The 60948-nt window shown below is 47.7% G+C and overlaps 2 long non-coding RNA genes across 2 annotated transcripts; both read left to right on the top strand.

The window, feature by feature from the left end:
- The first annotated feature begins 11006 nt into the window (after nucleotides 1-11006).
- LOC139083428 (uncharacterized) lies at nucleotides 11007-11366 on the top strand. Its single transcript, XR_011540144.1, has 2 exons — nucleotides 11007-11101; nucleotides 11184-11366. It is a non-coding gene; the product is annotated as an uncharacterized lncRNA (long non-coding RNA).
- A 16909-nt stretch (nucleotides 11367-28275) lies between these two features.
- Nucleotides 28276-48983, top strand: LOC139083429 (uncharacterized). The gene is made up of 5 exons (XR_011540145.1): nucleotides 28276-28520; nucleotides 38237-38271; nucleotides 42494-42885; nucleotides 44972-45160; nucleotides 48203-48983. It is a non-coding gene; the product is annotated as an uncharacterized lncRNA (long non-coding RNA).
- The last annotated feature ends 11965 nt before the right edge of the window (nucleotides 48984-60948 follow it).

Raw genomic sequence — 60948 nt, forward strand, 5'->3', positions numbered from 1 at the left:
CCTCTATTTTATATGTGGGACGCCCACCACAACATGGCTTGCCAAGCAGTGCCATGTCCGTACGTGGGATCTGAACCAATGAACCCTGGGCCGCCAAAGCGGAACGTGCGCACTTAACCGCTGCACCACCAGGCCGGCCTCTCACTTATATCTTGAATTTAAAAAAAAAACCAAGGCCACAGATACAGAGAATAAATTGGTGGTTGCCAGAGGCAGGGGTGGGAGGTGGGTGAAGGGGGTCAAAAGGTACAAATTTCCAGTTAGAAAATAAATGTCATGGAGATGTAATGTACAGCATGGTGACTACAATTAATAATACTCTATTGTATATTTTTAAGTTGCTAAGAGAGTAAATCTTAAAAGTTATCATCACAAGAAAAAAGAATGTTTTAACTATGTGTAGTGACAGATATTAACTAGCCTTATGGTGGTGATCATTTTACAATACATACAAATATTGAAATAATGTTATTATACCACAATTAAAAAAACAAAGATAATAAATACTCAAAATTAATCACTTCCTAATTATCTTACTACACTTTACTGCTATCTCTGCTCATGAGGTTGTCTCTTGCGTCTGGGTGGTAGAAATACTACATAAAGATGTGCTACTGTGTACCACTTTCCAACTCTATGTCCTGTGATGTCACTGTGGTAGCTTGCAATAGTCACGGTGGGGATGTCTACACCACAGAAATTGGCAAACACTATAAATCAGGGCTAGGTTTATTGTCTTGTTGATACTCTACTCATGAAAGTGATGGAGAATATACTAATAAGGACGATGAAATTTAAAAGTGTCTGTAGCTGTTACATTGTGAATAGCACAAAAAAATTGAGGAAATATTCTTCCAGTATTTGGAAATTAAGCTCTGATTCAACCAAGCTGCACTCATGTCATCGATGGCCAGTGACATCCTGACGTCTTCATTGTTGCACTTTCGTCTTTCTCATTAGCGTCAATGAAAACATGAACTAACACTCAGGTCAGAATACACTCATTCTTCAGTAGTATGAGTGACTTCTTTGCTGAATCAAATAGAAATCAAACATTTATTCATAGTCTGATTTTGTCAAATTAGAGCTGAATTTCAGCCATGGCTTGGCTATGGATACAAAAGTTTGGCAAAAATCAATGAAAGCATTCTGTGAAAATCCTTTGGCTATATGAAATTTACAATAGTGATGTATATTATTATCTGTAACTTGTAAGCTATATGTACTTCATATCAGGAAAATTTATGATATATTTATGAACATGTATATACACACATACCTCTTTTCCCAAAGAGCCAGTTAACATTTACCAACACACCACTGCCCACACATACACCCGTAAATAACTTAAACAAATATTTTATAAGATACTGATTATACTTACTACATCTGATGCCCTCTGATATTTTATATTCTACTATTTTATTAAAAGAATAAATCCACATTGCAACACTCTACATTGATTTCACAACCCGCTAAATGTTTACGAACTGAGTTTGGAAGACACTCTTTCAGAGGTCTTCACCTGCAGCTGCTGAAGCTACTTTTTAAAGAGATGTTCAGAAGGACGGTGAGCAAGCGTCCTTTTTATATTCAGAGCTTAACGGCAACAAAAACTCAAGAAATATGAAGCAGAAAGTTAAAAAACAAAACAAAAACCACATCAAGGCAGAATTGGAAATCCAAAAGCCTAGGCTTTGCAATACCTTCTCTAAAGGCAAATTATGCAACTTTGTAAGGGTGCTAATAGTATTTGTCTGTATTTCAGCTTTTCAGATGAAAGGCCATTTCTGTAATTAAAGCCTGTCATTCCTGGTGACGCTTTCTCCTCTCAATTATTTACACCCATGGAGGTGAACATTAATGCGGATAATTTTTTAAACGCTGTTCATCTGCCCAGGTAGGTCAGGGATATTGCTGACATACTCATTTTATCTGTATTTGGTAAAAGAGAATTCAAACTTTATAGAAAATGGTAGTTGCTATGAGTCCACCTGACCATATTGTAAGGGGACCTGAATGTGTCTGATATCCATGGATCATAAAAGGGATGAAACCAGCCTTTCGCAGCTCACCTACGTGGAGTAGACGTTCTGTGTTCAATTCACGTGCCTCTAAAAGTGGGCTCAGGACTTGTGGAGCTTTTGGCAAGCCCTTGGGAAAGAATCGAACTCGGCCTCTCACAGCTGACGGGTGGCTTTCTGACAATGTTAACGAGGAGGCCCTTTAGGATCCCACTGCTAGAACGTCAAGAGAAAGCCCAGACAAATGGGAAAGATGACTCACCCCTCAGGTGGTCCAGGGTCACGGGACGACGACAATTGCAGAGTGAAGACCCATACTGAAGGTGGAAGTTCTTCTGAGTTTTTCCTAAACCCCGCCTAGAAACCGTGACGGTAAGCAGTGGATCTTAACCTTTGGAGGAATGGGATCATTTGAGGATCTAATGAAAAATGTGTCCTCTCCAGAAAAGCCCTAATGCAGCAAATTCTGGCACAATTTCAAGGGCTCCACAGATGCCCCTGACACCCGTGCCCAGGTGAAGAACCTGCTTTTAGATGATGATCCTCCTTGTAGAGAATCTAGAAGCAGAAGGGAAACTCACATAGGCCTTCAGAGAGCTTCAGACCCCTAATCAAAGAAAACCCATCTTGTGAGTGCAGAGTGATCCTGAATTAGCCATATCAGTGACACCTACGCACACATATGACGATTCACGGCTCAGAGCACGAGCTGAGGATGACTGGAAATTCTGGGCTGCCTCAAATTATCGGAAATAAGCAGGATTCAAGTAAATTAACAATAATGGGAGCAATGGTCTCTACTCTCTATGGGTTCACTCACAGGCAAAGCTTATCTAAGACTTCTGTGAGAGAATCAGCTGAGAGAAAGTTTGCTCTAGAAACCTCAGTGGAGAGAAGAGACTCTGGGCATCCACCCCCGGTAGACAAGCAGTGGCAGAGCCTTTGACCCCCCATAATCTGTCCGCACCCAATCTTTGATATGGACAGCTGACACTTCCTACGTTTTATATAAAGTACCAGACAAATACAACTTTGAGAACAACACTCAGATTCCTGCCTCTTAAGCCCCTCCCATGCAGAAATATTGGGACCTGCCACTATCACAAATTGCAAGCTGGACCCTCCACCCTCCGCCATCGGCCTGAGAGTTATTGTGAAGATGGGCCATTCTCTGCTACCCTCCTGTCAGAGGATGAGCTGTAACAGGAGGCCAGCAAAGGCTGACTCCCCAGCTTCCAGCTAACAAATCCACTCCAGGGGGAAAGACTCCCCACAGAGTAAAACGTTTATACAGTAGAAAGCAGAGACCTCTCTGGCAGACTTCATGAAACTCACAGGAAGCTCACTCTAACGAGGCTTTCGTTCTGGGACCCCAGGCCTGCTCAGTGAACAGTTCACCTCCATTGGAAAAGAAAGCCCAGAAGAGCTTAGGGACAAGAACAGAGCCGACAGAAAATCGTCCTTCTGTGGTTCTGACCACTGAGGAAGGGTGCCTTCCATTGTCTCAGGTTTGTTTGGATGTGATAACATCAAATAACCACTTGGCACTGGGTGAGCTTGAGGCTTTAAACAAAGATATTTTAGACTTCTAAATAAGTTGCCCTACTGGTTGTAAACCACAGAGTACAATGTGTGATGGCCATCTTCCCCCTCACGTCTTATTTGAAGTGTCATGTCTTGGTTCCAGTCCATGGGTCTCAGGAAGGGTGGGAACTGAGGTAAGTGGATCTATCTGGGAAACACCAAGCATAATTGTTGGTTGAAAAGTAGGTGCCTTTTATCATGAATTCCTGTCTCTGAGGCTCTGGAATAATATGAAACACAATTGAACCTTATTATCCTATAAATAAATTGGCTCTTCACATTTCCAACCAAATCCACCAATAAAAATGGACAGTTTAATGAAAATCTTTAAGGATTTTCTTATACATTTTACCTTGTGTCTTTGTGTTTCTTTGTGAATGTTAAAGGTCGGTGAATACACTGAAATATAGACAAGGAAATGAAACAGTATCTGGGATTTGCTTTAAAACACTGAAGAAAAGGAAAATGTGTGTGGTGGATAAATGAAACAAGAATGACAAATTATAGATAATTGTCGAAGTTGGGAGCTGAGTACATGGGAACTCATCATACTTTTTTATTTGTTTGAAATTTCCAAATTTAAAAAAGAAGTCAAGGACACAGAAATTTTCCAGTAATAAAGAATTGACATAAAAACTTTCCTTAAACAAACAATAAGGTCATCTAATCAATCTTGCTGGTGTATTTTGGTGAAAATGAAAAACAGATTGTGCATTTCTGATAAAAATAAGTCTTGATTTAAATAAATGAAGGTGCCAATGTAAATGACTCTCAAAATTCTGTGTATCTTGTTTAGTCAAACTGAAAAATAGAGGTGAGTAGAGAGGGAGGCGTGCACAGAGTGGCATGGGTGGTCTAGCTCTCCAACAAAAGAGCGACACCGCAAGAAGGGATGTTGACTGGGGAATCCTGAGGAAAGTTCAGTGAGAAAGGACGCAAAAGAATGAGGGAGAAGGCAGGGAAGGACGCAGGGAGCAACAACGAGGCATCAAAAATAGAGGAGAAAACCCTCAAGTGACTCTCAAAGAGATTTCACGCAAGCTTCTGCTTGAGCCCAGTTCAGAAATTGAAGCGACCCCCTGCTCTGTGGGACATCCACCCCCGGGAATGGAGCACAGCACCCTGTCACCTCACATAAGGAAGATATCATAGAATCGAGGCAAATCCCTCAGAAAGCAGTTCCCTCTCGTTCTCATGGAGCTCAGATACAAGGGTTCAAGAAGCTTAGTCATTTAACCTGTGTCGAGAAACAGGATCCAGACGTTTTGGAGATTAATTGAAAGGGCCCACCCTGAGGTTCACAAAGAAAGGCTAAACCTTGCTGGGGCCGGAAACTCCTAGTAAGTGGGGGTTCAGGACACGACAGGGCGCCGAGGAGGCCCCTGCAGAGATGCAGCGTGAGGGGAGGTCATGTAGTTCTGGGTGCACTCAGCTGTGGCACGACGAAGGATGCGCCAACTCTTCTCCTCTGGCACAGGCAATGAAGACGAGGAGCCCGCTGGCCTCCAGGGGCCCTTGATTACCTCCTGGCGCAAAGCGTTCCCCTGTCAGAAAAAGAGGAAGAGAAAGGAAGAGAATGCCAGGATTTCTAGCAAGGACTGGCTCTGAGCTAACACTAATTAGCTAACCTAGTGGAAATCTGTGTGTCTGTCCTTGAACCATCCCCGAGGCCTGGAGTGGCTTATCTCCCCTGCCATCTGCACACCGTGTGCCAAACACCAAAACACTACTCTGTGCCTGGTCCAGCCCTCACGACAGCACCGGGGAGACTCCTGTGATTATTTGTTCTCGTGGTTTCACCAAACAGGCTGTTTAGAAGCACATTCAGAAGAGAGTCGTCGCGTCAGATTAGCATGTTGAGTCCCACCGGGACAGGGATAACACGGATAAAGGGTTCTCAGGGGACTCTCTATGGCCCTGGAGAGCCTACCAAGGTCTTTCTGTGTGAAGGCAGCAAAAGGCTATGTTTTTTTAAGTTTAAGCATAAATTACAGTAAAAAACACACATTTTCTTTGGAGTTCAGATTTCATTCTTACAGAAATCTACCCCTGTGTAACAACCACTGGGATCAAGACATAGAATATTTCTGTCGCCCCGTGAAGCTCCCTCATGCCCCATGGGTCAACAACCCCTCAAAAGTAATCATTAATCTGTCATCTCTGATCAATTCTTGAACTTCACATGAAGAGAATCACGCAGGACGTGCCTATGGCACACACTCTCGTTTTTGGCTTCCTTCCGTCAAGACCTATCTGTGAGCTTCCCCAATGTGGCAGGTGACAGTAGTTCATTCCTTTTATTGCTGTGTAGTAGTCCATTATATAAACAGTTTGCAGTTTATTTATCCATTCTATGGTGGTTGAACAGCTGGGTTGTTTACAGTTTGGGGTTGTTGAGAATAAAGCTTCTATAATCATTCCTGTGCATGCCTTTTGGAGGGTCGAGGCACTCATCTCTCCTGGGGATACACCTAGGAGTGAAATTGCTGGGTCCTAGGGCAAGTGTCTATGTAACCGGTTTCTCAGAGTTGAACCATTCTGCACTCCTGCCAGCACCGTGTGAGAACCAGTTCCCACATGCTCACCCTCGCTCAGACTTGTCAGCCCTTTCCATCCCTGCTACTGGTGTGAAACGAGCCTCAGTGTGGCCTCAACGTGCATTTCTCTGAAGTCTGACCACGTTAGGTACACACATATTTGTGTATGGGAACAGCAGTCGCTCTGGAATCATCTCCAAGTGATAATACTTTTAAAAGACCCCTGGAGGAAGCGGCCGTGAAATGCCTGCTCCCACCCTCCTGCTCTTCCTCCCGCCATCTTTCTGTTCAGTAAACACCTGTCAGTGTCCGGACACTTGGTGCCAGAACTTCAGTGGACACGCCTGCGCTCTCTCGCCTCCCCTCTCCAGTTCTCCCCAGAGCTGAAACAGTGACAATTAGGGGTGGAATGTAATGCATGGCTCTTGGAGATCCTGCCCCCCCTTCTCTAGAACCATCCACATGAGCAGGCCAGGCACTCAAGTGAGTTTGCACCTGTAACCCTGTGCCTCCCACTGCCTTCGACTGATTGGCCAAGAGGGGACACCTGAGCCAGAGGGGGGGCCATTCATGGGTTGGCATGAGCCCAAAGCTTTTCTCCCCTGAGCACTGGCATCTTGGGGGCTGAGATGCGGCTCAGGTTACCAGGGGCCCTGGGGCTGAGGGTACCTGAAGGAGTACATGCACCGGGCGCTGCAAGTCCCGAGAGCTCGTGCACGGAGAAACAGAGCAGGTTGGCCCATGGGGAGCGGGAGGAGAAAGCAGAGATGCTGAGACCGGAAAACCACATGGATCCCGACATGGGGAGAGTAACCACCACATGCCCGATTCCTGGTTGCAGCCCTGAGATGATCGGCAGACTTTCCTGCCCTGGGTTCCCTGAGACGCCTTAATATCGACTCAGGTGAATTTCCCATTTGTGGTGAAGCTGGTTTGAGTATGTATTTGTTACTTGCCCACAAAGTCACAGGGTAGAGAAGTTCATGCCCAGCTCCTGAAAGGAGGCCAGCTCCGTGGGCCTGTGCCCGCGCCATCCAGCATCCTGCACCCAGCTAACTCTGCAAATGCTAAATTATTTTATACCAAATCCAGCAAATAATGGGAAGAGAATCAAAACGAGAAAGGCTTACAAATAAGAGACCGTGGGATCTCCTGCTGAATGCTAGCCTCGTCGCCCTTTTCCTTTTCCTGCTTTCCTCTCTGGCGCTGCCAGTTTTATCTTGTTTCTACTTCACTGCTTGTCTTCTAGTCCCTTGCTGCAGCCTCTTGCCTTTTGAAAACATGCTGTTTTCAGAGCCAGGACAGGCATAAAACAAAAGAATTTTGGTTTGGGTGAAACCGTAGGGTGCTGTATTCTTGTTTCCTTAAGTATCCCTATGAGACTTGGGGGCACAAAACACTACTGACTAAAGAAAAACAGTGCCTGGGAGAAGGGTTCATGAATTGCAGAGATCAAGGACGAGCCAGGTGCTGCACGAGTCCAGCCCAGTTTTCAGAGCCCTGTGCATTCCAACTGGATAGAGATTTCACAAACTTGCAAACACAAAAAGACAGGAGGAACAAAATTCTTTGCTAAATAAAAGGAAGAATCTAGCAGTTAAAAGAGTAGGAAATGAAAGCAAATAAATAGAATAATAACTTCAAATGTTAAGAAAAGTGCCCTTTCGAACTATTTGACTGGTTTGGTGATCTAGCTGTGGCCCAGATATTTATTTGGAAGACATCGCAGCTTTGTATTAGACAATGTAATTAACATTTTATGCTACTGTCCCCTCACTGTTATAAAATGTAAAAGTACCAGGCATGAAATTGCTCTGAGAAACAGCACGAAAGATGGATAAAGAGACAGGTTTCCCAAAAGGTTTGTGACACTCAAAGACAGATGAGACAACATTAATAGAAAAAACCAAGATAAAAATACTGGTTGGTGAACATAAGCGGCATGGCCTGTTTTTCCTCACACGTGTCATATTTGCTTCCATAACTCAATTTTTAATTCCCGCATGTACATAATGCTTTATGATTTGAACATTCTTTTGTGCAAGGTGTTAAAGGAGGAGAGGAAAAAACACATGGAGGGCATAGCCTCACAGTTAGCGTGGTGAAAGACTTGGAAAGTTCCAGCATCCATGGGAAGGCCTCCATTGGTTGGAATGAGTGAGCGCCTACGAAAGCACGTCGCCTTTGTTGTCCGTGACACACGATTTACACTGCAACCTGATCCTGTGGTTTCTGCTGGGAAATTCCATCTCATCTTCCTAAGCATTATTTTCTTTTAAAATTACAAAAGTGAAACAAGAAAAATGCTTTTCTCACGGATTCCCTTTCATCTTTAACCTACTCAGCCTTGTGTCCTTCAAATGGCAAACAGAATTAGTAACATTGTAGTGCGTGAAAGCCCAGTGGTTGAAAAAGTTACGTTCTATAAAGGGGAGGTATTAGCTACAGGCTGAAGTCTCTTGCCTGATGCCACACCTGTGTGCCACTCTCCACAGACAGGATGGAGTCACACTGGGTTAGACAGGTTCTAAGCATGCAGGTCTCCACTGAGATTGTCCCAAAGGCGTGCTCAAGTATGTGATTTAGGAGGACAACTTTGTAATTGTGTAAATGGGGCTTAAACTTTGCACGTGCATTTGCAATATTTTTCCAAGTACTTTTCAAACTCAGGTTTTTAATATTACTCCTCTTAAGTAAGGCAACTTGATGTACCCTGTGGGGAACAACCTGCACAGCGTGATTTAAGAAATCTTTACTAGGCTTCACTTGCAGAAAACGATGTGGGTGCCCAGAATCTGGCATAGCCCTTGCTTCCTCTCACCCGGAAATTCCGTGTTAGTGTCTCTTTGCTGGGTCAACTAGCAGAGGCCATCAGTCACTGCTGATAAGAACTGACGAACATCCCAGCCTCAGCCAGGCTTTAGATCTTAGCTTGAACGTCGCTGTCTTAGAAACACCTTCCCTGACACTCCAGGCTACTGATGCGTTTCACGCTGGTGGTTGTCCTGTTGGGATTATTCAATGAAGGTTTTCTCCAACCCTCCACCCCTAACTGTAAGCTCCCAGGACAGTGTTCATTTTGATCATCAATGTACCCTCAACACCCAGCACATAACCGAATCCTTTCTAGGTATTTCATAAACAGCTACTGAGTGAATGGATCAACGAATGAATGAAACATAGACATACTATTTAACAGTATGCAATTTAAGTGTTGTTCATTGGATCCCTTCTACAGAGGCACTGAGCCAGCCTCCTGGAATCCAACCGGTGGTCCGGCCCTGAGCTGGTGCTGCCCTCAGCTGTGTCCTCAGTCCCCTTCTCACCTCCTCGCTCTCTCCATGCAAGCTCATCCCTTGCAGTGGCTTTAATCACCACCTTTGTATGTAAGGATCACAAAAATCCTATCTCTGATCCAAAGACACCTCTCCTCAGATTATAGCCACTTTACGAATCCAGAATAAGACCAACAGAGAATGTCACGATTTGGAAAGCTCAATATCTGGAAGTACTCCAGCACACTCCAGCTACGCCCAGAGCTTCTGCCTGGGAATTTCAAGACCAGCATGTAGGGAAAGACTTCCGACTGCCTGGGGATCAGTTTATGGGGAACCTTAAAAGCCAGACAAAAGAGTATGTTAATGCCCCAATTATACCTCATATTTCTATAGTGCCTTATTTCCCCCCCCCCAAAAAAAAAGGTGCTTTCACGTTATCACTATAGTACAGATAAGAACACTAGAATTCAGTGAAGCTCACTAACTTGCCCAGCTTCTAGGGATAATATTAATGTGTGGTGGAGCTCTGCATCCCAGCTCAGCATTGTGCCTCCTCTGCAACAGGGCGTCAAGTCGAGACTGGATGCTTTAGGAAACAGTGGGCCTTGTAAGCCGTTTGAGTGGGTAGATAACAGGATGGAAGAGCTGTTCAAGGAAGATTAATGGCAGTGATGCAGAGGATGGGGGCAGGGGAAGAGCTGAGGTCGGGAAGCTGAGTAGAAACCACTGGGTGGCTGGTGAGGAGGCCCTGGTAGGGAGAGATGAAGCAGGAGCACGGAAGTGTTGGGGTTTGATGCTAAATGAAAGTAGAAGATAAAGGAGAGGGCTGATTTCAAAACGTCTTTAAAGGTTTAAACCTTGGCAGCTAGAAGCAGAGACACTGGGAGTGAGAGGAGTTTTGGAGGGAGCTGATGACCTTGATTTTGGACATTTGGAAAGAAGGATGTGAGACCTATGAGAATATCTGAACCTCCTATCTTCATGCGGAGGCTGGGTGAGAAACAGCCCCAACTAGAGAGGTGGTCCTGGGAAAAAGATGAGAATCTCTCTTATGGAGGCTGTGGTGATGGGGCCACGAGGGCAATTCCCATAATTCAATCCATGGGATATGTGTCTAAAATTTGGATTGTGGCTAAAAAGTAGGAAGAGGCAGGAGCAGATGGAGGATTTAGAAGAATGGAGCAAAATGGAGGTCGGTAAAGAGAGAAGGCAAGAGAAGACAGCAGTGGTTTGGAGGAAACTGGAGGTGGTTTGTGTACATCTTTGAGAGCTGCTCCAGCAGCTGGCACGTTGCATCCATTGTGAGTGAGGCAGGCCTGGACCCATGGAAAGAGCCAGGCTGGAAAGGACCTGGTGGATGCCCTTTAGGGAGCAGGGTCAGAGGGACTGGAATCGGGGTGAGAAGTGGGGCTGGAAGGTGGCAGCAGAGAGGTGACCACTGAGGCCATCAGAACAAGGGAGCCACCTGAGCGGAAACCACAGAAAGGAGATGAGCGGACCAAGGCCTCGGCTTGGTGCCCAAGAGGGATGTTCTCTAGACCACAGCTGATTCCACGGACACCATGGCAACGAGCAGACAGAGAAAGGGAAGGAACTCCCATGGGCAAACAAGGCCTGGGGACCCTCTCACTTTGTAGCTACGCCCAGGTCCTGCACGGTGTCATGACCCCAGAATTAGGTGAGGTGCTAATTCGGGTGAATTCCCACATCCGCCCTCCCCAAGGGTTTCAGTGTTTTCTCTCTCTCTTTTTTTGCTTCAGTGTTTGACAGCTTCTCAGGAACAGCTGCTATATCCTACCTGCAGCCTGACGCCTGTTCAGATGGAAGCAACTCTCTGCAGGCTGCGTCAGGACCTCTTTTCCCAGCTTTACTCCTCCGTCTGGGTTCTCGCACTCACAGGGGATGGGAGAGGGGTGAGAAATAGAGCGTTTTTTGAGAACATATTCCAACCTCTCGGATGCACACGTTTTGGAGTCCTGTCCTCATGTCAATTGACAGAGAAGGTACTTTATTATGGGGTTGGGGGTGGGAAGAGGCCGTTATGTTTCAATTCTTTAAAAAGCTTCATGGCTTATCTCTCTCCCTGGGCAGCGTCTGGTGTGTGTAGAGACCAAGTTGAAATCCAGTCCCAGACTGACATGGTGATGGGACATCAAAATATCACATTGAAAGAAATTAGCTCCTTCTTTGGTGCACTTGTCAGAGTTCTCCAGAGAAACAGAACCAACAGGATGGATAGATGGACAGACAGACAGGCAGGGAGACAGAGAGATTGAGAGATTATTTTAAGGAATTGACTCATGCGATTATGGGGCTGGCAAGTCCAAAATCTGCAGGGCAGACCAGCAGGCTGTGTTGCCATCATGAGGCAGAATTTCTTCTTCATAAACCTGAGTCTTTGTTCTAAGGCTTTCAACTGATTGAAGAGGCCCACCCACATCATGGAGGATAAGCTGCTTTACGTAACATCTAGTGATTGTAAGCATTAATCACATGTAAAAACACTTTCAGAGCAACGCCTAGACTAGTGTTTGACTAAACAACTGGTCACCACAGCCTCGCCAAGCTGGCACACAATTACCTGCCACGCTAAGTAAGAGCGTTCTCAGCAATATTCCCTTCAGAAGCTGTGACTTCGCTTCCTGAGTCAAGGAGAATGACACGTTGCCATTTCCGGCATGCACAGAGGAAAAAACCAGCCCTGACAACCACTAGCCAGCAAAGAGGCAGAAAAGGAGAGAGTCTAGGGTCTCAAGGAAGACCATACGGGCCAGGCCTGGAAGCGACGTTCATCACTTCCGCCCCCATCCCGTGGGCCATACCTAAGAGCAATGGAGCTTAGCAGGTCTCCAGAAAAATGGGGAATATGTTCACGGCCAGTGTCTGCTACAGAGAAGCAGGGCAGAAGTTTCCAGCTTCAGAGACTAATAGGATGGCGGTTGTGTTAACCAAAATAAGGCGCGCTGAAGAGAAGCAGACGTGACAGGAAGATACTGAACTCGGTCTTCACCATATAGAGTCTGGAATCCCTCTGGAACATCCAGGCAAACATGTCCTGTGGGCAGCCTGAGGTGAAGGTCTGGGGCTCGGGAAAGGTTGGCAGTGGAGATAAAGATTCGGAGAGTCTTAGACCTGTGAGTATCATAACAAGAGGGAGAAGAGAGAAGGAGAACGAATCTTAAAGAGACAAGTGGGGAAAAGGAGCTGCTGAGAGAGTTTTTAAGTTGAGAAGAGAGCAAGGAGGACGGGAGCTCCAACGTGAAGGGAGAGGAGAGTTTCAAAAGAGGGAGCAGTCAGTCACGTCAAACGTTAGAGAAAAAGGAAGAAGACTCAGAAAATGTTATTTGCACTTAGTGACAGTTTTCCATCTTCTACATTCAAAAATCCTCTCTCAGATTGTTCTCCTTTTAGAAAAGGGGATCGACCGGTTTACAGCAAGATATTAATATCTGGGTTCAGGATGGTGGATTAAGCAAAAGCACTTATCTTCTTTCTCACCTAAGACACAATTAAAATGGCAGCAAAGGAATAAACGAAAGTGTATAAACCCACAACGAAGAGAACAGGAGAGTTTTCACAAGGTTTCTAGAAAACAGAGGGGCGAGAAGAGTGTTGACACAAAGCAGAGGAAGCCAAAGCTAATGACAGCCTGAATTGAGAGGAGGCTCCCAGGAGAAGCAGCAGGGGGGATGCGACAACGCGGAACAAGGACCGGGGAGGGAGGGGGATGAGAACTCGTTTCTCCTGGAGGCTCCGAATTGTCTCCCTTAAGAAGCGCTGGAACTCTGACCAACGATCTGAGGAGCAGAAGCGCAATGCAGCTCTGCTGAGCTCTGCCGGGAGCCCCCCAGTCACGCGCTTAACGATGGGGACATCTGAGAAGCACGGCGTTGAGCGATTTTGTTGTTGTGTGAACATCCTAGCACGTGTTTACACCAACCAAGGTGGTAGAGCCTCCTGCACACCCAGGCTGCGCAGTGCTAATCTGATGGGACCACTGCCGTGTCCTTATGTGGCGCAGGACTGTACCGGGCCGGGGTATCATAATACAGATGCTCTCGGTTGTTTTTCAGCTTCTAAAACCAACCTACAGACGGATCACGGAAAACTGATTATGGCGACATGATAAAATGTGATGATATCAGTCTCGGCAAGAAAAAATTGATGGAGGTGTGCTGTGGGAGAGGGGAGGTGCTAGGTGACCATATTGTTGTCCTTCCCAACAGGCTTTGGAGAGGCACAGTCTGTGCTGGCGGGAGGGGTGCTGGGGGGTTGGCGGTTTGGGGTACAGATGGGACCCGGAGGAGCTGAAAGTGGCACTGTAGTTGCGTCAGGAGGGAAAGCAGCACCCAGGGCAGTGAGAGGAGGTTCAGTCCTCATCCATCAGAACCGGAAGTCAACAGGCAGTGCTTCAAGTCGATAAATTAAATACTACAGATAGAAAAGGAACTGTCGGAAGAACTTAGAGCAGAAGTTGGTAAAAGTGGTTCCCTCTGAGATGTGGGACCAGGAGACAGGAGGACCGAGGAGAAGGGTGGCTGCTTTTATGTCTTTTTTGTTATTTGATTTTTTTAACCACGTGTAAAATTGGTTAAATGTTTTCATATTCAAAAATATACACACTGATATGGGAAGATCTCCAAGTAATATCGTTACATTAAAAAAAAAAAAAGCCCATCTCAGAATGATATATTTATTATGACATCATTTAATAAAAAGGAATAGGGGGCCGGCCTGGTGGCGCAGCGGTTAAGTGCGCACGTTCTGCTTGGGCAGCCCAGGGTTCGCCGGTTCAGATCCCGGGTGCAGACATGGCACCGCTTGGCAAGCCATGCTGTGGCAGGAATCCCACATATAAAGTAGAGGAAGATGGGCATGGATGTTAGCTCAGGGCCAGTCTTCCTCAGCAAAAAGAGGAGGATTGGCAGCAGATGTTAGCTCAAGGTTAATCTTCCTCAAACAAATAAATACAAATAAAATTTAAAAATAAAAAGGAACAAAATAAGTGCTTATGTTCTGTGAGTACATATGCCTGTGTGCAAGTGCACAGAACAAAGTCTAGGCAGATTTATACCCAACTGACAGCAACGTTTCCCTCTGGCAGGAGGATGGGGTTGGGGATGGGGCACAGAGGGTCACGGGCAGGGTCTCTGAGTCAACACTGCACAACCATTGTGTGCAGAGTCAACACGGGTCCCGGTCAAGGGATGCTGAGCATTATCTGCCGCGTTTACTTTTTTGCTTTGTTTTTTTTAACAACAAAAACATATTACTTTTGCAATAAAAACAAACTTTAAAAAAATGATGGCTGATTGTTAACGCCTGACAGTCATTCAATGTGTTCTCTCTCCCATGACGACTCTGTTTTTATTAGAGGACAAAACCTTGCCTCCAAAGAATAAATCTCCAACGAAGCTGCTCAGAGATCGAGGCGGGTTAAAGCAGTTCATGAGGATCGGGAGGGGTCCCAGGGGCCTTGAAGTCGCCCCACGTGGGCAACTGTCAGTTCTGAATGTGAGCGCCTCTGCAATCAACATACTTTCCTGCCCTCGGATGCTTTTCGTAAATTAAACTAGACGATTCCTCCAAAGCCGGAGCACCGGGCCAGCTCCACAGGAAGATCCCTGTGACTCCCTGATCCCTTTATCCTTCGAAATAAAACAGACGAACAAAATAATGGCAAATCCACCATACCTGGTTCCTCCCAAATGCCCAGTTACGCTCTCCGGTTCTCCGGCTCTGCAGCCACCTTCCTAAGCTCCTGGGCAGAATCTCTTGAAACTGGGAAGAAGCATGATGTCCAGGTCTGAGATGCGGGAGGCGGGAGAGCGGGGAACAGCTTCTGGGAAGAGGAGAGAGGAAAATGGAGTGTAAGGCAGTAATCACATTCTGGCTTAGCCCTTCCGTAGAAGCCACAGGCAAAGGCAATGGTCTCTGTTTTCAGTTTCTGCCATGAAGAATCACAAGTCTCTGGAGAGGACACATGTCTCTTAGGTTTACAGAACATTCAAGAAACAAGGCTGTGAGTTTGGGTCCTAAGTCACGGTGGTCACTTGAAGACGTGGTTCTGGAAGTCCCCATTTCGCATTAGCCACAGTCCAGCTTTGCCACAATCCAGATTCAAAAGAGACGTATTCCGGCAATTCTCTGAGAAACATACTGCATATGTTGCTGCATTAGAAACTAAGCCAGGCCCCACAGGAGGCCCTAAAGAAATGGGGCTCAGGCGCGTGCAGACACAAGGGGGTGGTGAGAGCTGTTATTCGACACGTGCACTCTTCATCTTCCAAAGGCTGACACGATTACAGAACGCGAGGGCTGGGAGAGATCTAAAGTCTTTACACCTAAGGAAATTGAGGTTCATGCTGAAGAAATTGTTTAAATTTCCCACTTAGCCCCAGGCGCAGACTTCGAGCGTTGATGGCCTCAGAGAGGAAAAGCTTCTTCCACCCTCTCAGGTTTTGTAGTGGAGCCTAAGAATCAAATGGACATAAGACAGATGAACAGGGGAAAGCATCCAAAATTGAATATTTACAAGTACACAGCAGTCTTCAGAAGGAAAATAAAGACCTGAAGAAGCTGCAAGGCCAAAAATCTTATATAGCACTTTATGAAAAGAACTATAAATTGTGGGAATGTGGCCCGACAAAGGGCTCAGGCTGGGAGGCAGTGAACTGTGGGGCAGGGACTAGGAAATATGGGGGGGACCAACGGGAGATCAGGGCAATTTAGTCGGTTTGTGTATACAGATCCTTTCAGATGTCGACCCTGTCTCTGGTGATAAGGGTGTTCTTCTCTTCCTGGTACGGGAAGGCATCTTTCTCACAGGAGATTTTATGATCTGCTTTGAGGTAGAAAGGGGGAGGTCAGAGGGCCCTTCCTGCAGCCGAGGTTTCTTGGGTGCCTTCAGCTCAGAATAATCAATACGCCAGAGGCATATTCTGGTGACTCCTCACTGATCTATTTATTCAGTCAACAAACGCACACGGAGGTTTTATCGTGTATTCGATGCTGTGCTAGACTCAGTAAATGCAGGCACGCGTGTCCGTGCTGGCATGGCTAACCAGTCACTGCTCTCTTTCCTTAGAACACCAGTCAACATGGAGCTCCAGGCAGCTGCTGGAAATGAGTCTTTTTTTTTTTTTTTTTTGAGGAAGATTAGCTCTGAGCTTACTACTGCCAGTCCTCCTCTTTTTTGCTGAGGAAGCCTGGCCCTGAGCTAACATCCGTGCCCATCTTCCTCTACTTTATGTGTGGGATGCCTACCACAGCGTGGCATGCCAAGTGGTGTCATGTCTGCACCTGGGATCTGAACCGGCAAACCCCAGGCTGCTGAGAAGCAGAACGTGCGCACTTAGCTGCTGCACCACCAGGCTGGCCCCCGGAAATGAATCTTATCTGTGGTCCCCCAATGTGGTGTTTCCTTTAAACAGGTCTCCTCTAATTTATTTTAAATGAATAAACATTGTTGGACTGGGTGCCTTAAATGTTCTAAGGAAAGTCCCTCACGGTGACCCATGGCACAGACGTGGCTCTTACAGTGCTGCTGGTGCCTGAATCCACCAGATTCGTGGTCCAGCCGCCAGGAGTGGACAGAACGACCCCTCTTTATGTAACCATCTCAGAAGTCATCATGCTTGTCCTCCCATTTACTCCTCAGATCCCCCGGCTCCATTGGCCAGGGCGAAGGTGTGCCTAAGCCCCAGGTCGAAACTCTGTCTCCCTGAGCCCTGACAACAGCAGCTCAGCCCGGTCCATTAACGTGGCTTTAGGACAAGGTTCCCGCTCAGCTCGAGGAGTCAGGTGAGCAGAGACTCAGGTGCACAGTCAAGCATGAAAACAGCTTACCGCTCAGACAGAGAGAAATGGTTGAGGAGGAGGGCGGGAGGCGTGTCCAGAATGAATGACCCCTTTTATGGTGAACTTGACACCAAATGTGGCACTATCCCGATAGTCTGCTTGTTGCCCTGGCTATGGGAATGTCCCTGAGGCCTCTTTCAGGCACTCAGTCATTCAGCAAATATTGTCCAACCACTTACGGAAAGTCAGGCACTCTTCCGGGCCCTGGAGAAAGAGGTCAGCAAGCCCTCGCCCCGGGAACTCTGCAGTCTGGCAGATGGACACAGACACATAAATGCGAGCAAAAGAGGGGCATGAACTATGAAAGAAGTGACCCTGAAGTCAAAGGGCTCTCAACCCAAGAAACCATCCTGGAGACCAGGACCGACTACATAATTTTCAGAGCACAGTGCAAATGAGAATGCTGAGTCCTTATTAAATTTGTTAGGGTTTTCCAGACAGCCGCAGTGGAGCAGCACACCAAGCATGGGGCGCCTCTAGTGCAGGACCCTGTGTAACTAGGATAGCTCGCTCGCTCATGAATTTCGCCCTGTTGGAGATTCTGGTCTCTGGAAAGATAAGGACCAGCCCTGAGGATACCCAGCTCGGTACTGATGAAAGGAGAAGTGGGCAGGTAGCTCAGAGGAACCCCTGTCCTTTCCTGCACCAAGGATAACTGTGAGGAGACTGAGCCCCGTGGTGAACGGGATGTGGACGTTGCAGTGATTCTGTGTGTTGAGTCCCATCTCTAGAGCCCCTGCCCTTGGCGGGGTCCTCTTCCCCATCTCCCTGCGCAGCTCCTCAGGACGCACAGACAAATGCTTCCAAGACAGCCAATTCTGCGTCTGGCTTCGGAGACTGTTAGCTAGCCAAGATCAGTCTGCAGTGATGGCCGAGTGCAGCCAGACCCCCTGGGCTCCGATGCAGGTGCACCCCCTCGCAGGGGAAGAAATAGGTATTCGAAAGGCAGTAAATTATCCTTCTCATGGCTGATACACGCTGTGCAAACAAACACCAGCTGGTTCCTGAAAATGCACGCCTCGGTCCACTGGGAACCCAAGAGCAGCGAATGTTCTTGAATATGCTCACAGCTCTGATAAGAGGGAAGAGTACTTAGTTAAAGAGGTAATCAGCTTTGTACGCAGGAAGGGCCAAATGGGTGAACACATACACAACGAACATACGTGTCAGCAACATTTCGTTTAAGAGCTTAGAGTTTGAAAGGGAATACTCATTTGCTGGTTTGTAGGGAGAAACTCAGTGTTCCCCATCCTCTTTCTCCACCCCAGGGAGGGGAGTGTCTGACGTGAGTGAAAGTCAAGGACACAGCTGAGCCGTGGTGTGAGGTGGAACTGTTTTTTTTAAGGAAGATTAGCCCTGAGTGACCTACTGCCAATCCTCTTCTTTTTGCTGAGGAAGACTGGCCCTGAGCTAACATCCGTGTCCATCTTCCTCTACTTTATACGTGGGACGCCTACCACAGCACGGAATTTGCCAAGCGGTGCCATGTCTGCACCCAGGATCCAAACCAGCGAACCCAACGCCGAGAAGCAGAATGTGCGCACCTAACCGCTGAGCCACCAGGCCACCCCGGCTGGAACTTCTGATGAGATTAACAAGGAGGCGACAGCTCTGCCTGCCAGTGGCTGGTCGCTGCATTCCTCTCTCTTTCTGTTGGATGTTTTTGTTTCTCTCTTGGATCCTCTTTCCTCTCTCTGCAGCTGGGGTGATAAGAGAGACTTGGGGTGCCCATTTGCTCGGGAGGACACCCGGCCTGGTGGAGACCGAAGGGTGGGAAGCTAACCAGCTCTGCTTGGCTCCTCTAGAGAAAAGCCTTCCTTGGGTTTGTCCTCCTGTCTCCCTGGTCACAGACTGGGTGAGACGGAAGGCCGGGGTCAGGGGCAGGCCTCGTGGGAAGGAACGCGGCCTGCTCTGGTTCTAGGCCTCGTGCCATGAGTACAAACGGAGGCCTTGACCACACATGGTTGAGCCCAGCTAAGGGGCTAACGGGTCTGAGGTCTTGCAGTCAGAAACCTGACATTTGCAGGGAAGGTCCCTCCCCTCGCTCCCTCATGATTCTCTGATGTAGCTCTCGCATGGAGCTAAATCCAAGATTTCCAGAACTTTGTGACTTTTCTTAATTCAATGAAATCCAGTGAGGACTTGACGAGCCTAACATGGGCAAGGCACTGTTGAATCAGAAACAAATTTTCATTACAGCTTATAAAGAAGCAAATTTATTTTGACTTGTTTATACCAATTATTCATTCGTTAACATTGCATACGTTCTGCTTTTCTGCTTAAAATTAGTCTCAGTCCTTTAAAAAGCAAAAGCTTTATTTTAGAAGTTGACTGAGACCAGCAGAGGCAGGCACCATGCATCGAAACCAGCCAGCTACATCGAAGGGGAGGCAAAAGGCATTGACTAGAACTGCTGGACACAGTTGGTTCCATCTCTGGCCTTCCTGGCCCCCTCGCAAGGCCCTGCCCCCTGTTTCCTGTGAGTCAAGGTAATGGCTGGTGGTGTGCGCACAGCATGCTGCCCCTGGAGGTGACGGATCCTGTTACGCGTTCTTACTCCTCTGCAGTCTGGTCTCCAGGGACCGGTCTTCTATTTACACTGTACACTTTGAAACACTTGTTCTATTGCCAAGAGTTAAAATAGTCGCTACACTCTCAACCTTTCCCTCACTCCCCCTTCTACTTTCTGGCTTGAACTGAAGCGTGGATTTCCCCAGAGGACTCTGTCCCTCGCAGCCCCCTCAAGTGGAGACAGCATCCTTGCACACGTGCTCTGTCTGACGGCCGGAGGTGGTTTCTTCTGGCTGGAGCTTCCGCCCACAGAATGCCGCTCTTTCACTTTCAAAATCCCGTCCTTTGAAACAATTCATAGCAGTCAGCTTCTCATCTCTCTGGGTTTCCTGGGGCTGCTCTGACCAATTACCACACACTGAGTGGCACAGGAATCACAAGTTTGCTGTTCACCATTCTGGAGGCCACAAGTCCCACAACGGGTCTCCCTGGGCTACAATCGGGCGTCAGCGGGACTGCGCTCCTTCTGAGACTCGGGGCCACCGTCTGTTTCCTTGCCTTTTCCACCTTCTACGGGCCACTTATGCTTCTTGGTTTGTGACTCCTTCCTCCATCTTCAAAGCCGGTATCACAGGACTCAGACCTCAGCTTCCATTGTCGTTGCGTCGCTCACTCTTTCACCTCCTTTTTCTCTTTTAAGGACCTTTGTGATTACATCGATCCTGCCCGGATAATCCTGGATTATCTCCTCCCTCAAAATCCTTAACTTAATCTCATCTGCAAAGTCCCTTTTGCTGTGTAAGGTCACCCGTTCATGGGTTCTCGGGATGAGGACGTGGGTGTGTTATTCTCCTCTCTCCTCCCCCGGCCTCGTCTCCAGAGAGCCCACTCGTTCCCCTTACTCTTGCAGAGATCTCTGTCTCCCACCCTCCCACCGTCCTCGGTGACGTCTAGCCTTGACCTCCAGGCTTGATCTCCTCTGTGCCACCCACCTCACCCCTCTACATCCCCCGTTTTTGGCAACCCTCCCTCACACTTGTGCCTTCTCAAGCCCTCCTTTAGGAATCCTGCTCAGACCATGGTTCCCCTCTCCCCCTAGTGCTCTTCCCACTAAACGTGCTCTCTGACCTCTCTAAGACCCACAGTCCCCAATTCCAGTCTATGAACAGTCTGCTCTCGGGTGGATCCCTGCGACATGTGTGTCAGCATCTCCATTTCCTCTGCCTCTTGGCCCCCCTTCTCTCCTTCCTGAGCCGACTCGGGTCCTGGCAGAATCGGAGTCACGTGGACGGATCCTAGCACCGCACTGCCCTGTACCCACCCAGCTGGGTTCGTTCAAGCTGCTCCGTGGTGCTTTCTCTTGCCTCTGGTGAGCTCCCTCTGGCAGGTTCCATGTTGAAAATCCCAAACAGAGACTTCTCCTCAGACCTCCCACACCACGTCCCCACCCCTTGGCATAGATGTCTTCTCAGGATCCAGAGAGAAAACAGAGGCCACGTGAGCCAGAGCCTTCTGGAAGAAGTTGATCCCTTCTTCCTCCTGTTGGCTTAGAGGGTTAGGGGGCGAGGGTCCTTCCTCCTTCCCAAGGCCACACCCCTCTCCTACTGCTAACCCCGGTAGAGTTACCTCCACTCCAGACAGCCTTATTCTCCCTCCATCCACTCTTCTTCTTCATAAACACGTTCAGGTTTTTCTAGTCTAAACACAATCCTTGCCTTCACGCTCACCTCCCCTCAAGCTACTCCTCAAACCTCTTTCCCTACAAAGATGGATAAACTGCAGGATGTCACCAAACCTGGAAAAAGCCCAGTCCTTCAGAACGAAAAGAAAGGAAACTTCCAGGGGTGAACTCAGCCACCTCTAGAATGATCCAGAAGTAGGAGAGGATACAGGTTTGGGGCCTAAACCTTACACAAGACAGGAGTGAGGGGTTCTCTTTGTAAAAAGAGGACAAAATTAGGTACCAACATTCAAGACCTTGGAAAGGACAGAACGGTGACACTCAAACCTCAATAGTGTCTCGGTAAACCCGCCCTGCCCAGGGGGCAGGATACGGTCGCTCCAACAACTGATGGTGCTGCAGAGAAAGCCCACATCCAGTGATTGCGCTGTGCTGTTTCAGAGAGCGCTTCCCAGAGGGTACCCGGAGGGTAGGAAGAGCATCACTGCTGGTGTACAAGAAGATTTAGGGGGACAACAGGTAATCAGACTTTTTTTTAAAGCCGTGTGTTTAGCTTCACGGTTGCCTTCTATGTGTGGCAAAGGACGCTGACTTTCCATTTATGCTCGTAACATGAAATTCCTTTAAAATGAATATCTTCATTATTAATTTTAAGTAATTTTTAGGCATTATGCTAATAATAGTACATACTGGTAGTATATGGATGTGGCAAATATTGTGAAGATAGTACGAGAATTTTTGTGTTTGGGAAACACAGAACCAAAGAAACGGGATGGTTTCTCTAAAAGAAAAATCCAGAGAAATAAAATTTGTCAGTGTGATTCCACTGCTGCCCAAGGGAGAAGGTACTGGGGCCCATAAGCACGAGCACCTGAACCGTATGGCAAGCATAGTACATGGTGGAGACAGACGCACAGCGAATCACAGACTGACAACGCTGGTCGTGTTACCTGCATGATTCCTCTTGCTCTGGGTTCACGTTTCCTGGCAACACTTTGACTATCATTAGGCTTTGCCTACAAGCTAGAGCGGTCTTGTTAGCAAACCGTGAACATCTGGCTCGCTTGGTAGTTTGTCACTCAGCACCAATTATTCAATCAACATTCTGGTTTTAAAACATAAGCTCTCATGGGCTTGGCTCTCTGTGCCAGCAGACTCATTTCTGAGCCCGCCAGCCTGAGCACGGGAGGTCAGCTTCCCAGGGGTGTCACCTGTGCCCTTGTCTAAGGCGGCCAGCCTTCCCTCCTTCCTCGGGTGCACGGCTTTGCATCAAACCCCAGACTGTACGTGCCCTCAGCCCTGTCACTAAGACTGCTCTCAGGAAGGCATCCACGGTCTTCTCATCCGATTTAGGCTTAAAATCCAAGCTCATCTCCACTGATCCCTCTTGGAAGCTTTTGAGCATTTAGTGCCCTCCATCTGGTTTCTTGGTTCCCTGTTAAATTTTTTAAAAACTGTCCTGCCCAGACTCCATTATTGCCTCCTCCTTAAACATAGATCTCTCCATGGCCAAGGGCCGAGAGAAGGCCACTGGGGTCAGACCACTTTGGTTCAAATCCATTTATCACTATGTGAACTTGAGCAAGTCACTTAATCTCTCTAAACCTTAAATGATTCATCTGAAAAAAACAAGCAGTAACAATAGTATCCTCTAAATAAAATTGCTGTCAGCATTAAATGAGATAATCCACTAGAAGTTCGTGCTTGGCGTCTGATGAGCACTCAGCCAGTGACAGCTGGCTTGTTCTCAGCCACACCCCGGCTTCAATTACTGCATGAAATAAGCAAAAGGATTTTTTGCAGCCTTGAGCTCTCTCCTAAGCGCCAAATCAGTATTTTAACTGCCTGCTGACATCTACAGAACCTTCCAACTGGGCGTGTTTAAAACTGAACTCTTTAACACCCTTCCAACCACTGTGCCCCACCCCCGGCAAGCATTTCGCCCTGTTTTTCACCTGTTATTATCTTATGCTTAACAGTGTTATGACCCGCCCAGTCATCCAAGCCAGAAAATGAGGAGTAATTCTCACACCTTGCCTCTCCCAAACATCCCCTCTTACTGGCCGCCAGACCTTGAATTCTCTCCCAAATTTTGCTCTCTTGTGTCTCTTTGCACCACCTTTTAGATCAGGCCCCACTAGACTGTGCAAACGCTTCCCGGAAGTTTTTTTCCCATTCTACTCTGTCTTCTGCACTGCTATTGGAGTCTTACCTTTCTTTAAAAAAAAAAAATCTATGGCATCACTCCTCTGCTTACGCTTGTGCGTGACCAACTCCAGGCCTTTCACATTCTGGTTACAACTCGCCTCCTCACGACCTCCCCACCGCCTGCACTAAAGCTCTATAAATGCCTTGCTCTCTCTCAAATGTCCTGCCCTCCTCTGAGCCTAGATGCCTCCTCTCTTCTGGCAAACTCCTACTCAGCTTCATGCTCAGCTCAAACGTGACCTGCTCCGTGACATTTCCTCTGCATCAGAATGCTATCCATCTCTCATGGCTGTGCTGGTCGTGCTGTCCTGACGCTGCTGCGTCTGTCTCCTCCACTTGACTCTGAGCTCCTGAGGACCGGCACCTTGCTGCCTACGTGACTGTCATCCTGGCACATCCCTGTCACAGTGGGAGCTGAGAGGCAGCCCCTCAGAGGGCAGCCAGCAGCAGCTACCGTCGGTTGAGCGATTGCCACGTTCCTTCCACACCTTAGGCTCAGCATTCTGCATCTATTTCCTCACTCTGTCCACCTTTATAACCAGCCCTTGTTCCATCTTCTCTAACATCTGTCTGGTAAAACCCCATCCCCTGTTGGATTAGTCTGCTCGGCCAACCATAACAAAATTCCACAGGCTGGGGGGCTTAAACAACAGAAATTGGTTTTCCTCACAGTTCTGGAGGCTGGAAGTCCATGACCAAGGTGTCAGCAGGGCTGGTTTCTGGTGAGAGCCTTCCTCCTGGCTTGCAGACGCCACCTGCTCACTGTCCCCACCTGGCCTTTCTTCTGTGAGCGCACGGAGAGAGAGCTTTTTGGTGTCTCTTCCTCTTCTTCTGAGGGCACCAGTTCTGTGGAATTAAGGCCCCACCTTTATGACCTTATGTAGTGGTTGTTACCTCCATATAGGCCCTATCTCCAAATATAGTTACATTACCACATGCCCCCCTCACCCCTCCTCCCCAGCTCGTGCCCTTACTTCCTGTTTCACTGAGAAAATCAAGCAATCATCTCCCCAGCTTTCTGCATCTGTTCCCACAGGTCTGCCTTTTCTCCTATAACAATGGATGAATCTGAATGTGAGAGGCCAGGGCGCCATGCTAAGACCAACCTCTCAACCGTACGTGCATTCCATCCGCCTCACCAGCTCTGCAAGAAGCCTGTTTCCTCCATCATCAATTTCCCCCTTTCTATTGGATAATTTCCTTCAGCACAAAATCGGAAGGATGTGACATAGACACAGTATCTTCCAGCTTAAAACGACAACAACAACAACAACAAACCTGCCCGGAGACCCCTCTCTGGTGCTGCTTCATTTTGCTTTCTGGGAAATTTCCTTGAAGGAAGAATGAAAGGACTTGCTGTCCCTTCTCCACCATCCATTCCCTCTGGGACCCACACCGATGAGGTGGTCATCTCCCCACTTTACCAAAACCATTTTACTTGAGGTCACCAGTGGCCTCCCAGTTGCCAAACCAAAGGGCAATTCTCAGGCCTCATCTCACTCGACCCACGAGCAGCCATCGACAGCTCAACACTCCCTCCTTGAGATGCCCCCGTGCTTGATCTCCAGGACAATCTGCTCCACCTCTGAGCGGCCACTGTTCTCAGGGCTCGCTGGCTGGGTCTCCCCTCTTTCATTCCTCTGTTGGATGAAGCCTCAGGGCTCTGATTCAGACCTCTCTCTTTTCCACAATCACCCCCTGAGTGCCAAGATCTTAGTTTAAACTATCATTTTTATCCTGAAGACTCACCAGTTTATATCTGTAGCTCAGACCTCTCTCCCAAGCTCCCCTTGTATGTTCCATAGACATCTCCAAGCCAACACGTCCGAGACTGAGCTCTGGATTCTCTTTCCCAGAGTTGCTCCTCTTTCAGTGCTCACCCTCTCAATAAATAGTATCATGAGTCACATAGTTTTTCAGGCCCCAAACCTCGAAGTCATCCTTGACTCTTTCTCTAACATCTCCTATCCAATCTGCCAGCACATCACATCCATTCAAACTATGAAATTCTCCAAGAGGTACCAGTTCTTATCCTCTCTCCCACCGCCAACTTGGACTTGCCACTAGGATTTCTCTGTAGGATCATTGTGACAGCCTCTTCCTATATAACTTGTGTCCCTGCTTCCATTCTTGCATCACCACCATTTATTCTTCACACAGCAGCCAGAGCGAGCCTCTAAAAAGTAATCAGATCCTATTGTTCCCCTGCTTAACACCTCTGATGGCTCCCATCACACAGAGTAAGACCCAAAGCCTTTCCAGGACCTGGTCCTAGAGCATCTGACACTGGCCTTCTCTGTCCCCATCGTCTGCCACTCCTCCTGGTCTCTTGCTGTGCTCCAAACACATTGACATGTTCAAGGAACAGCAAGAAGGTAAACTGCATGTTTGCCTCAGGGCCTTTGCACTTGCTGTTCCCTCTGCCAGGAACCCTCTCTCCCTAGAGAGCCATAGTTTTCTTCCTCTTCATTCAGGTCTCTGCTCAAATAGCACTTCCTCAGAGAAATCTTCTTTGAACTGCCCCCCAATCTACATAACACACTCCATCTCTGTCTCCTTAATTTGCTTCACAGTGCAGATCTTGATTTGACATGTTTTATCTATTTATGTTCTTGATTACTGTTCTCGTGCTAGAAGGTGAGTTCCAGAAAGGCAGATGCTGTCGGATTTGTTCACTGCCATGTTCCCAGCACGCAGGACATTGTCTGGCACACAGTGAGCGCTTGTAGTAGTTTGCAATGGCTGTCTTCACAAAGGACCCCAGACTGGGTGGTCTAAACAGCAGAAAACGATTGTCACATCATCTTCCCTCTATCCCTCTATGTGCATGTCTGTGTCCAAATTTCCCCTTTTTATAAGGTCATCAGTCATACTGGATCGGGGCCACCCTAATGACTTTGCTTTAACTTGATTACCTCTGAAAGCCCCTATCTCCAGATGAAGTCACATTCTGAGATGCTGGGGTTAGGATTCCAACATACGGGTTTTAAGGGGACGTAATTCAACACATACAGTGCTTAAGGAATTTTTGTTGAATTAATGAGTGCACGAAGACCGACTGGATAAATGACTCCCCAAAATAGCCCTTTATGTAATAAGGATGCTAATCCTTGCCTGGCAGTGCAATTATTATTAGCCCCAATTTATTGTTCATCTTTTAACTTACGTCCCTCTGGAACATGGTTTATTGTATGAATCCAATAACATTCTCAAAAGCATACAAACCCCACACATTCCAGGGTTGGCATAACCCATTCAACCTAAGAGATGGCTAATGTCAGCTTTATCAAGGGTCCCATGCTGTATGTTGTTGACTACAAGAGACCTGGGACCCCTGTGTGAATTAATCAGAAATGAATTTTTTCCTGCACAACACAAATATACACCAGGGGTTACAGCATAGAGAGGGAAGGAAAGAAACAAGGTGGGAAATGTAAAGCAATCTCGATTATTAATTCTTAGAGATAGTGGTGAAAAGACCGCTAGACGTGTGAGCCAAATTAGAAAATAATCAAATAGCCTCAACTTTCTCCTGCTGAACATTCCTGCTCCCTTTACTAGATTCTAAAACACATGCATAAGAAGAAACAAGACGGTGTCTAGCAAGTCAACTAAGATGCTCCTGGGGAAAAAGGCAGACAAGAGGCGCAAGGATTAGCATGCGGATCACAGCAGCATCGCTGCATTTCATGGGATTTGACAACATAAAGAGTTACTTAAACTTGTAAGTTGACAGACAAGAAAGTGAGTACTGAATACAGGACTTATGATGTTTAACCAACGCTCACAACTTTGGAAAATTTATCACCTTGCTAGATGAGCAGCCCACTGAGGAGAGCTTACACAAATGGGGTTCACTGATGCAGTCGATTAAAATTTAGAGCCAATGGGACTGGCCTGGTGGCGCAGCGGTTAAGTTCACACGTTCTGCTTTGGCAGTCTGGGGTTCACAGGCTGAGATCCCGGGTGTGGACCTGTGCACTGCTTGTCAAGTCATGCCATGGCAGGCATCCCACATACAAAGTGGAGGAAAATAGACATGGATGTTAGCTCAGGGCCAATCTTCCTAAAAAAAAGCAAATTTAGAGCCAAGCTAATCTGACACATTTAATAACACACATCATCACGGTGGTGCTTGAAAATTAAGAGTAAATGGGAAATAGTTCACTGAGTCATTTTAATTAGCACCTTACAGTCTAATCCACAATGTCTAGGTCCTGCTGGTAAGGAAGCGAGGCAAAACATGGCCAAGCACCCTCCTCTGCTGGGACCCTTCTGAGAAGACTTTGAATCCCCAGAGCCTGGGATCCACAGCAATAGACAGCTTCCTTGGTCCAACAGAGGCACCCAGGGCCTCCAGGCAGTTTGGGCACTGGTGCCTGGGCTTCACTCGGCTGTTCCCTCTGGAATGCCTCCGTCGCTCCTCCGCATCTGGGTCAGTCTTTCTCACGCTTCACATTTCACCTACGGCGTCGTCTAGAGACATCTGCTCCTTTAGTCCTCACTATGCCCTCGTGAGGAGGAGGTACTGCCATTCTCGATCAGAAGTGAACTTCTAACACACGTGACCTTCTTTCTTTCTGCCCCCACAGCTCCTCCCGGTCTCAGATCAGGATGGGAACTTGGTGAACAGCCAGAGCAGGAGGCGCTGAGACACAGGTGCACAGAGAAAGTCCAGACGTAGTAGAGAGTGTTCTCTGGAGATTCAGGCGGCAGGAGGTGGCCCAAGATGGCAGAGTGCTGGCTGGAGAGGTTCCGTATAGGAGGAAGTCATGACAGGAGGACAGAACAGTGATGGAGAGTCTCGGAGATGCGGATCACGTGGAGACCTAAGCAGGTGAGTCCAAAAGGCCCCTGACCCCAGGACCTTCAGGACTCCAGCCTCTGGGAGGCTACGGGAGCAGGCGGTCTAGGGCCAGTCTTAGAGAAACTGGGCTTGCAAGCCAGGAACCAAGGCACAGATCCAGTTTTTGGAAAGTGGGGGACGAGATCAGTGACGGCCTTAAGCAAGACTGACCAGATGCTACAGCCTGGTCTGAAGACTTGGAGCTCCTTAATTCTCCCGTGACAAGAGGACTTTCTGCACGTAGTCATCAGGTAGCAGCTCTGTGAGAACAAGAGGACCACAAAAGGAATCACTGTGACCACGCTGTTTGTCCAACTCCCTGCTCTTGTCCCTGTGATGAAGGATAGACTGATCTCCACATCACGGAGGTGCATTAAATATGTTTGACCTTCCACTTTAGATAACATTCTTCTCCTTTTATCTTGATCTTAGACCTTGCACGAAGCTTAATAATTTACTACGAGAGAGTCCTTGAGACTCAACACTCAGGAAATAAGTGACCCGGGGAAGTTGCCGGGATACGTGGAGTGTGTTTGGCAGTATTTGTGCTAATTCTGTAGCCACCCGTCAAGTCTTGCCTTCGATGCCTTGCATTCTCTGCTTCACGGGAGACTAGATTTGTAGAAATGCCCAGGAATAGGTGAAATCACCAGTATTTTCTCCAACCTAAAATTGTTTGGCCTATTTCATCCCTCTTCAGTATTTTAGGTTTTGCTGCCTGCTTTATTTTATGAAAGTGGAGTATGGGTTGCAGTTGTGAACAGGAACAAAGTGCAGGCCAGACAGCCTTGGAAAATGATGGCCTGACAGACGGTCAAAGTGGTGACCGTTTCAGACGGCCGTACAACAGAGCAAATGCCTATTTTTTGGTGTGATTAAGCTTAAGTTAAAATGAAAGAATGTGAGAATTTATAAAAATAAGATATAAAAACTATTAGGAAAGAAGAATGTTTCTTGGGACTGGGCCAAGGAGTGAGAGGAGCCATTTTTATCAGCTTTTGAAGCTGCCTGAGCCTTGAACGCGGTATTAACATGTCTCAGTGAAGTTGTTGAATGAATGAGGCGGAGAGACCAAGCTTCACCCCCGAGTTCCTGAGGCAGGGAGCCCTGTGTAGCTGGTTTAGGGGTGTTTAGGGGCCTTTGGAGGCATTTAGAGATGGAAATGGGTCTTGTGCTCCGTGCTGCCCATCATCCTCCAAGGAGCAGAGACTCCCCTGCCCGTGACCCTCTCCCATAACACACGACATTTTTTTTTAAGCTAACATCTGAGTGCTTACCATGTGCCAGATCCGGCACATTTAATCCTCTCTACGACCCCAGAGGTAGATAAGTTTTATAGACAGGGAGTCAAACAGGGAGAAGTTAATTCTCCCAAGGTCACATAGAGAAGCGTGAGCTGGGCCAGGAATCAACTCCAGACACTGGGGCTCCAGAGCTGAGAGCTTTGCTGCATTTCATACTCTTCCCATTAAAAAGGAATCTAGAAAAGGGTCGGAGACAGCTGGACAGAGAGACTGGGGAGGTAGGAAAGAGGGGGGTGCTTTCCCCTATCGCAGCACCCTCCCTGTGGTAAATGGGGAGAAAGGAGAACCCCGTCCCCCACAACTCCCCTCTACTTGCTCTCCTTCCACAGCACTTACCACCCGCCAACACACCCTACCGTGAACTTGTCCATCATGCTGTGAGTGCGTCTGCCTCCCCACTAAGGCGTAAGCACATAAGAGCGGCCTCTTGGTCCACGGTTGCTGAGGGATCCCAAGTGTCTAGGGCAGTGCTGGCCCAGGGTAGCACTCAGTATTTCTTAAATAAGTGAATACCACCGCTACCCACCCACCTAAGGAGATCTCTGGGAAGATTAAAATCTTTGAATTTATAACACTTCCAAACAGTGTTTCGTGAATGAGTGAAACACTAAGAGGCAAGGAAGACCCCTGGAGCTCAGGAGTGTGAAGGTTATTGCCGTCTTTAACATCTGAGGGATTGCTCAGCGCTGGAGTCACCCTGAGATCTGGCCACCCGCTTCCTTCCCTGGGGATTCTCCCACAGGTCAGACAGGCAGGAGGAGAGAAACAGCACTGCGGGAGTGAGACGGGGGAAGTGGGAAGACGAGGTCACTGGTTTCAATTTTCCTCTTCTTCCCAGGCTTATTGTTTCACTCTCTCCCTGTTTTTTTTTTTTACTTCTCCTTTTGATCCACTTCATTAAATCATATACTCAGATGCTTTCTTCTCGTGACGTCTTTAATTGCGTGATTTTAGAAGGTTGTTCCAGGACCGAACTGCACTTGGTGTAACCGAGTCATCCTGTGTGCTGAACGGGGAGGGGTCCCTGCTTGAAATCTGACCTTCCCGATGATCAGAAGCCACGAGGTAGCCCCGGGTGCAGGCTCTGGGTCCCTCAGCAGGGGGGTCGCTGCTCACCGCAGGGCTCCTCCAGGCTCCTCTCATTCCCCTGACTCAGGACCCTCCCTGCAGGCACGGGATCCACGTTGTCAGCTGGTCCTGCCCGTGGATGGGGCTGACACAGAAGCAGAGAATTCCGCGGCGACTACGTGAGGGCCACTACTGAAGGATGATTCATGTGATTCTCAAACCTCCCAAAGGACCTGAGCTCATAGGGACACTCCTGGACCAGGCAGCCTCAAGACACGCGGCATCTCACACAGGCAGAGCCGCAGTAGACCAATGGCTACACGAAGACTCAGAAGCATCTGAAGATGAATGAGGGCGAGATGAACTCACTCTATTAATATTATTTAATGGCACAAAGTAAAGGGACTGTGTAGGTGCCCGGAAGGTAATAAGCATTTTACGTCAATCTGGTCCTGTGTACACCAATTCAACCCTCACAACAACCCTGTGAGGAAGGGCCTGTTACTAGTTTCACTTACGGAGGAGGAAAACTGAGAGGTTAGAAATGTGGCTGGCTCACAGAGCTAGAAAGCAGCAGGACGCAGCCCCGGGCAGCTGGCTGCAGACCCTCAGCTCCACCGCAGCTCCGCTTTGCCGGCTGCATTAGAAGTGCACACGGATAATGAAAATACCTGCCAGATGGGGTCCCGAGTGCTTTACCAATTCTCTCATGAAATCCCCGTTCAACTCCATGAGGGAATCCCCATCCAACCCTGCAGGAAACACCAGATACACCTAGACTGGGGACATTCTACAGGACACCTGGCCATACTCAAGGCTGTCAAGGTCACAGGAAATAGGATGGAGACACTGTCACAGAGCAGAGGAGGCCAGGAGACAAGACAACGAAACGCAACATGGTTTCCTGGATTGGATCCTGGGACACAAAGAGGCCCCCAATGAAAAAATGGGGAAATTAAAACACCACCTGTAACATGTAACAATGGGCTTGCTCTGCTGGCCACAATCTGAGCCAATTAATCACAACAAGTTAGAGATCGAGAAAGGAAATTTAATTAGATTAGCCAGCTAATGGGAAGATGGCAGACTAATGTCTCAAAAAAACCATCTTCAAAAATGACAGAATCTTGAGGCAGTTATATAGGGAAACGGGCTATGAGGAAGGGTCCAGGGATGCTGGTCTCCAGGCGTCCCATTGTTCCATTCTTCTGTCAGCTGTGATAGACTCCTTGTAGGTGTATTTCTCACCTGTGGTCAGCCTTTTCCTGGAGAGAAACTCATAGAACAAAGTTGTAATTGATCAGGGTGTTGGGGAGGACATACGCAAGCGGAGGCCACAAATCAGGAGAGCACGTGAATTTTTTCGAGTACATGCAGAGCAGAGAGTAGTCACACAGAGGAGGAGCTGGGCCATTTAGTGTAACAAGACAGGCTCACATGCTCACTTACAGAGCCACTTCACGTGAACTGTGGCTGTCAATCAGGAAACCAGTAACTTCATACTCAAAGGAACTATTCCTAGCACGTCTTCAAGTTATATCTGCTCACTTACTAATGGGGCGGAGATTCTTCACTGCTTTTCCTGCTGCAGGAGTCAGTACAGCGATGGTACAGCGAGCTGGAGGCCCTTCTGTCCCGTACGTCATAAGCTTCAATCGTCAAATAAAACATATTGTCTTCATTTGTTACTGAAGCAAGCAGAAAATGTGAAACTTCATTTCCAAGTTCCAGGACGACTTTACAGAATATGCTATTGAAACACAATCTCTTAACTTCGTTAGCCTAGTGTCTTGAGAGGGAAAATTCTTCGTCATTCCACACTGCTTTTTAAACTCAAGGTGCCCTGGGGCCTTACAGACTTCAGCCTTTTTTTTCTTAAACACATTTGTGTTCCTTCCTCTATTAAATTATTTGTATGCAAAATGAGACTTATAGAAAGTAACTTCTTTTGCTTTTCAGATTCTAATTTCTAAGGAAACTGAAGAGAACTGTGCTTTTTTCACTTAACAAAGTTGTTAGTGCTGTCTCTTTGCAGTTGACCTTAAGGAAGACCTCATGTTTACCTTCTCCAGCCACCAGGGGAGATGAGCCACAGTTACGTTCTTGGTCAAGAGACCTGCAAGGTTAAGTGTGGTCATTTGAGGCAAAAATTTTTGACCTTCTCTCCCTCAGGTCTGAGGGCTCGCCCCAGTGCTGGGCCCACAAAGACGTCTTCCATTTGGAAGCTCCCCTGGGCTGGACCGTGGTGACTGCAGCTGCTGCTCTCCGGCCCCCAGGTGAGCAGCAAAGCAGAGGCAGAGACACATGCCAGAGCTCACTGGGAAGCACGAGCCTTCTACTGAAATGTTTCGAGTTTCTTTCTTTGAAAGAAAGGTTATTTTCCAATAGTTCTGACTGATAACAATAATCCCAGAAGGAGATAACGTGTATAAAACACTTAGAAACGTGCCAGGCCTTGCACTGCACGGTTTTTACTCAGACGATCTAATCTAATCCTGAGTCAAGTACTGCTATGCGCATGTGCATGTTTCAGGTGAAGACTCTGTTCCTCAGGGCCTCCTCGGGGCGGGGAGGCAGGAGCACTATTGCTTTTCTCTCTTGCTTGTTAGGCATGAGTGGGAACTGCCCTTTAAAGAAAGAGTTCCAAGGTGTGATGGTTACTTTTATGGGTCATTGTGGCTGGGCTATAGTTGCGTGATCAAACACTAATCTAGATGTGGCCACACTGGTATTTTTTAGGCATGGTTAACATCTTTATCAGTTGACCTTGAGTACAGGAGATTACCTTCAATCCTGTGGGTGGGCCTCATGTAATCTGTTGAAAGGCCTTAAGAGCAAAAACTAAGGTTTCCTGGAGAAGAAATTCTGCTTTGAGACTGAAGTTTTAACTCCTCCTTCAGTCTGTCTGGCCTACAGACTTTGGACTTGCCAACTCCCAGTCACATGAGCCTATTCCTTAAAATAAATACCTCTCTCTCAATATACACACGGATATATCTACATCTTACTGGTTCTGTCTCTGGAAAACCCTGACCGTACATGTGGCTTAAAGTTCTGTAGGCTTGGGGCTGGCCCCGTGGCCGAGTGGTTAAGGCCGAGTGGTTAAGTTTGCGCGCTCCGCTGCAGGCGGCCCAGTGTTTTGTTGGTTTGAATCCTGGGCGCAGACATGGCACTGCTCATCAAACCACGCTGAGGCAGTGGCCCACATGCCACAACTAGAAGGACGCACAACAATAGAATATACAACTATGTACTGGGGGACTATGGGGAGAAAAAGGAAAAAATAAAGTAAATTTTAAAAAAATAAAATGAAGTAAATTTAAAAAAAAAAAGTTCTGTAGCCTGGCTACTCAAAGTCTGGTCTGCAAGCCAGCAGCAGCATCAACCCCAGCTGAAAACTCATTAGAAACCCACAAGCTCACCCCACGCAGAAGCGTCACTCCATCAGAAACTGGGTTTAATGAGATCCCTAGATGATCCCTAAGCCGTCAGAGTTAGAGGACGTTTAATGCAACACGAAGAGGATAAACCACAACGCGTTTTACCTGAATACAATCCTCAACACTTCAGCCTTGAGGGACGTCCACTCTGGAACTTCTGAAAAGAGAATAAAGACCCCAGCTTGCACCCTTTGAAGGAGATAGCCCACTGGCTGCCTGTGTCAACGTCATAAACCGGATGTACCTCCTCTTAATCCCTTGGTTGTGGAGGTGGTCGTGGCCCAGGAACAGGCCTACCTGCTACTATCGAAGATACTTCTCGCCTCTCACTGTACTCACGTCCCAGGTCGCATCCTTCCTCAAGGAAATCAAGCATTTCTTTATTCTTTTTAATTATAGGAAAATAAGTCCTAGGCTGACGAAAGTATTAACTGATATTCAGTTTCTTCTAAAAGCAGTTTCAAAATAATGATCTAAAAGACAGACTAAGACATCTTACAGGCTCAAGTCAGATGAAATCCATAAGATTTAATAAAATTGAGAATTTCTTTCCTCTGACTGAAATTCCACCTGCCTCTTACGAAGCCTCACGCTCAGTCCCCACATGATGGGAGAGAAGATGAGGAGAGAATTTAACCGCTGCTTCTCAGCCCGTTTGTCAGGCCGGGGTCCTCCACACCTGACATGATTTATGTCATCCTCTGCAGCTGGCTTCTACATTATCAGCAGGAAAGCAAGTCACCACCTGCACTGGATAATATAACTCAGAATTATTTAAATCCTTTCCCGCTTCTGCTAGAACCATTTCCGTAATTCATTTAGTATCCCAAATAGCTTTTCAGGATGCCGTTTCACATCCCAAGAGTCAAAACAAATGACCTCATCTGGTAGGAGATGGGGAATGCCTTTGTCCTCGGGCGTCATAGCAATTCTTCTCAAAGAAATTAAAACGCTCATGAAATTCCCCCTGGTGGGCAAAGGCCGTCCTGCCTTCTCTTTTGTGTCCCCCTCCTGTGGTTCTGGGGTGCTGCGAGAGGAGGAAACCAACCTGACCCAAGTTCAATGCTGAGTCCCCAGGATTGGGCCTTCTTCCCTTGCTAACTTGGTGGCCAGACCGGAGCGGGTAACCCGGGTTAGGTCGCCCTGAGCATCAGTGGTCCTCAGCTGGAGGGAGTGTACCGAAGAGCACTGTGACAAGCACTTCCTGAGGCTGCAGCCGCACCTGGAGCTTCTCGCTCCACAGACCTGAGCCGGGCACAGAAATGTGCGGTGGAAACCTCTCCTCAGGTACTTCTGAGAATGTCCTCACCTTGTTGGCTCTCTGACTTTAGGTAAAGGTACCACCTTGGCTACCAAAGGCTCTATACCCAATTCTGAGTGGAGGGGTTTCCCACACCAACAAGCAATTCTCCAACATCAGCTGGGTGTCCTACAGTTCAGCTCGATTCTGACACTAATGTGTCAGAGCGACAGGTTAGGGGCTCAGTCCTACAGGACTGCCCTCCCCCACACCCCGCCACTTCAGATGCCAGTGGAGAGTCCCGGTTGTTACTGACCAGCCATAAATCAGAGATTCTCACCACCCCCTCTCTTCTGTTCAATGAATTTGCTAGAGTGGCTCACACAACTCAGAGAAACATTTTACTAACCATACTACTGGTTTGTTATAAAAGGATACAACTCAGGAACAGCCTCATGGAGGAGATGCTTAGGGTAAGGCACGGGGAACGAGCGCCAAGCTTCCTCACCCTCTCTGAAGGCACCACTCTCCCAACACCTCCACAAGCATTCCCCACCTGGGAAGCTCCCCAAACCCTTTCCTTTCGGGGGTTTTATGGAGGCTTCATTATGTAGGCATGATTGATTAAATCATTGGCTATTGGAGACTGATTCAACCTCCAGCCTTTCTCCCCTCCTGGAGGTCTGGGGTTGGGACTGAAAGTTCCAGACCTCTAATCAGATGGCTGGCTCGCCTGAAAGCCAGCCCCCAAGCTTAGGTGCTCTCCAAAAGCCACCTCATTCACATAACAAGAGACACCTTTGTCAATCTGCACTCTCAACACTTAGGAAATTCCAAGGGTTTGGGGAGCTGTGAGCCAGAAACTGTAGACAAAGACCAGATATATATGAATGAGAAATATATTTTGGTCATCTGAATGACCAAATATATATTTCTTACAAATCGCAATAGCACAGCTATACATTAGAATCTTTTGGGGTGGAGGTGAGGGGGCGTGAAAAAATATTAATGTCCAGATTGTGCCTCAAATCAACTAAATCTGATGTTCTGGGAGTGAACCCAGGCACTCGTATTTTTAAAGCTTCCACGTGATTCCAGTGCACGGCCGCGACTGAAAACCATCGTATCAGGGCCTCTCAAACTTCAACATGTGCACATTTCGCCTGGGGATCCGGACGCGATGTGGATTCTGATTGAGCAGGTCTGCAGTGGAGCCTGAAATTCCGCATTTCTAGTTAGCTTCCAGGTGATGTTAATGCTCCTGGTCTGTGGACCAAATTTGACTAGAAAGGCATTTCTCCAGAGCCCCAGTGTTAATAAATTTGAGCTAACTGAGGTTTTGAGGTAACAGATAGGATGCCCGGTTTAATTTTAATTTCAGATACACAACAAATAATTTTTTAGGATAAGGATGTCCCAGATATTGCATGGAACATCCTTTTACTAAAATAGTGTGCATTGTGTATCTGAAATTCAGATTTAACTTGGCATACTATTTGTTTTGTGTTGTTTTGGTAAATACGGCAACAGATTTCTTGACTTTTCTGCTTTGTTTTGATGGCAAAGTGTTGCTTAGGCAAAAGTGATGAATGTCAAGAAGCTGATCTTACTTTATGTCCACGGTCCTTTATCTTTTCAGGATGTGGATGCCTGAGAACATAATGAGTGTCCCGGACTGTCTCCCTGGGAAGAAAGCACATGTCTGTACGCACACTCGATGCTGTACACATGTTTCCTGGGGTTTGTGGCACTGCCTCAAGGCCACCCGTGGACCGGCCAGTGGTCCGTAGACCCTGGGGAGAAAGCCCATGTCATCCTCTTGCTCAGCAAAAGGAAGTTGTCCCATCACCTATGTTTCCCAAAAAGATATTCAATGGGTACTAGTTTCACGAAATATTTACAGATTTTGCATGAAGAGTGTGTTTGATGGAAAATGCTGGATTAAACAAAGTTAAATAGATTTCTTTTTTGCAGGCTCTTGCAAGTGTTCAATATACTATTTTGTTTGGGGACTCTCCCAGAAGAAGATAGTGTCTAATATTTCCCCTATTTATTTGGTCAGCTATCTTATTCCTTGCAGGATATTCCCAAGGATTAGTATCGTCTGGAATACTCTGCGTACATGCACCCCTATGTTCATCACAGCATTATTCACAATAGCCAAGACCCGGAAGCAACCTAGGTGCCCATCAAGGGACAAATGGATAAAGAAAATGTGGATATATACACAATGGAATACTACTCAGCTATAAGAAACAATGAAGTCCAGCCATTTGTGACAACATGATGGACCTTGAGGATATTAGGCTAAGTGAAATAAGTCAGAGGGAGAAAGTCACATACTGTATGATCTCACTCATAAATAGAAGATAAAAACAACAGCAAACACATAGAGACAGAGATTGGATTGAGGGTTACCAGAGGGGAAGGTGGGAGGGAGGAGGGAGAAAGGAGTAATTAGGCACGTGTGTGTGGTGATGGATTGTGATTAGTCTTTGGGTGGTGAACATGCTGTAATCTAAACAGAAACTGAAAAACAATGATGTACACCTGAAATGTATATAATGTTTTAAATCAACGTTACTGCAATAAGAAAAAGAAAAAATACTCTGAATAATGCTGCCTAAATAAATGTTTCCTTGTTTTTCTTCTTAGTGTGAAAAGAAAAAATGCTCATTATGGAAAATTTGGTAAGTACAGAAAAACATAATAAGAAAATGTTACTCATAATCTTGTGATTCAGAGGTAACCACTGTTAACATTTTAACCTATTTCCTTCTAAACTATGAAGGTTGATGGCTCAGGAAATGGAAGTTTTCACGAGGAAAATAGGATTTTTGTGTGTGTGTGTGAGGAAAATTGTCCCCTTATTTTGTATGTGGGGTGCTGCCACAGCACAGCTTGATGAGCAGTATGTAGGTCCACACCTGGGATCCGAACCAGTGAACCCTGGGCTGCTGAAGCAGAGTGTGGTAACTTAACTACTACAGCACCAGGCTGGCCCTGGAAAATAGGATTTTTGAATGTAAGAAGGTAGTCTTGATGGGCTGGAAGAGAGAGGGTGGAGTAAGAAAAGATTTAATGATTTGAACATTCATGGAAATACATAGGAGGGATCAGGAGAGAATTTTCCCATTTTAGAGTCTCTTACTGTAGATAAGAGACCATATAATTAGATTTCTGGATATCTATTCCAGCTGCTAAACTTCTGAGAAACGCTGCTGAGATCTGGCCCAATTCGCACGGCAACGGCTCCATAGCTTCAGCTTGTACTCCACCATTATTTCCTGCATTTACCACTTCATTTGATCTTGAAGGCAAACAGTATTGCTCACTCAGGCAGTTGAGAGTTTTGCTCTAACCATTGAAAGAGGATTATACTCTCGATGGTCACAAAGTCATAATACGCTTACATCCTTACCTCCTCACTGTAAAGAATAGCTAATATTCTTACAACCCTTAATAGTTGGCTCTATTACTAATCCCATAAGTTACGTCACTAGAGTCTAAAGCCACCCTGGGAGGGGAAGAATTTGGTGGGGATAATTGCTTTTTAAATTTTTAGCAGATAAAGAAAATGAGACTCAGAAATCAAGTGGCTGACAGACTAGTAAGTGACAGTTCTAACCAGAACTAACATCTTGGACTCCACCTTCTGTGATCTTGCATAAAACAGCCAAGAAAACAAATTTTGTGCCATATTTGGTTTTTTAAAGACTTCGACAGTTTTATGTTTTCATGGAAGACAGAAGAAAATGCTTTCTGAGGTTAGGATGTATAGGCACTCCTTCAGCGTGAAATTGATTTTTAAAAGGGTCTCATATCTCCTTCTTCTGCTGCACCCTGGGCCCCACTATGTGAGTGTTTCAGAATAATAATAATGCGTCCCTAATGCTGAGCACAAACCTGAACCAAATCTTGAAACTTTGACTCCATAGCTATTTAGCGGGCGCTTTCCTGGGTCCCACGGCGGGTGCGTCCAGGGGTTCTGACTCCCCGAGCCGTGCTGTCGACGCTTGCGAGGGACTCGCCAAGCATTCTTTTGAGGCAAATCCTGAACAGAGTAATTTTTTTGTTTTTTCCCTGAAAGTTGTTCCATCTTGAAAAGTAGTTTGAAGGCACTCTCTCCAGTGAGCAATGGATAACATAATGCTGTCATGTAGTCAATATTTCCTGAGCACCTGCTGCTCCCAAGGAGTGGGGACACAGTAAGGAGTCAGACAGAGAGGATGCTACACTCAAGGACATTCTACAGAAGACAAAGAAGCAAGAGAATTTCAGATGATACATGCTGTGAAAAAACCGAAACTGGGCAACGTGGTGACACAGAGTGACGTGAAGCAGTGAGCACTGAGAACCAGATGGCAGCTGCTGACCCGGTGCACAGGGAAAGTCCTCCGAGGAGCTGGCGTTTGGGCTGAAGATCTCAAAGCTCCACAAAGTGAATGGGTGCCCCAGTTTGTTTTCAACTAACGCTCAATCCAAATGTTTCTACTTCGTGCGGTTTCATTGCTTTGGTTTAATATTTCCAAATATTTGAAGTTTTCTCCTGTTGGCAAGGTTTCTTTGTGAACAGTTCTATATCAAAGTGATGCTTGAAAGGCAGGTTGGTAAGATTTATTTTTATGTGAATTAGTTCTCTATTCCCCTTTTTCTTCTCAATGTGTCTGCGTCAGCTGCATCAACAAACTGGCCTTAAAACCACGTTCGCTCCTGGTGCGGGAGACGTAGGTCGGAGCGTGTAGGGTCTCCTCGCCTGGTGAGAGGAGAGCAGGCATTCCCAGAAGGGCAGGGTGTTTTCCCCTCTCTGCCCCCAGGCAGCCTCGCACAGTGGAAAAGAAGCTGCCTCCACTCCACCCAACTCACTGAGCTGCCGTCCATCTCTTTAGCATCTGAGCAGCCTGGGAACTCCAGAGCCCAGCGCCCACGGGACAAATGCCTAGGAAATGTGTGGCTTCTGAGTGTTTCTCTTTCCTCAGGAAGATGAGAAATAGGTGGATCATAAGCATCTGGGGGAGTCTTTTTGAAATACACCCCTTCCATCACCACTACGTGTGTGGACAGGGAGGGAGGAGGAGCCAGACAAGGCTTGGGTGAACCGTGTGAGTTCCACACCACCACGCCCTTCTTACACCGCACGTGAAGGCAGTGGCCATGCCTAAATTGTAACTGATGGATCGACAGTGATGAATTATCTTTCATCCAAGACAGCTATTGGGTCAGAATACTATACTCAGCAGTAGGGAATAAAAGGATAAAAAAACATGATTTCTACCTTCAAGGGCTCACAGTTTAGTTGATTTATTTGAAGGCAGATTTGAGAACAGATAAGCTATAATGAAGTGAGATAAGTGATTCTGTAGAGACTTAGGTTCCACTTAGTGTTGTATTTCCTTAAAACACAGTAAGAACTAAATGATCACCAAGACTATGAGACTATTTAATAAATGTTGCATTTAAAAGGAATAAAATTATAATGAATGAGCAACTTCAGGAATCTTCCACAAATGTTTCTTTTAAGGAGATGGGCATGTATCTGTCAAGGCTCAGCTTACAGAATGTAGAAACTGCTTCATCGCTAGGCAACGTGAAATGAGGTGGGGAAATCTTCCAGGCGGAAACCATCCGTCATAGACCCACATTTTCCACCACAACCAAACCACCATCCTTTACCGAGTTTCATTCATGCCCATTGAAACAGGACATGTGAACAGGCACAAAAACCCTCAAATGAATTTGATAGGAAAGTTGTTGGCCCTGTAAATTTTAGCATTGACAAGGACTTTAGAAATCATCCTTTTACCGATAATACATCTGAAGCCCGGAGAGTTTAAGTGGCTTGCTCAAAATCACACAGCTGGTTAGTGGCCGAGGCAGAAGCCTAGCATCTCCCAATTTCTCTAGCACTACTTGGCAGATGGCTTCTCTGATTTAGCTGGAGATGTTTGTGTAGAAGGAAATAAATAACAAAAAAAATCCTTCTCAGCCCACTCATATCATAAGATGTGATCAAGAACAACAGACTATTTAAAAAGAGACAGTGACAGGCTAAGAGAGGTGTAGTAGGACGTATTTGGCATCGTGCCTTGTTCCCTCCCCCTCCCCCCATTCCTGGGCCCGCCGCTGCAAGGATCCCCTCCCAGGCTGGCGCTCTTCCTCAGGATGGACATGCTGTTAGTGACTCTCGGAGACCGCACCTGGTCTGATCCTACACCCCTGTTCTCAGGTGCTTTTTCTATGTGGGAATTTGTAAAGCATCACGTCAGATCTTAGTGGTCGTCACTGCAAAAACCTGCCTCTGACTGGGGACTGTCCTGGTTTAGGACCCCACACACACATACACACACATGTACACACACACACACTTCTGTCCATATACTGGCCCCTCCTCTAACTGGTATTGGTTCAACAGTCCACATGGCCAGGTCTCACTCGCCAATGCCAAATAATCCGGAACCATCCTTCATTCCAAACTGAGTGTGAAGTACCTCTTTTACTCCTCCTTCGACTCGAGGTGACACAATCATCAATAATTTTCCGTAAAATCTTCCACAGGCTGACATCTGCTTTTCTTTCCTCATCTCCCAAAAGGAGGCCATCATAAACAGAGCTTCCAGAACTTTCTCCTACAGCTGTTTCCAGTCATCACGCTACAGCTTCTCTAGTTTCAGCCCCGAGGCTGTTTTCTACCGTCTGTTTATATTTGTGTTACCTGAGAAATAAATCCTCTTAATTTAAAAGCAAATAAACAGTGTGTGGTGCAAAGTTCTAGGCACAATATAAATCTCACCAAATTAATCCTGTTCCCTAAGATCTTCCAAAAAATGGCTTCAGCCTCGTCCACACCCCCCATATTACAGAGCAGTCTGGTATGCCACCAACAGTAAAGGCTTGGTGTTCTCTTTTTTCAAGCTCCCATGCTGAAGACAGAAAGAACTCTGCGTTTGCTCAACAAAGGGGGTCTTTCTAAGGAAAGACTCTTAAAAAATCCAGACAAAGGAAATCCCTCCTCCGTGTGAAGAGATTTGTGATTCTGGATACGTGCCTGATTGTTCCGTAAACCATAGGTCTGTTGCTGAAAAGAAAAAAAGTCAACCTGTCACACGCAACCCAGACCACCAGGGCCACAGCCCGGCAGAGGCCACAACGCGGGCCATGCGGAGTGCAAGGTGTCCGCGTCCTCGCCCCACGTCTGCCCCCTGCCTGGAGAGCAGGCCCACAAAGCTGTGGTGGGCGCTGATTCTGCACTCAACAGTGATCTGCATCCTGATCCAGGTCCACCGATGACAGTATCTGTGAGCAAGGTAACTTTTCCCAAAGGTAAAACGGAGTTAATTGTATTACTTTCTTTGTAGGGTCACAGTTAGGATTAACTGAGATGATTCACATAAAATGCCTAGCCCTGTCCCCGGCAAACAGCAAGTTTGCAATAAATGTTAGTTAATAAGTAAGTGAGTTGACCTGGCAGCAGAAGCAGTGGTGACGCGAGACGGCAAGCTACCCTTGGAGAGGAACGAACGCAGTCCCTGTGCTACGGGGCCTGAGCCAGAATTCCTGCTCCTGGTGTGGCAGACAGCAGGGCATGCCCACTCGTCCAGTGTGGCCAACAATGTTCCCGGCTGATTTTAAAAGTTGCTCAATCCGTTACAGACTTCAAGGATAATTGAGCATTCTTTGTTTCTCTTGGCAAAATCATGCTTTGCAAGATCCTATTTGGCAAGAGAAATGTTCCAGAGTTCTTTTTTTAAAGAAAATTATATTAATAGCAAAGTGAGTTACATGGACAATCTCTAAGTTTCCTTTCCAGTGAAAGCATTCCATTTCTCTACCCGAGTGGAGGTGGTGGTGGAAGGAACAGGCTTGGGCTTTGGTGCCAGGCCGACCGAGGGCTCCGCCTCTCACTGTGGATGACTTCGTCAACGTCCACCATCTCTCTGAGGCTCTGCTGTCTTCTCTGTGTGCACGGGGAGGGTAACACCTACCTCGCAGTATGCTTGTGGGAGTAAATGGGAGTGCTGTATGTGGAAGTGCCCAGCACGGTTCTAACCCCATGGCAGATAAGGAATTAATGGGAGTGTCTCTACCCCCACCCCTGGGGTCATCCAGCAGAATGAGGCGCGCCTCTGTGACCCCCCCCAGGAGAGCTCTTCCTTAGGGAGTTACAGCTTTTGGGTGAGGCTTTGCTATCTGGGCAGGTTGCGGCTTATTCCTTAAACCACCCCTTAAGAATGTCTTTAGAAGGAAGGGGAACGAGAGAAGAAGTCACTGGCCGAAACTATGGGCTGGCATTTTGGCCTTGCTCACCTGGCTGCTTTGAGGACATCACCCCACCCTCTATCCATCCAGCTACCTACTCATTCCACAGATATTTACTGAGCACCAATTTCATGTCAGCCCTGCGCATGGGGCGAGGGAGGCACAGTGGAGAGTCAGCAACCCCCGTCCTCAGGACTTCACAGTCCGCAAGGAGAGACAGAGAAAGACAAGGACGCAGGCAACTGACATGCCATCCAGCGAGGTTGTGCCAGGAGAGCACGGCCAGAAGGAGCCGTGTGCTGCCTGGGGCCATGCCTTTAAACTTATTCCGTGAGAGGTGGGGACAACGGATTTTTAAACTATTTTTTTAAAGAATAATATAATAAACACTGGTATATCCATTACACCACTTAAGAAATAATACACACCAGGGGGTGGGGAAATGGGTTGAAGGGGTTGAAAGGTACAAACTTCTGGTTATAAGATAACTAAGTCCTGGGGATATAATGCACAGCATGGGGACTATGTTAACGATACTGCCTTGTATATTGGAAAGTTGCTAAGAGGGTGGATCTTAAAAGTTCTCATCACAACAAAAAACATTGTAACTATGTGTGGTGATGGAAGTTAACCAGACTCATTGTGGTGATCATTTCTCAATATATACAAGTATCAAATCATTATGTTGTACACCTGAAACTAATACAATGTTATATGTTCGTTAAAGCTCAATAAAACCGGAAAAAAACCCAAAACCAGCCCACCATCAATACAGTTGAGACCTCCTCAGTACCTTCCTCCCCACCACACCTTACACTTTCACTCCAGAGCTGTGCGGGAGCCACTTGATACACAGAACTTTTTTAGCAAAACAAATATTCTATTAGTAAAACTGTTTAGGGTAAATGTCCCTAATTCACTTCCACCAGCTGAAAAGCAAAGCAAATCAAAGTGCTGAAAAATTTGGCAAAGATTTTTATTTTTCGCCTTTTTATAATTATTATTTCCCAAGTTTGCCTTTGGGTTTCTGAACCCCACACATTCTTGGTAGGACTATTAATATTTTCTAAAAATTTAGAAAATAGAATAAATCACTCACTCATGGTAAGTTTCACTATACCCTATATTATTCAGTTTCAGAATTTCTGCTGCCTTGACTGTCACCGCATATGCACACTGTAAAGATGCTCCGAAGAAATAGGGCTGTGCTAACGAGGACAGCTGTTTAATCTTTTTGTTAACCTTCCATTCTGGAATGTTGTTTGCTGCAGAGGAGTGGGACCGATTTGCATGTCCTCAGCTATGTCAGAGCTGGGTTTGCAGGTATGTGACAGCACGCTCTGGATGGGCACCCCGGGAACTCTGGCTACGAGAGCACACGAGACGGGCACCTACCTGGACATAAGGTTTCGGGACATTTTTGAACATTGCTGGATGGAAATGTAAAGGGTTGGTAGAAATTACCAGACCAACAGGCAGAGGCGAGGAGAAGTAAAGGCACCATTTCAGGCATAAGGAGAGAAGACTCAGTCGCGAGAAGGAGCATGGCACATCTGAGACAGGAGACGGCACTGAGCGTTGCTGGGGTGGGGAGTTGGAGGGCATGGGAAGTGATGAGATGTGACCCAGAGGCCGGGTGATGCAGGAGAGCGCCATCAGAACTCCCCACACCGCAGACTGCCGTTACAGGATTAAACAGAGTGCGCAGCGGATGGGAACTGTAACTTGATGTAGAATTTGAATGCCCTCAAATGCTCAGCGTAATTCCCCCTAATATTCCTCTACAATGCCAAAAATGCACCCTATTCTTCATCTGTCTTGCTGATCATTTGCCCTGTTCCTCGTTTATCCAATAATGGAGCAAAATTAAACTAAAGAACAAGCTGAGTGAATTACATTACATCTCCTAATGACTCGTGCAGGAATGGCCCTCTCATGTCCTGTTTATTGTGACAGGAGTGTGCCCGTGGCCTCCACCGTCAGAGGAAACAGCACTGGAGAACCAGGCCGTGAGGTCAGCAAGCATCTAACAGGGATGCTCTGTCGGACTGGCTTGGAGGGCATTTTTTTTTTTTTTCTGGAACTGGACGGAGTTTGCCCCAGCAAGGGTTTGGGGTCTTCCACTTGGAACTCCAGCCCCCCAGTGTGTCTGGAGAAGGGGAGAGGGAGCTGGAGGGGGCAAGCAGGGACACTGGGAGGAACTCAGAGCCGGTCACCCTCCCGAGGACAGACGATCAAAGGCCAAACACGGACAGAGAGTTTCAGTCCAGTTTTAGACCTGCCACCCAAGGTCTGGACAGAAACTGGACCCCCGTGCGCAGGGCACGTGGACACATGGCAGGTAGCTAGGCACCTGTTGAAAAATCGTCATGGGGACGAGCCCGGCAATTCAACCATCCAAAAGGAAGCAAAGGAAACAAGAACTGGAAATATCCCCAGGGAGCAGCAGATCTCAGGCAGTCCCTGGGGGCAGTGAGGGGTGGAAGATGGCAGAGTAGAACTATACGAATTATTCCAGAGACCCAGGAAGAGAGGGGCTCGCCAAGGTACAGCCTCCAACAGCATCATGGAGTGCTGGCCTGGACCCACTGCCTGGACTCTTGCAAGAGCAGGAAGCCACATGGTCTGTACACAGGGGCGATGGTAGACGGTCCCAGAGCACTTGGAAGTAAACTTCCCCTCTGAGTTACAGACACATTACACCAACTGCCCAGAGATATGCAGTCAGCTCAGAGAGAGAAAACGGTCCTGAGGCCAGCAGGACTTGACCCGGGTGAAGGCATTAAGAGATCTGGCAAACGTTAGTACAATGCAAAAAGCAGAGGCATCCTTGACTTCTTCTCTCTGTTACGTAAGCTACACCTTTGTATATCACAGACACTCAACCACCTTTTCATCCACTTTCTTAACTCAGCTGACCAGCGGATCCTTGGAGCCACCACAAGGTGGCACTGCCTGCCACCCAGTAGCTTACCCATCGACGTGGAGCTTGTGGCTCTGCGGATCACTGAAATGGTCTGCATATTTGATTGCCTTTTGCCTATTACCGTCTAAAGGGAGAGACTATCGGAAGTTGCCGCAAGGAGAGGCTATGCTGGCAGGAAGACTCATTACCTAGTCCCTTTTGTAGTTGTATTTCCTCTGTGAAATATTAAATTGTCATTCCCATTTACAATTTTCAATCTCTCCTGAAGTTTCAGTAGTATAATTCAGCATCCCCAATCACAAGATCTCGCACAGTCCCCGGCAAGGTCAGCCCCTGCCCGTGGGAAGCCCATCCGATAGATAGCACTTTGCGAGTCTCTTGGCAGATTTCTGGCTCTTCCTCTTTACACAACCCTCATTTCTAGTCACTGTGTGCTTTTCCATTTGGATTTCTTCTGAAGAACTAAAAACTGCACCGACTCACAGGGTGCCTCGTTTGGAGGCCCTCTGTGCCCCACTCAGGGGATCAAGCAGACAGGACGGTGGTGTCGGGTTAGTGGGAACCAAGGGGTTGACAAGGACAGGTGTGGGCATGAATCCAAGGGAGGGCCCTTGAGTAGGAGCAAAAAATCAGGATCAGAAAGACCCAAGGCCAACGCCAAGGTCAAGGAAAGGAAGAGGATGTCCGTGGAAGAGGAAGACAGAACCCGGCACGGGAGAGGGGAGCACAGAGAGAAGCGTCGGGTGCGACGAGAGGGTCTGGGGAAAGATCCCACCTGTGCAGGTGGCTTTTGCACCTTGGTGAGGCTGCCTGTGCTTGGAGTGTGCATCAGGTGGGGTGAAGGCTATAGGATCAGGACAGAATATTGAGTTCTTGACCTATTATGTTCTCATCGGCTGACTGGGAGTGGGAGGAGCATTCTGCAAAAGACAAGAGCCTCCGACGGGCTCAGAAACTGACAGACGCCTCTGCTCCTTTAATCCCATGGGCTTGGAGGGTCCAGCTGACTTTCATTCTCCCTAATAGATGGCTGTGCATCCTTCTCAGGTTCCCACTGAGTAAGGGGTGTGGCTACCAGCATCCCGGAGGAGCAGGGCAAAGTGGGGAGGCTGAACTGAGAAAGAGTGAAGGGAAATTTGTGGCAGCTGTCATTTTAGTCCACATAACGCACCCCCTCCCTCTTCTTGGGGTTACAGCACCGCCGCTCCTTCTGTTGGGAAAAGCTCTCTCCTGACTCTGTGGGGTTTTGGGGGCTGCCAACCCCAGTCCTTGCTGAATACTGGCTGCCCACAAGGGTGGGCATGACCAAGAAGGTGCCTATCGTAGTACTCACTCCCTGGCCAAATTGTTGGCCCAAGCAGTAAACATGCAATTCAAGGTGGACCAGGGTCCTCTCTGGAATTTGTCAGAGCTCAAGGAACATCTCTCCTCTTCCTTAGATGGAAAGCTGTAAGAATGTGACCTAGAATGGCCAGCAGTCACAACCTCCGCTGGATGCGTGGACAAGATCCCCTTCCATGAAGGTCTCGCCCCAGCTGCTGGCAGCGTTGTTGGCACACAGCTTTTGGCAGTCAGTCTTCAGGGCCGGCCTCAGCTGCAGAGAGCCTACTCACCCGGCAGACCACATCCAAAGACCGGTTGGTGCAGGAGCCAGGCCATGCCGGTCCAGCGTGGGGCAACTCTGAAGGACCCTCTAACCCCACAGTTTCTTGTGGGGTCCGCCTAGGCTGGCACTGGGCCTGCATCACAGCTCGACTTTCCTTCTGACTGATCCTGCATCCTGCTTTCCTTCCACAGGCGTGAACCCTGGGGGCACTCCTCAATAAAGTGTCACGCTCTGAGCATTGAACTCCATCTCAGGGTCTTCATTCCAGCCCGCAACACCCACCACACAGGAAACTTGGAAGAATGAAGTCATCGTGCAAAGAGAATCTGAACTAGAGAAGGAGAGACAAGCAGTGAGAGAAGTGGCTGGATGCCATCACCCAGGGGCCCGTTCCAGTCTTGGCATCCTCTGGCTACACTGTGTGGGCCAGCTTGTCCACACTTTAGATGTTTTGTTTTAAAGCTGGTTTGAGCTGGCTTTCTGATATTTGGAGCAGACAGAGTCCTGACTAATGCAGAGACCAGCTAAACAAACTGCATGGGTTGCTTTTTTAAAATTGATTAAAAATAGATGACTTACGCATGATACTGTGTGATACTGTGTAAGTTACTTAACCTCTCTGTGCCTTGGTTTCATCGTCTATAAAATGGATACTATTACCCATTCCATTAGATTGTTGTGAGGATTAACTGAGTTAGTACATGTAAATCGCTTAGAAGAGTGCCTGGATATGAATTATTAAAAACAGATGCAAGAGGAAACTTTCTCTTCCTTCTCTTAAAATCAGTGGTACCAAGTTCATGCCAGTCCTGAACCAGTGACTCTTACGTAAATTCCTTTTGTTGCTGTGTGTGCTGATGACACCACTGTACAAGACATAAAGGTTATTTATTACTGTACATCTGGGGCTGCAAACTCCAGTGCCTAGAGAGCAAGCCCACAGCCACATCAGAAAGCAGCCTCAGCCGCGTGTGTCAATGGCTTCTCTAGGGGTATCCCGACTGCGGTTGGGAGCAAGCAAGGCCAGATGGTGTGCACTCCTCTCAGTTTTGCTGAGTCTGAAGGATGCTTGTGGGGGTAACGTGCCTCCACCATGGTCCCCGCTTCTCCAGGGAGGGCTGCGTGCCTTGGGGTGGCTCCTGCCTGGCTGGCTGTGAGGCTCCACGTCTCACACAGAACTTCCCAAACCCAAATTCCTGGGTTCACCTCAGCCTCCACATGGTCCCCACAACGTGGGCGTGATAGTGTGTGAGCAGAGGCGAGCTGAGGGACCACAGCCCTTCGCGAATCCTCAGGGTGCAGATGTCTCCTGGAAAGCTGGAGTAGATCCTAGAGGATCTCCTGAGGTTCCTGGGACCAACTGGAAGCAGAAGGTCCCCGTGCATTAAGTGCCTCGACCGTGTCAGACTGCTGATATTTGGCATACGATAGAAGAAAATCGAAACAAGAATGAAGTTAAAATCTCACTCAGTGGGGGCTGGCCCCATGGCCGAGTGGTTAAGTTCGTGCGCTCCGCTGCAGGCGGCCCAGTGTTTCGTTGGTTCGAATCCTGGGCGCGGACATGGCACTGCTCATCAGAGCATGCTGAGGCAGCGTCCCACATGCCACAACTAGAAGGACCCACAACGAAGAATATACAACTATGTACCGGGGGGCTTTGGGGAGAAAAAGGAAAAAATAAAATCTTTAAAAAAAAAAAATGAGATTCCATTAAAAAAAAAAAAATCTCACTCAGTGGCTTCTGCTCACATCTCATTGATTAGAACTGGCCACCCCTGGGTGCAAAGGAAGCTTACGTCGCAGTCCTAACCCTCAGCCTCAAGTCCTGTGGACAGGAAACAGGTGAATGAAGAGCACACTCTCCAGGAAAAAGGAACGCTCAAGTGACTTCAAGGAAGATGTGGCTGTGGCCGTCTCTTCTGGGTGGCACTGCTCGCTGGGGTCAGCCTCATTCTCAGAGCAAATGCTATCTCTACAAGGTTGGTTCCCTTCACAGCATCTCAGCTGAAAGGCCCCATTCCCTTTGCCTCGAGAAAGAGAATCCATAAAGAAGAGGCATAAATCAATGATAGTGAAAATACACTGCCATGTCTAAAGGAAAAAAAAAAAAGGAAGCAACTTTAGGCAAGACTACTCAGGAAGAAAGCAGGGTCGGGTGGGGACTGTGGCTAAATGAAAATCACAGCCTCTGTCTAAAGCGGGCAGCCGCTCCAGCAGAGCTGGGTGTTACCATATGCAGATGAGGGCTTGGTACTGCCAAATTTTCTGATTTTGCAGGAAAATTTTTAAAACCTGGACTTTTGAGGCCAGCCCCGTGGCCGAGTGGTTGAGTTCGCACACTTCACTTCAGTGGCCCAGGGTTTCACAGGTTGGATCCTGGATGTGGACATGGCACCGCTCATCAGGCTATGCTGAGGTGGCGTCCCACATACCACAACTAGAAGGACCTAAAACCAGAAAATACAGCTATGTACTGCAGGGCTTTGGGGAGAAGAAGAAGAAAAATAAATAAAAAGAAGATTGGCAACAGATGTTAGCTCAGGTGCCAATCTTTAGAAAAAAAAAAAAACTAGACTTTTATGCAAAGTATTACATTTTTGCAATATTGGCCATTTACAAAATACAGTGAAGGCCAAATAAAACACATCTGTCAACTACCGGCTTGAGGCTTCAGCTGAATAACATTTATAGAGTTGTACATCCGTAACAGCATTGTTTTCTTACAATATTTAATCAAAATAATATGTGAGCATGGGTTTTACAAAATCACGTAGAAGAGCTGAGCATGGAAAGCAGCAAGCCTCTGCCCCACCTCTCTCAGGGCCCAGGAGAGAAGTCACATTCTCCGAAAAAGCGTTGCTGCCTGGTGCTTCGTCCCTTAGAAGCGTATTTAATTCATAACATGATACAGGAAGACTGAACCTATTTGCAGTTAATTCTATTCTTAGATTCAACCATGGATGTCTTCAACCTTCCCCTAGTCATCGAGTTTCTTCTTTTAACACTATTGAGAGCCAACTCAGTCAGGATTCAGGCTTTCGTATAAAATTAACTGAAAAGGGCAAAAAGAAGATTCTTTTTTTCTTGAGATTTTATTCTTTTCCTTTTTCTCCCCAAAGCCCCTCAGTACATAGTTGTGTCTTCTTAGTTGTGGGTCCTTCTAGTTGTGGCATGTGGGACGCTGTCTCAGCTTGACTCAATGAGCGGTGCCATATCCGCGCCCAGGATTCGAACCAACGAAACACTGGGCCGCCTGTAGCGGAGTGCGCGAACTTAACCACTCGGCCATGGGGTCAGCCCCCAAAAAGAAGATTCTAACGCAGTTTCTCCACTTGGACACTGTTGACAATTCTGTGCAGTGTGTGTGCGCATGTGTGCATGTGCCTGTGTGTGCACGTGTATGTGCATGCGTTTGCCTGTGTGTGCCTGTGCATGCATGCACGGTGTGCATGCCTCTGTGTGTGCATGCGCATGTGTGTGTGCCTCTGTGTGTGTGCGTGTGTGTGTGCATCCCGTGCACTGTAGGATGGTTAGCAGCCTCCCTGTCCGCTCCTCACCAGATGCCAGAAGCACTCCCCGTGCCTCCCCTGAATTGTGACAACTGAAAACCCCTCCAGAAGCCGCCACATGTGCCCCAGGGCAGACTGCTAGCTCTAGGCAGCCAGCACCCCAGGGCTGGGGGAGCAAAGAGAAGAAGCTGGGGTTATTGGAACTTAGACGTACGGCAGAAGGGGCCCTCGGACCCCTAGGCCTCCGCTGGTCCTGGGATCTCCCAGGGGGCCTGCCGAAGCTGGCTCTGCGGCTGCTGGGAAACTGCAAGCTCCATGTGACTGCTGCTGGAGAAGGGCCCTGTGGCCGAGGAGGAGTGGCTCTCCGAACAGAAGGACTGGGGGAGCCACTGGTTCACTTTTTCCGCCCCTAGCCGTGCAGCCTCCTCCAGTGCCCACTGTGGGCAAAGCCCAGCAGCCCGCCAGCTGGCAAAGGGCAAATGCGGTCTCCAAAGTCCTGGTCCCAGCATCACAGAGCTGATAGAGAAGGTGGTGTGGAGCTGAAAGCTGTAACTGGCACAGGTGCCAAGCTGGCTACTGAATCTTCATGCATTATCCCACGTGACTCTCGACTTTGAGGTGTTGCTGATCACTGGGGATCTGAGATGAAGTTGGAAAAGTGGGTGCAGATAATGGCAGATCATAGTAAGAAGCTGGAACTTATTCCCAAGGACAACGGACGGCCATTGAAGGATTTAAGCAGAGAAGACGCACTTTTATTTTCTGAGGGAGATTAGCCCTGAGCTAACACCTGTGCCAGTCTTCCTCCACTTTATATGTGGGATGCTGCCACAGCATGGGTGATGAGCGGCGTAGGTCCACACCCAGGATCTGAACCTGCGAACCCAGGCCGCCAAAGTGGAGCACTCTGAAATTTAACCACTACACCATGGGGCCAGCCCCAAAGATGGACTTTTATAGACAACAAATTGGATAAATTCTCCTGATGGCTAATGTTATCCACTGTGATTCTGACTGGTTTTGCTCTCAGTGTAACCTGATTCCCTGTCTGGGGACATTTCCCTTACACCCCCCTGGACCGTTATCTCTGGAGTCAGTGCCTCCTCCACCGGGGGCTCAGGGCTTGCTGCAGGCACCTTTGTGTCCTCATGGTTGCTGTTTAAATGTCTATTTCTCCCACTTGATTGTTAATGCCTTAACAGGAATTATGTCTTATCGATTTTTGTTCTCCCACTGTCTAACATAACAAGTGTTCCTTAATGGAAGGATGAACCAGCAAGAGGACAGGAGGAAATAAAAATATAAATGTACTTGGAAACCTACACCTCCTAGATGCATAATGAGTTCTCAGGTGACAAATCTTTAAAACTACAGCCCAAAATTATATAGTTAATAATGTAGAATTGATACCAGATGTCTTAGTCTCAAGTTCATGTGCCGGATGTGCAGTGAACCCATCACTGAGACATGGTGCCTGAAGATGGAGCGGGGCTTATTCAAATTGGCCAAAATGGGAAGGCAAGGACAGGTTCTCTCAAATCCGCCTTCACAAGAGCAGAAAGCAGGGGGTTTTATAGCGCTAAGGGGCTTGGAAAGAGGAGTTTCGGAGAAACAAAGGGGAAATCCACGTTTCCTTCACTCCAGATAAGCCCTTGGGCAATCAGACTTCTGGGCGTCAGCTGGGGGCTGGTTATGGTGATCATAACTTTCTTGAAGGTGTCTTATTCTTCTGCAAAACAACTCATAAATCTTTGCAACCCTTGAGCCACTCCTCACATTAAACAAGAAAACAGCAAATTGACAAGATGAACCTCTTTTCATCTGTGTCTGTGTTGCTAACAAGGGCCAAGGGTAATCCTGTTCTTACTGAATATTTACAGGAACCCTCACGTGCCGCTTCAGAATTAGCAGCTAACTGGTACAACATGTAAGTGAACCCTCTTGTTAATTATACGTCAATCTTTCCTAATATCTGTGTAATAAATTACTCTGGATTGGTGGTAAATCTACAACGGAGAAGTAGATTTTCCTAAATGACAAAAATACCTAAAAATTACAGGATGCAACCAATGTTACACTTGATTTAAAAGCTCCCTGAAGGACGTGTCCACCCCAGTGACGTACTCCAGGACCCACACAGAAGTCGTGCTGGGTTGCGGATTAAGACTCTGAATTGCTTCGCTTGTTGGCTCCCCCAACTCATTCCTCCTTCCCTACTTTGTTTCTGACTCTTCTCACCTGCAGAGTCTTGATCTCGGACTTCCAAGTTGGGTGAAAGCGTCCATTTCTCCAGCCCCCAACCTTGACTCTTTCCTGGCTTCATTGCTTCCTCACAACTCAGCGATTCTAACAGCCTCCTGATCTGACCCACCCCTAGGCCTCCCTACCCCCGGTTCCCACCGTATTGCCCCAGGCTCTGGGTGGCACCTGAGTGATGAGAGCCGGCCAGCCCAGTGAGAAGAGTACAGCTATGGAGCTAAGCCTCTGCCACTTCCTAACTCTGGGACTTTGGAAAATTTATTCAACTTCACTAGTTTTCTGTGTCCTCGTCTCTAAAGTAGTTAATAATGTTCACCTTATGGGGTTGTCAGGAAAATTAAAATACATGTCACATGTAAATAGCATATGTTTATGCCTGGCTACGTGTAAACCAGCATAGTGCCTGCTGTCTTAGGTGCGTTTCTGTCTCTGCCCCCGAGAGGCAGGTTTGCGTGCAGGAGTCCTGTTAGAGATCCCGGGGGATCAACATGAGGGGGGATGAAGAAATGGGAGTGGGCAGAGAGGGCAGCTGAACTAGAGTGCACTCACAGTGAGGCCCGGAGCCAGAAGGCCCTTCAGAGCCGCTCTCCTGGGCCCCCACAGGCCAGTCACTGAATGCCGACTTCGCCCAGGGAGGGTGGGGACCTTGGGTGGGGAGTCACCTCCTCCTCAGCTGAGGGCAATTCCAGGGAGCAGCCTGGCTGAGAGCTGTCAGCTGCCAAGGCTCCCAGCAGCTGAGGGAATGAGGCTCACATCTGAGGCAGGGATCTTGGCCGAGCATCTGAGATACCGACAACGGCGGTGTGGTAGAATACAAACATAGATGTGGTCTTGGTCCCTGGTCCTGGGCACAGAGCTCCTACCGACCTGAGAGACAGGAGTGTCTTTTGTTATTCACAACAAGCCCCTTCAATCACTCCTGAGTTTATGCTAATGAGGCGACCTGGTGGGGCCCCCAGATATCCTAGGTTGGGCTGGTCCCAGAAAGGCCAAGTGATTAGAGTTGGAACTTTCAGCCCCGCACGAACCTCGGGAGGAAGGAGGAGGGTTGAGGATGGAGACTGCGCCCCACACAAACTCTTGAATGAGGTTTATGAGCTTCTGCACTGGTGAACACACTGAGGTGCCAGGAGGTTGGCGTGCCTCGAGAAGCCAAGGAAGCTGGGTGTCCCCCCACCCCATATGCGTCTCTGGCCTTTGCATCTCTTCCATCTGGCTGTTCCTAGGTTGTATCTTTTATAATATACTGGTAAGTGTAAATAAAGTGTGTTCCTGAGTTCTGTGAGCCATCCTGGCAAATCATGGGACCTGAGGAGGGGTCACGAGGACCTCTGATTTGTAGCCAGTTGGTCAATGTTCTGGGGACCCGGGACTTACAATGGCGTCTGAAGTGGGGGCAGTCTTGTGGGACGGAGCACTTAAGCTGAGGGGTCTGCATGCACTCGGGGCAGTCAGTGTCAGAACTGAATTGAATTACAGGGCACCCGCTTGGGATCAGAGAATTCATTGGTGTCAGAAAAGCCCCTCAGTGGGTACTTGATCAATATAGCAATTTTATAAGTTGGAAGAAAAGTAAAGCCAATACTAACACATGGTGGACATTCGGTAAGTATCCACTGGACAAGCGGAAAATGTCATCCTGGGCACAAAAATCTCCTCTACGATTGTTAACTGGTACTGCTCAGTTTCAGTGTACCTTTAACCAGACCTGAGTGGGGTTCTTCACCTCATGACTTGACGAAAATAGCAAAAGGATGAACAACGGAAGCCTCACAATGGAAAGGAGCTATATTCTGGCATGGTTCTAGGAATATGAGATAACTTACAAATGTGTGTGTGTTGTCACAACTATGACGTTAAGTGAGAGTGGTCAGACCAGCCAAGGAGTGTCGGCCCAGCCCTTTACGCCTGCGACCCAAGGGCGACAACAGGAGAATTTCTCAGTCCCTGTGCAGTGGGGACCCCTTCTCTCTTCCACCTGGTCGAGCGCCAGCCGCTCACCCCTGGGCCTCAGTCTTCCTGTCAGCTTCTGAAGGGCCTTCTCCAGCAACAGGGGTTTTGTACACACAGAGGGGATTTTCGATGTCTACCTGTGATTTCCCCGAGCTCTCCCTCCGAGATCATCATCACACTGTATTTCTGAAGAAATCTGTGTCACTGCTGTCCTGTGAAAGGCATGCCTCTCGCTGCCGCCTGCGGGCTCTGCCTCTGTGCTGAGCTGCAGGGATGCGGCCCTGTGGCCAGGAGGGCAGAGCTGCCGGGAGGCACGTGACCTGCAAACGCTCCATTTAGCCCAGACTAAAACAGTCGCTGGGAGGAATTCAATGGGGAAGTAACAAGTGACACGGTAAACACAGCACAGGGCCCGGGCCCGGGTGGGGCTGGACGTGACAGGTGAGTGGCAATCACAGCTGCAGGCTCTGCATCTTCCTCCAGCATCCCTGTGGAGCCTGAGACCAGGACCAGAGACCGAGAAAGAAGGATGGACCAGTGTCAGAGCGCCTCACCGGGCATGTCGGAAAGGCCAGGGGCCTTCAGAGTCCATGTTGGTGAGAAAATTCTGGGTTGAAAGACGGACCATGTGGTCCAGGCTGAGTAAAGAGACCAATGTAGCCAGGAAGGCAGCGACATCCCAGGTGAAGAATGAAGGCTTGACCGACTGGAGGTCCTCGGGACGGGACTAGCATCTGGAAGACAGAGTTCAATACAAACTAGGCAGAGTTATAGCACGGGAATAGTTCATAGACACCCAGCATAAAAGATGCCATGTCTTTATCCATGTCAAACCTCCCGGCTAAAAACCAAACCTGCTGATCCCACTTTCCCTCCACTGACATCCTCGGGAACGCACCTCAGAAGAGCTGTCTCTGGTCCTCATCTGTGCCCCCTGCAGTCAGGCTCCCCCTCATCGCTCTGCGGAGTCACGGGCACCAACGTCCTCCATGTGGCTTTGGTCAATGGCACCATTTCTTTTTCTTTTTTTTTTTTTTGAGAAAGATTAGCCCTGAGCTAACTGGTGCCAATCCTCCTCTTTTTGTTGAGGAAGACTGGCCCTGAGCTAACATCCGTGCCCATCTTCCTCTATTTTATATGTGGGACGCCTACCACAGCGTGGCTTGCCAAGCGGTGCCATGTCCGCACCCAGGATCAGAACCGGCGAACCCTGGGCTGCCTAAGCCGAACATACAAACTTAACTGCTGCGCCACTGGGCCAGCCCGGATGGCACCCTTTCTGTCACCTGCCTCGGCCCCTTCCCTACTCCTGAAATGCAAAGCCCACGGCTCTCGGGATTGCTGTTCTCTCTCTGGCTGCTCCTCAGTCCTCTGCTGGTCCCATCTTTCCTTCTCCTCATCTTCCTGCCACAGGCCCCAGGGCTCAGTGTCTTCTCAGGCCTCATCGTCTCACCTGGTCTTGTGGATCTATTTGCCCTGTGACTGCCAGCGTTAGACCTCCAGCCAGACCTCCCCTGAACTCTGGACTTGCACACGCCACTGCCGTCTCTTTCTCTACTTACAGGCCTGATTCAAACCCTATTCTGCTCTCCTCTCCACCCCACCACCAAACCCACTCCATCTGCAGTCTTCCCATCTTAAATGATGGCAATTCCATCATTCCAGAAGCTTAGGCCCAAAACCTCGTAGTTGTCTTTGACTCCCCTCCTTCATAGCCCACATCCAATCCATCCGGAAACCCTATTGTACGTCCTTTCAAAGGATATACAGAATCTGACCGCTTCTCTCCACTTCCATCACTAACCCCTGGTCACCTTAACTTCCCCACTTACTTGTTGCTGTTGCCTCCTAAGTGGTCATGTCACTCTTCTGCTCAAAATCTTTTAGTGGTTGCCTTTGTCTCAGAATAAAGGCCAAAATACTTTCAGTGAGCCACAGAGCCCTCCACGACCTGGCCCTCTGCTACTGTGCTTGTGCCATCTCCCCTCACTCGCTCCACTCCAGGGTTCTTACTGCTCATGGAAACTCTACCTCAGGGCCTTTGCACTGGCGTTCCCTCTGCCTGGAAAGTTCCCCTTGAAATGTCCGTGTGGCTCATCCCCTCAACCATTTTGAGTCTGTTTCAACGTCATCTTCTCTGTGAGGCTCCTCTGACAGCCCAATTTAAAGTTGCCATACCACAGCCCCCTGTCCCCAGCACTCCCAGTCCCCTGCTGGCTTCATTTTGTCCTCCCCGTCTCACCACATTCTAGCACACAGACATCATAAATTATTTGTTGACTGCATTCTGTCTGTCTCCCGTGTCGTGCTCACTGACTCCGGCACCTGCAGCAGGGTCTGAAACACACTAGGCTTTCACCAGTGATATTGAATGAATGAAAACTGGCTATACAGTTATACCTAACGATTAAATCTTAATGCAATTGTTTTTACAGAGCCTATACTTCCAACATTTTTATGGCATAGTTTAAACATCATTATCAGCTTCTACTAATTATTTCCAATAACTCATTGTCACTTCGCTGAAAGTCGTGTGACCTCTCTGCAGACTCCAGAGCACATGCCCTTCCTGGACCTGCAGTGGGGCTTCCTGTGTGACCCAGACTCGCCCAGATTATCAGTCACAACCACCAACCTCTGTGACTCGAACACTGAAACGACACGGCTGCCACAGGCCGCGGGATTAGGTTGCCATGGTAACCTCTTCCCCCAGCCTAATTGTTCAATTCTAGGATCGCCCGCTCTTGAGTTCCTCAGGCTTCAACTCTGCCAGCCCTCGGCTGGCAGGAAACTGAGTGACAGTGTTATTATTCACCAGAATTATTTGCTAGTGATAATTTATGTTTAGAAATAGCAGAGACCATAGAAAAAGGATATTTAGGGGGGCTTTCGATCCACTTAATGCTGCTTTAAGTATTGGTACTGGCTTTGCATGTTGTAGGAACACTATTTTTACTTTCTTGGCCCCCAAAAATACCCTCTCCTGCCCCACAACATGCCTCTATCTTTCAGTCATATTTGTATTCCAACATAAGACAACTGAACTTGCTTCCCTGGTCTCCAGTCCTTTAGGAGACTCAACCAAAGAAAACAGTCGTTGGAGAATTTATGATTGATATAGTTTACATTGTGAAAAGTAAAGTCCTAGTTATTAAAAAGAAAATGAACCAACAAAAAATTCTCAGTTTCTTGAATATTTGGGAAAAATAAGACAGTCATCATCTAAAAAATAATAAATCTGTTGTAGCTTGGGTAATAAAAATAAAGGTGAAGGGCTGGCCCGGTGGCACAGTGGTTAAGCTTGCGTGCTCCACTTCGGCAGCCTGGGGTTCGTGGGTTCAGATCCCGGGTGCAGACCTACACACTGCTCATCAAGCCATGCTGTGGTGGCATCCCACATACAAAATAGAGGAAGATTTCTCAGTGACAATCTTCCTCACCAAAAAATAAAGAAATAAGAAAAAAATAAATGTGACCTTCTTTATACAACTTTTTCCGTTTTTAGAAAAATAATTACAATCTTTTTTTTTTTGAGGAAGATTAGCCCTGAGCTAACACCTGCCACCAATCCTCCTCTTTTTGCTGAGGAAGCCTGGTCCTGAGCTAACATTGTGCCCATCTTCCTCTACTTTCTATGTGGGATGCCTACTACAGCATGGCTTGCCAAGCGGTGCCATGTCAGGACCTGGGATCCGAACTGGTGAACCCTGGGTTGCCAAAGCAGAATGTGCACACTTAACTGCTGTGCCACCAGGCCAGCCCCAATTATTATCTTTATAAGCAGATTAATTTTCTTAAGAATGGAATAAATTTATCTCATTTTCTGGTTGTATACGTATTTTTCAAATCAAAGAGGGCTGCTGGCTCCACACTTAAGCTTAACCCTAAGCCTTAACAGATCCTGGGGGTCTGCATCAAGCAGTGACAGTGGACATTCGAGGGGAGAGTGCAGACTTGAAGGGTATTTATGAGATGGAATCCAGCCTTGACTGAATACAGGCATGGGGGGGAGAGAAAAGATAGGTTCATTCTCTGATTTCCAACATGAGCAAGGGGGTGGAACAGTGGCTTGGCATTGCCGCCACTGAGTCAGGGCATCTTCCCCCAGAGGGCTCTTGAAAGAAGATGGAGATGCCATTTGGGGCCCACGGCCCAGCTGGGTGGAGAGGGTCAGCCGGCAGTTGTATGAGCCGGTCAGATGAGAGGCGTGGACAGGAACTATACCTTTGGGAGTGAGCTGGACAGGCTGCAGAGGCTGGTCCAGATTCAAGGATTCGTGAAAATGGCAACTGAGGACTCAGCAAATGCTGCTTTTTACTCTTTTATTTCCAAACAAACCCTGACAAAGATATGCACCAACGGAGGTTACGTGGAGGAGTGAGCAGACATGGCCCCCTGGGCCCAAGTTCTCGTCTCAACAGTCCTGAGATGACAGGAATGCGTAGGTCAGGGGAAGAGAATCATGGGGCTCAGTCTGCAATCTTTTATTCTGTTTTAGGCAAGGCTTGAATGTGGTAGTGAAGAGAGAGGAAAACAGGTCAGCATTGAAATTTCCAGCTCGTCTCCATATAAGGACTCTCTGCTGGACCCTAGCATCAGACTTCCACATTTTATTTCCTGCCATACGTTGGCCTTTTGAGGTTCCATATATCAGGCTCCCCCAGGGAGTTATCAGCATGCTCCCTGATAAGGTTGATGTGAGGGAAGCCATATTGTAGACAAGAAAACATATTGTAACCTTGAATGACCTCTGGTTAACTGGCCCTGACTCACCAGCCCTTTGACCCTTTGCTTTAGTTTGCCCAGATAAGCAAGGTCTGTCTCCTGGGGATTTGCAGGCTCTGTACATCTTCTGGTC

The sequence above is a fragment of the Equus przewalskii genome, chromosome 5 (genome assembly GCF_037783145.1).
Source record: "Equus przewalskii isolate Varuska chromosome 5, EquPr2, whole genome shotgun sequence".
NCBI classification, from domain to species: domain Eukaryota; kingdom Metazoa; phylum Chordata; class Mammalia; order Perissodactyla; family Equidae; genus Equus; species Equus przewalskii.